Source organism: Triturus cristatus, chromosome 6 (assembly GCF_964204655.1).
Source record: "Triturus cristatus chromosome 6, aTriCri1.1, whole genome shotgun sequence".
Classification (NCBI taxonomy): domain Eukaryota; kingdom Metazoa; phylum Chordata; class Amphibia; order Caudata; family Salamandridae; genus Triturus; species Triturus cristatus.
Genome location: NC_140589.1, coordinates 8,334,614 through 8,398,347, shown reverse-complemented (window position 1 = coordinate 8,398,347; position 63,734 = coordinate 8,334,614). Strand labels below are relative to the sequence as shown.

The window sequence follows — 63,734 nt, the reverse complement described above, 5'->3', positions numbered from 1 at the left end:
CATTTAAGGATTTGCTGCGTGCTGATTTCAGTTTGTAACAGTGCTTCGCATCAGCTCCATATACTCATAGCACTTGTCTTGGAATCCCAAATTGTAAGAGTATTTTTGCCGGTGATGTATGCTTTGGAAGTGAATATTCAAATCTGTGTGTTTACCCAACCACAGTCCTAGCTCTTATATTCTGTAGAGCCCCGGCTCTAAATATAAGCTACATGTTTGGGACAAACGAGTGCTCCCAAACAAATCTTACACTTTGGAATTCTCAGGCTAAAATCACAATTTTCAGGGTCACCCGTAGCACGGATTTCTTAAGAGGCAAACCTGAAACATTGATGAGCCTGAAACTGGCATGTGTTAAGGAAGGAAACTATACCATCGCTTGGAGACAGTTCAAAAATGTTCCACAGTTCTTTTTTAAGGAAAAACTAAATGATTGAATCCTAGAGCAAATTGATTAATTTCTCAAGGTTTACTCTGAGCAGTTCACAGACAGGTAGTCTAAAGTTGAGCACCATGACGTATGAGTCCAGGAATCCACACAAAATCTTAACCCTCTTTGGTTGTTTATATAGGGTGAACCTTGCTGGGTAGCAACGCAGCACTCTGCATTAATTGGGGTTTTGGGATACAATACGGTATCGTGTATGTTTAGAGAAGATGTTCACAATTGCATTGAATTTCTCAAATTTAGTCACAGGAAGGTTGTGATTTGTCCAGAATCGCACTATTTTAATCAAGTGCTGGAGCTGGGATTATAACCTATGTCCTCAAACTCCATACTCTTCAGCTATAGCCAGAAGACTACACCTTCTGGCGTTCTTTACTCTAACTAAACCCATTAATCTTAAATCTCAAACCTAACCCTAAAGTTTGACACAGCCCTTTCCCTTTCAAAAACCACAACACGTTTCCTTAGTTCAGTCCCGAATGTTTGTTTGAATCTAGCCCTAACATAAACAACAATCCAAACAATACCACTTAACTTTGGTAACAATATTCTTGATATATCTATAATCTTTCCACGGATTCCTCTCATTAACAGTTTTCAGCTCCAGACTAGTCTGGACATCTTTCCCCGAGCATTATCTCTCCAGGGCCACCGGGTGACGCCATTTGGTGTCAGCTGCCACTCAGCCGCCAGGCCTGATGACAACGGGTGTTTTAGGTGCCACCTGATGTTCTGGCATCTGTTCCTGAATCCTCTCTTTGCACCCCATCAAGGTAGGCGGAGACAAACCAAGAGAGTGTCACTGACCGCTAAGTACACAGCACGTCAACACGTTGCCATACCTTGGGTTAGTATTAATCACAAAGGAGGAGGGTGGCCAGTGCGGATTCTGCAGGAAGTTTATGTATCCACCAGAAATATCGTTACAGAAGGTAGGTTACCTTTACTTCTGATATATACATCTTACTGCAGTTTCTTCACCTGAATAACTCCTTACACAGTACCCTGGGGAGGTGGAATTAAGCACTGTGATTGTGCAAGGAAGTCATGCGACAAAGTTTCAGCAAAGGGCCTGTTGTGTGCTGGAGCTGCCAGGCAGTAGTGCTTAGCAAAAGTATGAAAGGATGTCTGAATGACTGCTGGGCTAATGCCAAAAAAAAAACGAGAGACGTGTTGACCATGGAAGCGGCCATGGACCTAGTGGAATGGGCACAAATGCTATCCAGCGAGGTTTGACAGCAAAATAGAGCTTTTGGTTTCTGTGTTGGATCCCTTGGCTCTGGCAACGCCTACAAATAGTTGATCATTCACTCTACCGTGCCATGTGTGCTTAATGCTATATAAAACTGCACATTTGTGGTCCAGTCTCTGCAACATTTTTTCTTCCTTGTTTGTATGAGGAGGAAGTAAAAAAAAAAGTTGGAATGGTAATTTAGTGATTCATATGAAATACACATGGTACCTTGGGTAAGAAGGACCGCTAGGCACGAAACACCAGCTTCTCCGTGTAGAAAACTGTGAAAGGCAGAGGAACAGAGAGAGTCGGAAGATTTATGACCCTAAAAGTAGAAGAGAATGCTACCAGCAGCGCTGTCTCCAAGGTCAGGAGTTGAACCAGCAACTATGTGTAGGAAGGTGGAGTATGATGTGGTGCGGCAGGTTGGGCTTCACGCTGCAATACTTTAACAATACCCCAAAGATGGTCCTTGGATTCACACCAATAAATCCTCAGCTCAGTCCTGGTAGCGCGGCAAAGAGCAGTCCGGCTTTACTAGAGGAAACTGTGTTAAGCATTTCAGAGTACCAACATGGACGATAAGGAATTGACATGACTCGAACAAAATCTGACACCAATTTATCAAACTGAAGTAGATTTGTATATAAATGTAGACTCCAAAACGAAGTAAATCGGATTAGAACAACCAGAGATATGGATTTTAGAAGCAATAATATATCTCTGCAAGTCAATACTGCAAAATATTACCATTGCGATCAATGGGAAAAAGCACGAGTGACAACTGGACGATTGCAGGTAGAGTTGCGTGGACCCCAAGGGAGGGTAAAGGTGATGCAGGTCCCAGGACCAGCCACAACAGTTTGATTTTACCTGGATCAAGAAGCCCTGGTACAGAGTTGCGTGGACCCCAAGGGAGGGTAAAGGTGATGCGGGTCCCAGGACCAGCCACGACAGTTTGATTTTACCCAGCTCGAGAGGCCCTGGTGCAGAGTTATCTAGGCTGTCCTTGGTGCTGAAGCGGGTCTTGCAGGGAGCTTTGTATACCACTTGCACGGTGCTGTTGGGGAAATTGGTGCAAAAAGTCGACAAGGCCACTTTTGGTGTCAGATGAAGGTATTGTGGTGTCCTCTCGAGATGCAACATCGAGTAATGGTGGTGGTTGCTTGACTGGCCACCAACAAGACTTGGCACAGGTAAGGGCCGCAAGAACTTGTTTTGACGTCTGGGTGGGGGGGCGTTAGCTGCCTGAAACTTGCTGAAGATCAGTACTGCATTTCCCACCATGCACTGGACCACCTATGTTTGGCCAATCCTTTGGAAGGCCCGATGGCTAGCAATTCTTTGGTTACGATACGTTTTTTTTTTTACCTGCGGTGTTCAGGGGACTAGAGCCACTAGACAAGAGGAGCCTGGAGTTGCCTTTGGCACTCAAAGGGTTCCCTCCAGCGAGGGGAATCTGTCTTTGGTCCGGGACAGGTCGCAGTCATGCAGTTCCAGGAAGGTTGCCACAGGTGCAGAGTATCATTCCTTTGCTTTATGCAGGCCCTGTTGTTGCAGACACGGATCTCTTCTTTTTTGCAAGTCAGATCAGAACTGATGTTCTGGTGTCAGGAGTGTCTCTTAAATACTAGATTTAATGGCGTTAGGGGCGTAGTTGCAAGTGGCCAATGAGCTACTAGCCCCAGCGACTAATCCACCCTTGTGGTGACCACATCCGTGTGTGTGGGTGTCACCTGTTCTACCCAGAACCTTTTATTCTACCATTTCAACAAAAAAAATGGCAGTAACCTTCCTTAGCTGTACAGACCAGGTAGCCCACCCTAGATGTGTTGCTAGCCTTCTGGGGGAGTATACCTCATAACTACATACATTTCCTGCCTGCCTGGGTGCAAATATGCCATGGGGGCGGGGGCTGTTTCCTCCTTTGGGAAGCAGCCTGTTTGCATATAATGCAGGCTTTGAAACTCACCGCCCTGATGTGCCACTTCATTAACAATCCTGACAGGGAGGGTGGTATGATCTCCTTCCCATCCAGGCCATTCTTCCTGACTCTTGGGAGAGTTCGCACCTCCTAGCAAGGGTGTCAATTCAATTTTAAAAAGTCTTTATTGCGATTGTTCATCTTAAAAAACAGAACAGTTAGCAGCCTCTTAGCGGCCATCGCAGAGCTAGTTCCTAAGGACCGACATGCTGGTTTTAGCCACAAGCTACGAGGTTTGTGATAGACCGGACATACAAATAGGAGATGGTCAATATCTTCAGTATGATCCGGGCAAAATCAGCACTTATCACCAATTCCTGGTTGCCACTTACATGTAAACTTCCGGAGTGGCAATGACCCAACTCTGAATTGGTGATAAAGCTTGCGGTCTAATGGCTTAGATATAAGGTCCCAATAGCTTTCCAGGCAGGGTTCATCTTTTAGATCTAAAAAATCTCTAGACAGAGTAGGGCTAATGACAGAGGAGAACTTCCATATCATAATTCGCTCCCAGTATGCTGCTCGATAGGCTTCTTTTGAAGGAAATTCCACCGATTCAGGGCTCTCCCAAAGTTCCCTCATCCCCATGTCAATAAGGAGAGATTTTATGCCAATCAGCCATGGGATCCTATGCAGGCGATCCAATCCCCTTACTTTGGACAAAGCCCTGGCAAAGAGATGGAGCTCTGGAGTAATCCAGAGACGCCTCCAGAAGGCCAACGGCCTATAACGGGCAGTATCCTCAATAGTATGACAACCTAGGTCAAACAGCAGTGGAGTACGGGGGGACGATTGGGGCAGGCCCACAACCGATCTCGTAAATTTATTCTGGGCTGTGGACAATTGGGTCAGGTTACAAAACCCCCAGATTTCAGCACCATATAAAATAGCTGGAATGATTTTAGTCCTGTAAATTTTGACCACTGGAGCTATTCGATTAGTTAATGATAACCTGTGTTCCTTGGTCAATGCTGCCGCTAATTTAGTGTGTTTCAGTGCGAGGATCTTAACTTGGGGATCCTAGCTCAACTTATCGCCAAAAGTGACACCCAAATAGATGAAGACATTTGTCTGCTCCAGAGGTTTCCCACCCATAAAGACTCGTGCTTTAACGGGCTTGGACCCATGGAGCACCATAAACTTAGTCTTCCCTACGTTAACCACAAGCTCATGTTCGCAGCAAAATTCCTCAAAACGAGACAGGGCTAACTGCAACCCTTGTCTCGTCTTGGATAATATCAGCGTATCATCTGCGAACATGAGCAGGGGCACCTTTTGGCCGGCGAGCATCGGCGCGTCCGTTGGTTGGTCAACAAAATACTGCACTACCCCGTTGATAAATAGAGAAAACAGGGTTGGTGCCAGCACACACCCTTGCCGGACGCCCTTTCCTACCTCAAATTTCCTTGTAACCTCGCCCGGTTTCCCCCAACGAACCTGAGCATACGTTGATTCGTGGAGTCTAACCATGAGGGAGACTAACTCTTTAGGCATCCCCAGTCTCAATAGGACCTCCCATAATTTTGCAAGGGTGTCAGATTCCTGTCTTGGAGGCAGCAGCTGCGGGCTGCCAACCAGAGCACAGGAAAGGCTGGGGCAACTTGGCGGGCAACTTCTAAGGTAGCCACCTGGGTGCATGCCACATCGATCTTGACACAAGAATTGTGTCAGAAGTGATGGGGCACGTTGTTTGATGGCAAACATGACTTTTCGTCAGTATCATAATGCAGCTGGAGACCTATAGGTTGCCTGGGCGCCCTCCCATATTATCCTGTGGACCACCTATCACTTATAGTGTCCTTTAATGTTAAAGGCCACTATAGGGACATATAAGCTCGCACTTACATGCCCACACCTTTAATAAAATGCACCCTATCCCCTGGGGTGACGGCATATATCAAAAATAGTGCATTGACCTTGCCACACATAGTGAGGGTGAGGTGGAGCAGTTGCAGTCTGACATGGCTGGCCTGCTGTCATGTTTACTTGGGGCAATCAGGGTGGCACAAACAGTGCTTCAGGCCCTGGTGACCCCTTAAATACCCATGCTCTGGATGCCACAGGTGCCATATACAAACGAATTATGAGGAGTTAGAGTCCTTGCCAATTGGAGTTACCAATTCACATGTATCCATTTCAGGGAGAGAGCACTGGCACTTGGGCCTGGGTAGCAGGTTCCAGTGCACTTTCAGAGTCATGACCATCAGTACTGGAGCAAAAGGGGGGGGGGGCATACAAAAAGGGCACTTTGCAACATGACACCCCCACCCCTTCTAAGACAAAAGGGGATAAACAACTAACCTATTTCCTGGTAGATCTTGTTATCTAAGTGGAAAGGCCATCTGCATTGGCATGGTTAGTCCCTGGTCTGTGTTCCACTGTAAAGTCCATTCCCTGTAGGGAGATGGACCACCTCAACAGTTTGGGGGTTTTGCCTCATTTGCATCAGACATCTGAGAGGCCTGTGGTTGGTTTGAACCTGGAAGTGAGTCCCAAAGAGGTATGGTCTCGGCTTCTTCAGGGACCAAACCCTCGCAAAGGCTTCCCTTTCAATGGCACTCCAACGCTGCTCTCTAGGGGGAGTCACCTGCTGGTGTAGGTAACTGGTCGATCCTGGCCCTCATCATTTGTTGATGACAACACTGCCCCAATCCATTGTTCATTCGCGTTTCTTAAATCCTTTTCATAGTCTGGTGCCTTCTGGGCGGCTGCTGAGCACATAGCCTCCTTCAAGGTGTCTAAGGCCTTGTTGTATCCTATGGTCCAGATGACCTTCTTGGATGTAAGTTCAGTGAGGAGGGCCACAATGGGCCCATACCCCTTCACAAACCTCCTGTAGTACCCAGTCAAGCCAAGGAAAGCCCTGACTTGAGTATGGGTTCTGGGAGTCTCCCAATACAGAATGGCCGGAATCTTGGGTTGTAAGGGTTGCACTTGGCCTCCACCTACAAGGTGGCCCAAGTACACAACTGAACTTTGCCCTATCTAGTGCTTAGTGGCCTTGATAGTTAGGCCTGCAGCACCTGTGTTTAGGTGATCCTCCCAGATGGAACTAAAGACAGCTATATCATCTGGTTATACTGCATTAAAGTTGTCCAGACCTGAAAGAAATCCATTCGCCAACCTTTGGAAAGAGGCAGGTGCACTTTTCAGTCCAAAAGGCATCACCTTAATTTGAAAGTGGCCTTTAAGGGTTGAAAAAGCTTAACTCGCCTTTGTTCCCTGGGTGAGTCCAATCTACCAATACCCTGATGTTAAATCAAAAGTACTCTAGACTTTGGCTGCACCCAGCTTGTCAATAATCTCATCTGCTCTTGGAATGGGGTATACATGAGTTTTAGTGACTGAATGTAAACCCCTGTAATCCACACAAAACTGCATCTCTGGTTTTCCACCCTTTGAATGAGGTTTGGGATTCAGTCACCTCTAGCATCTTGCCGACCTCAGACTTGATCAGACAGTCTGTATATTGTTTGACAGAGGTTGTCACCTGTCTACATCATGGTTTCACCATGTTGTCTGACTAGAGGTTAAAAAAAAACCTGGCCTGTCAGATTGCTGTTGTACAGCGGGTCTGATAAAACGACACCCTCAACTTGACCCACCCTGTGGGTTGTTTGACAGTAGGTCAGGGATGGGTTCACTTTCCTCCTCCTGGCCTCTATCAGTGACCATGAGCATGGTCAAGTCAGCTCTGTCCTGGTGAGGCTTTAACCGATTTACATGAAGAACTCTGTGCGGACTCCTAGGGGTGCCCAAGTCTACCAAGTCGGTGACTTGCGCTTTCTTCTCCACAATGGGATAGGGCCCAGTCTACTTGTCCTGGAGGGCCCTGGGAGCCACAGGCTCCACCACCCACACCAGCTGCCCTGGTTGGTACTCAATCAGTGCTGACTTTTTGTGATACTAGTGCTTGATAAGCATGTGTATGCCGTTTTAAACTGCCATTTCGACCTGGCCTGACAAAAGAAACTTTTTGCCAGGCCTTCCTTTTAAATACATATGACACCCCTAAAGTAGGCTCTAAAGGTTCATAGGGCAGGGTACATGGTATTGAAGAACTATACCTTACTAAACCTCAAAGGAAACAGGCAATTGTGGAATCCGAACCTTTTGGACTAAATAAGATGATGACTTTTTTGAATTATAGTAGAAACATTATTCGGCCTTTTGGGAGTTGCACAGTAGACAACAGGTCAATCTTGATCAATTATGTTTGAATTAACATTTCATTATATAGCCTTGGAAAAGGCCAAGGTCGGACAAAACATGTTGGCTGAATCATCTGTATTTTGTATTATTTGAGCAACTGTATTCCATGTTTGACTGTGTCAAGGCAAAGTAAAATAAGCATTGGCAAAGCTAATAGGTCTCTTCGATGTAAGAGCTTTTGGCTTTTTCAATGTGTTTTTCCTATGTTGTACACTAGTGTGGCTGCTGTTCAGCAAAGGCAAAACATTTTTAGCACAGAATAGGGGGTGTTGTAGATTGGCTCAGAGTGCAATAGAGAAGTGTCATGAAGTGGTTTAGAGTAGAGTGGAGGGACAGAGGTGCGTAGCACAGAGTGGAATAAAGTGCCAGAGAGGAGTAGTGTCGTACAGTGGAGGGGCATAGAATGTTGTGTGGGCTGTTGTAGAGTGTCGTGTCAGAGTGGTGTAGAGTGTTGTGTCAGAGTGGAGTTTCAGAGTGAAGTGGCATACAGTGTCAGAGTGGCGTAGAGTGGAGTAAACTGTCAAGAGTAGAGTGGAGTACTGTGGATTGCTGTAAATTAGCGTAGAGTTGAGTGTCGTAGAGGGGCACACAGTGTTGTGGAGTGTTGCTGAGTGGCCTACTTTGTCGTGGAGTAGAGTGGTGCAAAGAGGCGTAGAGTGGTGCAAAGAGGCGTAGAGTGGAGTATCAGAGTGGAGTAAAGTGGCACAGAATGCTGTGGAGTTGCCTATAGTAGAGTGCCATACAGTTCAGTAGCGCTTGAGTGGTGTGGAGACGAGTGGCATTGAGTGCAGTAGGCAAAGTAGAGCAGAGCTGAGTAGAGTGAAGTGGATTAGGTCCAGATTCACAAAGGTTTAGGGTCGGGTTAGTGCTACTTTTGGGGATCAACAAACCAACGCTAATTTGTATTGTTTTGCAGGGGAAAGTAACAACTCGCGCATAACATTGCTTTTCATTACTTTGCATCTAGGGGGGCATTACATGGGTGGTACGTGTGCGTTCCCATGCCACCACCCATGCTTTTTGATGCTAAAGCCCATCTACTAACATGAATTGACAGGGTTTAGTGCCAAAAATTAACACCGCTGGAAATCAGACTTTAGAAGGAGAAATCTTTTCATTTCTCCTTTTTTTCTGACTTTGCGTGCGTGCTGCACTGTGCAGCACACATACAAAGTAGGAAAAACTGTAAGGCGTGCCAGCCATAGTATTTTGTATAGGAAGGCTTCCGGAGACATCGTCCGTGCCTGAAGTGATATGCGCAGTGCTTATATAGGGACCATGACCCAAGTTTATTTTCAAGACTTTCCACTGCAGGAGTGCTGAGCCCACAAGAACACGGACCATCAGCAGGCGTGGAAAGAAAGTGACAGCACTGCAAAATAAGCTCATGCTGTTCCAGTGAATACTGCCTACCAGGACTGTCTGACGTGGAAATGGACTTTACAATAGTTTTTCGAGTTTCAGTGGTGCAACCTGGTGTTTCTTACAGGCCGGTTTTTATAACAAAATTCAACTGTGCTGCAAGTATTGTGCTATAAATCTCACGGTGACACAAAATGTATTGGATGATACAAGGTAACAGCAAACATACAAACAGCAAGGGGGCGGAGAAGCAGATCGATATGGATGTGACTTTATAAAACGAGGGGGCAAGCAGCAGTGAGTGAGGGAGGGGGTGGGTGGGGGGGTTACTTTTCAAACAGCAAGGTGGGATGTGGTTAGGGGACGGGCAAGCAACACCGGGACGATAACAAAAAATTCCGCTCACTTTTAAGTTTGAAACAGAAAAGTAAACAGGCCCCCACTGAAAACAGTGTCTGACATTTGATCTCGGTCTTTGAAAGCACATTTGTGACAAGTCATCAAAAACAAAAGAAAAAAGGTAGTTCTTTACACTTCCTAAAATTGGAGCAGTGGATGAATAGTAGTATTTGGTTTATGCTCTTGGGAAGGGCTAGACACAGGAAAAGGCATGATGCATGCATGTCATGGACAAATGGGGAGAAAGAATGAGCCCACAGATGGTGCCAGCAAATGGGAAGCCTGTGGGCGGGCTGAAGCCCACATATTTATACATGTCTCTTCAAGACAGTGCATACACAGTTTAGCCCAGACCTACCCCACCACATGAATTTTGGACTTTGATTTCAAGGGGAAGAAATTAGGACCATAAAAATAGTTGTTTTTTTAATACATCACGGTGCCATATTACAAGTTAATTTATTTACAGGTGTAACAAGTGCTGCATTATTTATTGTTTGGAATGACCTGAGTGACTCCCAGGGTCAGTTGGCTCACCTACTGTCTTGAGCTATAGAGACAACATGCTCCAGAGGCCTCCGTACAACTGCTCAGCTGCACTGGACCTGCAACTGGGCATGGCGGAGCCCTGCTGGTCTCTGCTAGAGTGACTTCCTGATCCCCAAGCGGTTCCTCTCCAGGTTGGGACCTTGACTGGCATCAGTCTGAACTCCTCCTAGGAAGAAATGGTGAAGTCTTGCAGTTTGGGCTCACTGACCGAGCCCTTTTGTGCCCGGACTCTGCCACCCACCAAAGCGAAGCTCCAGGGAGCCTGTTTGTGTTACAGCGATCAACAGCGATGACTGGCAATGCAAGATATGACTGTCCATGATGACTGCCAGTGTGAAGCTCGATCAACGACTGTCCACGACACCCAACCAGCTGGCTCTTTGTGTTACATCGACAATAGCTCACACCGCCCGACTTCACTTTTTTTGCTATTTTTTTTTTTTGGTGTAAAATTTTTCCGGTGTTTTGTTTTCAATTTATTACGGTTTGTATGCTGCATAACTAGGTTTATACATTTCCTCTAAGTTAAGCCTGAATGCCTTTGTGCTAAGCTACCAGGTTAACCACAGGTTAATTTAGTGACATTTGTGGTACACCCTGACCAAGACTGTGGTTGTTGTCCGAGAGGGGCTTCCATCCCGCTCAATAGATAACCCAAGTTCGTACAAGCAGGCACCCAGGAAATGAGATCACCATATATAGCTGTTCTAATACTTTTATTTAGGCAACACTGCCATAAAAGTACAAATAATTTATAAAGATCAATGTATTACAAAGGTAAAATTTAAATCATTCACACATTACAATGTAAAACTGTGCTCCGTTCTTGACCATCAGCAGGATAGAATAAAAATCAGTGTAAAAAGGTTTGTTGTGATTTGTCGCACATACAAGTCAGTCAACATTGTCCCCTGCTTAATATGGCCTTTCTTCTCATATTCCAAATTCGCCCCAGGAATTTAGCAACAGTACATGCATACAGTGGGCGGGCATCAGATCTTAAGAACACAATAATTGCATATGCCCAGTTGTTTACACAATGGCCTGACGAGGTCTAGCATATGCTGAGCAACCAGAGAACATGCGCAATGGTTTCATCAGCATTGTTACAGGGTGGGCACAGAGTAGAGTCATTTGGTGCCCATTTGCAGGTAAAGGTTCTCAAGGAGAGCGTACCCACTTTGAATTGGAAATATAATTTACTGTTCACCGGAACAGAAATAACTTCTATGAAGGATTCACAAACACCAGTGCAATTAAAGTCAAGGAACCCCCCTGCCAACCTCGATCTTGTGGGTGTGTGGGCATCGACCTACAGCACCTAGGCCCAGCATTGCTTTTTCAACTGCTCTCATGGTGGCACTGTATGGAAGACGGATACTCCGAAAGCTCCCTTAAACACAGCGTAGACAAGAGCTTCCTAATATGTGTCCGCCAGCTAATTATATTAAACCGGTCTACCTGCATAACTTCCTGCTTGGCAATGACATAATTATTAAGTTCTAGAGTGGAACATATCCTCCTTCAGAATAAAATACGGGGCAATCTTGCCTTATTGCTTATATCCCTTATCCCTATATCAAGCCACATAGGATACAAAGGAGTGCTGGGCGAAAGGCAGGCAAGATTTCTTATGAACTTATTCTCGGAGCACTTGATAAACACCGTTTGGAGCCAGACAGGGCAGATTCCACAGCTTTTGCCTCACATCTTAAAAGCCGGGACTGTTGGTTTATTGAAAGATGCACAATGCTCTTTGCACAGTATGCCAGGGATCTGCCTAGGTTTCAAAGTCCTGTTGTCCACACGTTTTATTCCAGGTCATAGTTGCGGATGTATTAATTCCTAGTAGTTAAGAGTCCACCCTCTCTAATGTTAAGCACCCAAAAGCTAAGTTCCCTTTAAAGGATTTATGCTCATTGAATAACAAACTTGGTCTTATCTGCTTTAATTTCCAGCCCTCTAGAACAGTAAAACTCCTCAAACCTGAGTAGCAGACGTAGAAGCCCACTAGGGAATTTGGAAATTAATAAGGTATTATATATACACACAGCACAACAGATGGGAAAAAATGCCATCTCCATACAGTGGTGCAGCCTCTGGCTCCCCAAGAGCTGTCACTCAAGCGTCCTCCTACCCTGTCAACAAGCCCAGAGCAGCCTGCTCCAGGACCGTAGCCACATCAGGCCCCGTCGCCACCTGCACGGCAAACCACTCCAGGCACCAGCACACTAGCGCCCCCCCCACCCGAGTGCAACTCTCCACACGGCCAGGACTGATTTTAACGGCCCTACAAACCTTCAGTTCCTGTCAGGAGGGGAAAGGTGGTTAATTTCTAATTTAGATCAGGCTCCAGAAGCAAAGCCGCTCTCTCAAGAAGACATCTTGGATAATGGCCCTCTGCCCCCCCCCCCGCACCCTCCTTATGCTCCCGCCCCTAGAGCTTTTCTGCTTTACTGTGTTTGACTGGTTGATCCGTATCAGTCTACGGCTGAAATGAAGAGACTATTTTTAAAAATTAGCTTAGATTACTGCATGGGAGTGTATCAATTGCCTCACTCTCTCTTTGAAAAACAAACACTTCGCAAATCCAATAGTTTTAATGGCCGAGACCTATTGGCATTGCTGGTGTGTTTTCATTTTTGCATTTCTTAACTTGCAATGTTCAGGTGGCTTATCTTGTAATGCAATGAGGGATTTAGTTTTTCAGCCAGGGGGAGAGAAGCATTGTTTTGTTTATGATGCAGAACGTCTTGAAAAGGATTTGGAGCAACCGCTGTTCATTTAGATCATAACTAATGTGATCATATTTTTTTCTTTTATCAGCAGCCTCAAGCATACTTTTCAGTGGAGTTAATATAGGACCAGGGTTGTTAGTGAGCAGGGCGTTGGGCACCATTGATGTGGGAGGAAGCCAGAACTTCAGACCCAGCTGTAGAAAACCCAGCAAAGGAGCTGCTTGTGCTAAATGTTCTGCAGTGTCTTGGTAATGAAGCCTACGAGGACGACAACAGTAAAACATCGTTTTTTCCCCCATTTGCATTGAGAGGTGGTGAAGCAGTGTCGAAAATCAGCAAAACTATACTGGTGATAAAAGGGAATTTTGTTTGGGTTCAATTTTAGGAAGCTCTTAGAAAACGGAGCTTGGATGACAAACTGAGGCAGGATGTCTCTGACGTTGGCTCTTTCAAGTACACATGAGTTCCTTTGGTGAATCAGGCTTCTATGGTTCAGGAGTAGAATGTTCTTGCGTTCTTCTCGCCTTCTTATTCATGGTGTTGTATAATTGCTGTTGAACGGTCTGTCACATTTATCACAAGTACATTTTCTCAACTGTTTGCTTTAGTTCATGCTGTAGCAGATATTCCTCTGTAGTGAAATTTCTGCTAAGTGATTTGCCTTGTTTATCACCAGTGACTTGTCTATTTTGTATTTATAGCTTTGTCTTCCTTGGAACACATACAGTTTAGCATCAGTGATTTCTCCCTCACCAATATCAGCTGCTATTACATGTAATGCCAGCGTATCGGCACTTACAGTCTGGCGTTTCCCATGTGGAAATAAAAACTGTTTTCACTTGAAGGCCTTGTCCCATTCAGAACATCAAAGTGGTTTCTCGCCTTTAAGTGTTAGCTGATGGATTGATAAATGCTTCTTTTTATTAATTGCCTTCCATTAAGAACACTCTTATGGTTTCTCAATAGCATACTATTGTTTCAACTGTGGTCCCGAGGTGAAAACCTGATGGGTTTTCCGATGGTTTGACAGAGCAGACCTTTGTCTGTAAGCTTTTCCACATTCAGAACATTTATATGGCTTCTCGCCAGTATGTATTCGCTGATGCTCTGCTAAAAACAGTTTTATCTTGAAAGCTTTGCCACATTCAGGACATAGATACGGTTTCTCACCAGTGTGGGTTCTCTGATGATATGAAAAATCAGTCTTTTGTCTGAAAGCTTTGTCACACTCTGTACACTTATATGGTTTCTCGCCAGTGTGTGTTCGCTCATGTACTGATAACTGGTGTTTTGTAACGAACGCTCGGTCACATTCAGAACATTTATACGGCTTCTCACCAGTGTGTATTCGCTCATGCTTTGATAAATGTTCCTTTTTTTTGAATGCCCTTTCACATTCAGAACATTTATACGGCCTCTCACCAGTGTGAATGTTCTGGTGTCTTAATAAATGAGGCCTTTGCCTGAAAGCTTTGTCACATTCAGAACATTTAAATGGCTTCTCACCAGTATGTGTTCGAAGATGAATTGTTAAAAGCCGTTTTAGACCAAAAGCTTTGTCACATTCAGTACATTTAAATGGTTTCTCACCAGTATGTGTTCGGAGATGAATTGATAAAAGCGGTTTTAGACCGAAAGCTTTGTCACATTCGTGGCATTTATATGGTTTCTCACCGGTATGTGTTCGCTGATGGATTAATAAACGTTCATTTGTCTTGTATGCCCTGTAACACTCAGAACATTCATATGGCTTCTCATTTGTGTGAATTCTCTGATGGACTAGTAAATGATGCCTTACTGCAAAACCCTTAAAACATTCAGAACAGTTATTTGATTTTTCACCAGCGTAATCTTTACGGTGGAGTCTTACTTCCTCCATTTTGTGGCGCAGATCATAAAATGTTCATCTTTCATTAAAATAATCCTTGTTTAATTCAATGCATTTGTATTATAACTTCTGCCATTATCTCTTTATTTTTCAGTATTTTGATGTTCTGTGAAGGTTTAGTCATTCAATACATTTATGTGGCCTGTTTACTTAGAACTTCACCGTAGACTCCAACTCCACTTCCTGTTCGAGTTTTGCTATAAACATACCTATATCAGCTCTTTGGTATGCAGTGCCAGTGGCCGCCAGGAAGAGGTTCTTTGCATTAGAAGCGGTGTGCACCTTCATGAGAAACACATGATCTTTGGTAAATTAAAATATTCAGTTTCTCTTTATTTTCAGGCTTGGTATCTCAAGGATGAGGCTCTAGTTTCAGATGTCTGAGAAGTGTCTCCTCCGATCCTAGATTTCACTGAAGATTTCCTTGTTCAGTGTTTTTACATCTTTTGGCACAGAGGACTTCGTTACTAGCATGGATGTCTTTTTTTACTTTCTTTCTGTGTTTCGATCACCTGTCAGAATGAAAAAAGAAATCTGGCATTAGTGCTGCATGAGCAAAACAAATAGGGGAATCATTGGAAACCCCGTAACAGACTTATCAGCAAAAAATTAATGTATACATAAACTATGACTGTGGGCCCGAGTAAGAGTTTGGTGGGCGGATAGACACTCTGGTCACAAACCTGAAAGGTATCTGGTCCACCTTACATAAGTGCATTATGATATAATGAAGTAATAATAAGAGAGACAGGATATAAGCAGGTATTCCATTGCAAACATGACTATCTCCTGTCTCTCTTATTATTACTTCATTATATCATAATGCACTTATATAAGGTGGACCAGATACCTTTCAGGTTTGTAACCAGAGTGTCCATCCACCCACCAAACTCTAACTCGGGCCCACAGTCATAGTTTATGTATGCATTAAATGTTTGCTGATAAGTCTGTTACAGGGTCCTAGTGATTTATGCTCTGGTTAGCGATAAGAGAAATGCCCTAAAATTTAAGGAAACCAAAATCAATTTAAATCGGTCCAGCAGAATTTACACACACTGACAAATGTCACCCTGATGCACAATTCCTCGTATGGATGAATTTCATGTTTTGTTGGGATTTTCCACTGACTGCTATACCTTAATTTTCTTTGGTAGATCGGACATCTAATTAACAAAACCATTTTCACAGTGACTGAAAACACTGAAAATATTCCTCACCTAAGAAACTGCCAATTAGGCTAAATGTTTGAATGTCTAAGTTTGAAAGGTGCACTAATATAACCCTTAACGATAGTGCTGATTCCATGTCTCTTCTGGGTATTTATAAAATGCAAATCTATACCTCACAATAGCGGAAGAATGTACCAAAGTGTTGAATAAGGAGGACAATCGGTACTACTAGGAATAGAACTCCCTAACCACTGGACTCTCATGGGAAGACAACTGGCTGAGGCTTGGACTTATGCCGCAGAAGGGAACAGGGTGGGACCCCCATGTAAAAAGAATTGTATGCCATGCCCACACTTCCTTTTCTTGCAACTCTGCAGTATACAATTACAACATCTGCATGCCACCAATTCTTGCTCCAACTCCTCTTGTGCATATTAGTAGCAGTGGAACACCGAATGTTCAATAGACAAGCACGGAACAAGAAAGCAGTGTAGAAGTTTCACTAATATTACACATCCTTCCTTACGAATACCCCCCCCCCCCCAAAAAAAAAATCCTTCGGCAAGCTGTCCTCAATACCTGATCCCTAATAGATATTCTCAATTATAGGGAAAAGCTTTCTACACATGACCCCCACTTAAAGCACTCAAACTATTCCTAATGTACTAAATTATTTACAAATGAATTCCTCAAACTTCTTTGAGGCAAATATGACTCTTCTGAACCTGCTCACCTTACCTCTCTTGTTGAGATTCATTTGAGTTTCCACTCGCATGCAGTTCGGTTTCAGAAATTCTCTGATATCAAGAACCCAACAGTACCATATTCTCCTGAAGAGCCAAGCATTCAACGTGCTACTACATCTTCTCCTTGCGTTCACACCATCCATACACGTATGGAGGTTCTTTACCAGCCCAATCAATGATACCAACTGCCAGACATTTATATTGCATGCATGGACTTGTCAAAGGATGTTAACAAGGCCTATGCATTGCTTGGGGGCTGGTCAACCTTCTCACATTAGATGATCTGTGTCTAAATCGGGACCTACCCACCAGTACAATTTCTTAGCTCTGGTCTTCACAATGTCATCCTCATGGCTCATCTACAAATCATACTGCCCAAGACCACCCAGAGTAAGTCTTTCCATTTCATAAACAACCATCCATTCCCCCGTTCAAAAATTACTCATTTGCCAGACTACCCAATTTTCTTATTTTTTTTATGATGTCAATTCCTCATTCAAAGGAATAGTTACCTCGGACAAGACTTTTTCCTCCACATAGTCTTACATCCTTTTCATAGTAATAGCACTTTGCCCTTTGTTGCACAACCAGGCAACTTGACATTCATCTAGCCGGTCACTGACACTCCTTCTTTGGTAATGGTATCCTAAATCTGCAACTACGTTCTCATCCCTGGACACATACTCAACTCTGTATAGTATCGAAGGCTCATAGACAGTCTGCCATGGGTGCAGAAGCATTCTGCATGCTACCTGTTTTAAGGAGATAATACTATGTTATGTTGATTTGTAGAGAGCAGCTGCACACCCTCGAGAGTATCAAGGCCCTGTGTAGGGCAGGCCTGAGGGTGGAGGAGCGAATGCTGGTTTTGTCTGGAAGAGCCATTTCTTAAGGGTTCTTTTTAAAGTCCATGAGGGAGGGTGAGGTTCTGAGGTGTTTTGGAAGGTTGTTCCAGCTCTTGGCTGTGAGGCATGAGAAGGAGTGGCCACCTCTTCTGTGCTCTTGCCTGGGACGCAGAACAAAAGGTGCCTGGTGGCTTGGCAGAAGTTGAGGCAAGCTGGACTTGAGTTGTGAAGAGCTTTGTAGGTGTGAATGAGTAGCTTGAACTTACATCTTCTTTGACTGGCAGCCAGTGGAGAATGTTGAAGTGTGGATAGATGTGGTTATTTCATGGGATGTTCAGTGGAGTTTGGCAGTATTTTGGGTGATTTGGAGTAGGTAGAGAACATGGGCTCAGATTCTGATGTAGAGGGCATTCCTGCAGTCAAGTCTACTTAACAGAAACTCTTTCCTCCAAATAAGCTGGTAGAATTGTTCCAAACCCTTTATATGCAGACCAATGTCTCTTGCTCAATTAATAAACAACTTCCTTCTGATGGAGAAAGTGTCATGTGAATGCTACCGCCACTCCTGTTCAGCTTTATTCTTTTTACGTAAGCTCTGTTACTACACCCTTTATGCTAGCATCCATTGTAACTATACTTTGGACCGCAAATGTCCTTTATATGAAATTAAGCTACCTGCCACTCTTGACTAAACACATTTGGACTTCCGCTTCATTAACAGCCTCATTCAGTGGGTCTTCTCTATACCATGATGTACATATTTTGAATAATTTTATCCATGTCAAGGAAGGATCTTAAGTTGTCCTCGTCTTCAGGAGCTGAAGCATCCTTTATTGCCTCCAGACTTCTCAGATTTGAATATTCCCTCATCACTCACTTCTTGCTAAAAGTTGCTCAGTGCTTTTGTTCCTTCTTGGACCTTCAAAACATATCTAAATGTTTGCCACGTTTAATTTTCCCATAGTTAGAATATCATCCTGAAACAAATAGATCATGGTTAGCTTTTGAAAATCAGCTGTAGTCAAGACTAAGCCCAAAGTAATGTGCTTCAATTAAAGACTAACGCGCTCATTGACGATCTAATGGGGTGGGCCTGCAATAATCAGTAAATAGATGGCACAAATTCGGACTGTTACCTTAAACATTTTTGAGGCTGCTGAGTTACTCTGTTTGAATCCGGAGGTTTCTTCTTCTTCTTGTTCATATACAGGTATCTTAGTTAATCCTCCCGCAGTTCATACCCACGACTGAGCTCTTTGGGTTTAAAATGTCTCCCACCATTAACATAGTTGACTTCTAATTTTATAGTCCTGAGGGACTTTAACATATGGGCTGATTGAACTGCTAGACAGAATCACACCAAATTTAGCAGAAAGCTAGCTCTTGGTCCAGAAAGTATGTTTTTGTTTCGTGGAAATCCGTTCAGCAGTTTTTCAGATATTAAAAGAAAATCAAATTAATGGTCTAACGGAACACCAGAGCCACCCAATTTGCCCAGTATTAACCAATGGCGGAAGTGGACACAGTATAACTGTTCAATCCTACACCGTGTACCATGGTCAAACTTCACAGCATTGAAAAGGCGAACGCCGAAACGCGTCTGCTGTTTACAAATTAAGCCTGTAATGATCCTGCGAGTGCTCCAACTGTGTCTGAGTTGCTGTGCAGCAAGAGTGAGGTCCCATCCTCTCCATATGGAGACAGCACCCGCCCAGAGTGAGTTATCACGTGCATGATGGTCGGTGAAGTCCGATATTTTCCCCCAAATTGATGCGCTACATATTTCGTGCAATTCAAGGCTGTGAATCCAGGGTTGTGGTCTGGTGCTGAATAGTACTGGTAAGTGCAACTGTTTTACCAATAAAAAAAAGTGTTGGGGAAAGCTTCTCTGTGCTAGAGTGCGATTCGTCTGTTGGAAATTCCCCACGAGCTTGATATTATATATTACCTACACGCGGTTGCCAGTAGGTAGTTACAGTTAGGACCTAGTTTCCAAAGGAAACTCATTTTTTGTTTTCCCAATAACTTTGGCGCCGGTTGACGAATCTTCTTGAAATTTTCAAAACTTATGGCCCACTCAGGTCAGCTCCTATCTTGAAATTTTCGGGGTGATTCGCCAAGCGAGGGGCCGAGAAAATAGGGGGGGTCCCAAAACGTGTTTTCTCCATGTTATTTTCCATAGGAAACTTTAGACACGGCTACAGCCCGAACTGCTGAACGGAATTACACCAAATTTGGCAAAAGGTATTCCTTGGTTCAGAAAGAGCCCTTTTTGTTAAATGGTGTAAATCCATAAAGTAGTTCCTGAGAAAAGAAAAAAAAAAGTGGTCAAAAATTGCATTTCCCATAGGAAACTTTAGACACTGTTACAGCTGGAACTGCTGAACGGAATGACACCAAATTTGGCAAAAGGTATCCCTTGGTTCAGAAAGAGCCCTTTTTAGGTTTCGCCTGGCGTGGGCTGCGCACATGTGCAGTCTCGCTGGCAAGATTTAATGATTTTCGGTATTTTCTGTAAAGGGCATTAAGCCCCGCCCCTCTGTTCTATTGGCCGGCGTCACCGTTTATGCTAAACGGTGGCCAGCCATTGGAAAAGAGGTGTTTGTGACGTTTTTGTTTGGCTTTTTGAGCCGTCCCATTTGGACGGGTTCGTCTGCCTTCCGTGCGTCGTGAAAGCTTTCTTATCTTTATGGGGCCATGTGTTTCAAACACATGCCCCATAAAGACAACGAAAGCTTTCACAACAGACGAAAGTGAAAGCAGACTGTGCTTGTATATACCATCTGACCGGTCCCTGTTAGTTGGCAGGTATGCCCTGACCCTAATAGTTTTAGGGTGTTTAGTTTGACACTGTTTTTCACCCATCATTTATTAATAGTGTTGGAAGTTAAAGTAGGAGCGCGCGCTGAATTTGTGTAACAAATGTAATCGTTCCGAATAACCTTCCCGTTAGCTAAGTAAAAACTGGAAAGTTCCTTGAGGATCTAGGACCTGTCAGAAGCCACTAATTTGAGTGCCAGTTGTAGACACTCGCATACGCTTCTCTAGCCCCTCAAAAAGCACAATTTAAACAGCAATACTTTCAAATGTAGGTGGTCTCATTCTGCCCACTTGGTTTGAAAAGTGTGGCATCAGTCTGGTGCCTGTTCCTAATGTTTAGAGAAACAGCTGCTTCAGCCATAGTGAACAGGTGGTGTAAAAACACAATGACAACCCTGCACCCCCAACCAGGCAGGGGTTATCGAACACGGGCTCATCTCAAGTCTTCGCTCAGAAGATATCAAAATCCTGCTTGTCTCCGCTTCACTGTCTGCCGAATCATGAAAGAGTGTTTTACTGTCTACGAGTAAAACGCTTCATTCCGAGCTGCTCCGGAAGAGATGGCTACTCCGCCCCGGAAGAGCTCTCTGGCGTCCCAGAAGTAAATTATCCAGCCGCAATTGTGCCGGCATTTTCTAACGTATGGTATGCCTGTGATGGTGTGTTGCTTCCTCTCTTCGGTTGTGTTGGAAAAATAGTCTGCCCTCGTCCTTGAAACCGATAATCTCAGTGTGGCTTTCTTCGTATCAAGATCTTGTTTCGTTTTCAGTGAAGCCGTTCAGTGTTCATATTAAAGCATACCCTGGGAACTGCTATGCGAGGTATTCTTTGAAGCCTCCTGCGCAAAGACGTTCAGTCTATTTAATATGGTATGCAAATTGTTTAAGAAAGAGCAAGCACTCCTACTAAAATCATACATGCCAATATTCAGTGGCAGCTGGCGACGTTTAAAGAGTGCATGTTGTGGATGAGTTTTAAGTAGCAGTCAACAAAAGGAGGGAGCGCAACCAACATAAGGATAGGTTCAGGGGTTTCCCCCCTGAAAAATATTTGAAGAAAAGAGGGGGGAAAATTGCATTCTTAAAAGCAAATTTTTTTTAATACGGAAATTTGTGAAAAGCCAGGTTTATATAATGGAAGTATGAATGTGGTGTCTTGAAATATTTAAAGCATTAAGGATTGCCCCTTATTATACTGCAATAAATATGTTAAACAGCTCCTGCCTGCCTTAACTAGTCCCTCTGGGCGAGTTCAGTTTGTTAGGGGTGTTTATGACAGGGCAGTTTTGAGCAGTCTGGAGCTGAGCGCCTATCAGTGGTTGATAAAGGTGTTCACAAAACAGATATATTCAATCCTTGGCTTCTCAGCAGAGCACCTTAAAAATGGTAATGTGCCAATTGTGGGATCGCACATAATGGAGGTCGTACAGCTGTTAAAATATGCTCAGCAAGAAAGAACCGGAGAATGCAGTGCTCACAGGCAGGGCACAAGTCCTAAAACAGGCATTGGCATAGCCAATAGGTCTCGCCTTTGGGACCTTATAAGTGTTTAGCCATGCAACACTTGATGTTGTTGCACCAAGGATATTGTACTGGACAACTAAACACTTAAAAAGGTCCCAAAGGCGAGACCTATTGGCTATGCCCATGCTTGTTGTTAAATGGTGTAAATCCGTTCAGTAGTTCCTGAGAATTTTTTTTAAAAGGTGGTCGAAAAATGCATTTCCCATAGGAAACTTTAGACACGGCTACAGCTGGAACTGCTGAACGGAATTACACCAAATTTGGCAAAAAGGTAGTGCTTGCTTCAGAAAGCATCCTTTTTTAGGTCTCGCTGAGTCAGCGCGCATGCGCTGCTCGGAGAGACTTTAGTAGGTGAGTTTTCAAAGTGCTGCTGGCTGGCGACAAGCTTGCGTTCACGCCAGCCTTCAGCGCCATCTGTCTTTCCTCTTGCTTGCTCCCTGCCTCCGCCCCTGCCCCGCCTTCGCGCTCACAAGCGTTCGGGATTCTCCCAAGTACAAATAACCTAGCCTCGCTCTGGTGGGACATTTCTATAACTGGTCCACTGTACAGTGATGTTAGTGCTTCCAGTCAGAAGCCTTGTGTGTGTGCATGCGTGCACCTGTGTGTTGTGTGTGCGTGAGTTCGTGAGAGTGTTTTCAAACCTCACTCCGCCCCAGAGCTCCAAGCACAGTTCAATTTCTGCCCATTGATGGTACACTGGTAAGTTAGGACACAGGCAAAATGCTGGGCCAGCAGGGGTGAGGGAACCAAAGGCACCAGGCTTCTGTTTCACGAGGCAATGTACGCTCCAGCATTTTTACAAACATCATCCACGCCGTCACATACATATTTACCGTAGAGAGCCCAGCAGGGATTAGGGCTGGTCAATCCGCCAGGCTTTTGAAGTGAAACGTTGGGAAAGGGATAATTGCAGTAATGCATGAAGCACCAGTCCCCTCGTAATTTGTTAAAACACCATAATCTCTTTTAGGCGGCATCTGCTTGCACATGTTCAGACACATCTAAACACAGGAAAACACCATTAGGATTTCAAAGCGTTTTTTCTTTATTATTGCTGCATTTTCGCTTTTTTTTTTTTTTTTTTTTACAGATATATTGTTATAAAACACTTGTAACTTCCCAGTAGGATGTACGAGCTTTTGAATTTGGGCACATCAAGGTGGGAGCAAATGTCCTGAATACTGCTTAACATTTTTTGAAGAAAAAAAACTTTGTGCGATTGCGTGCCTTAAGAATGCACCAGCGAAAATACGCAATATGATCTCCAAGCTATCGGAGCTTCCTGGATGGTCTTTTGGATATACTCCACATTTCTACCCACCACGTGCCTCCAACATGGTTTTAAAGTGTGCACAACTCTGCAAACTAAGACAGAAGTGGGGTGGGCTGGCCTGTGGATGGGATAGTGCGGGTGGAGACATCTCTGAGAATATCTGTTATTCTGAAAGTGTGGTGGGCTCTTGGCAGAGTTGGATAGTTAGATGTGGCCTGGCTCCACATTTCATCCTTGTGAGGTTGATAACAAATAAGATTGGGTAACACATATAAAAATGTATGGAGGATTGCTGTGCGGGATAATGCATGTGAGGTTAGAATGTTAGCAGATTCCTGGCTCAAAATTCCGTTAATATATCTTATATCTTAAAATTCCGTTTTACTGAGTTTAATGACTACCAATCAGCATAAATGTGGGAAATACTGAACTGTGGGGATTTAAAACGAGGCCTAAGAAAAGCCTGTGTGCCTGGGACAAAGTCGACAGCTGAGGCACGAGCACAAATCAAAAGCTCATCTTTCTTTTTCAACATAAGAAAATGACCATTGAAATGATCACATTTAAAGTATGCATTTTAGTGACGAGTGAGTGCCTCTCAAAGGTGTTGTGTGGCGGAGGAGACAGTCAGTGACCGGCCAGGCAACCTCGTCCCATACCTGTCGGTTATTCAAAGCTACTCCCCCCCATAGACCAGTGGATCGGACATAGCAGTACTAGTGCACGCACTGGGTCCCTGAGAGCTCTGCGGGTGTCGCCCTCTACACCAGGGACTCGCACACAGCCGTCAGGGAGTCCGAGGCTGTGCATGGAGCTCAGTCCCGTGTCCGAGTCCTCGTCGTGCCCCTCTGGGCTACTTTTGCACAGGTCCTGTCCCTCCTCAGCCCATACCTCCAGAATGTCCATGGGTGTCCGTGTCCTCCAGGTCGCTGCCTCCCTCCGGGACCTCTGTCCTGGGGCACTCCTCGCTGCCCCTCACCTCCAGGGCAGCCACGCCGGCCAGCAACCGGCGCAGCTCCTGCACCTTGTCCTCCCACACCTGCTGGCTGCGTCTCAGGTAGCCCCGGATGGTGCAGCAGGTGTAGTGACACTGGGGTCGAAAGCTCTAGGAGCCTCTCTAACCGCCAACTATTGCAATATTTTACTACTAAACAGGCAGTCACAAGTGCTCTACAACATAGCTTAAAGACATTAACAAAGCCAATAGCTCTGGCAAAACACTTATAGGGTCCCAAAGGCGAGACCTATTGACTATGCCAATGCTTGTTTTAAATGGTGTAAATCCGTTCAGTAGTTTTTGAAATATTAAAGGGGGGGAAAAAACAATATATGTAGGCGGAGCCTATCCCCCGAGCAGGAGCTTGGCTCTAATTGGCTGCCAACAGTTCCAACCAGGAACTGTTGGCAGCCATCTTGTGCCTCGCCTCGAGAGAAAATACATCCAGTCTCCCCACAAAGAGCCGTGTTTTTGGCTTATTTAATAGGCGGTGCTACACCACATTTGGCAAAAAGGTAGCCCTTGGTTCAGAAAGAGCCCTTTTTGTTAAATGGTGTAAATCCGTTCAGTAGTTCCTGAGAAATTACAAAAAAAGTGGTCGAAAAATGCATTTCCCATAGGAAGCTTTAGACACGGCTACAGCTGGAACTGCTGAACGGAATTACACCAAGTTTGGCAAGAAGGTAGTGCTTGCTTCAGAAAGCATCTTTTTTTTTTTTTAAATGGTGTAAATCCGTTCAGTAGTTTGAGATGTTAAAGGGAAATAAAACTATATATGTGGGCGGAGCCTAACCCCCCCCGAGCACGAGCTTGGCTAATTGGCTGCCAACAGTTCCAACCAGGAACTGTTGACAGCCATCTTGTGCCCCGCATCGAGAGAAAATACATCCAGTCTCCCCACAAAGAGCCGTGTTTTTGGCTTATTTAATAGGCGGTGCTACACCACATTTGGCAAAAAGGTAGCCCTTGGTTCAGAAAGAGCCCTTTTTGTTAAATGGTGTAAATCCGTTCAGTAGTTCCTGAGAAATTACAAAAAAAGTGGTCGAAAAATGCATTTCCCATAGGAAGCTTTAGACACGGCTACAGCTGGAACTGCTGAACGGAATTACACCAAGTTTGGCAAGAAGGTAGTGCTTGCTTCAGAAAGCATCTTTTTTTTTTTTTAAATGGTGTAAATCCGTTCAGTAGTTTGAGATGTTAAAGGGAAATAAAACTATATATGTGGGCGGAGCCTAACCCCCCCCCGAGCACGAGCTTGGCTAATTGGCTGCCAACAGTTCCAACCAGGAACTGTTGACAGCCATCTTGTGCCCCGCATCGAGAGAAAATACATTAAGTCTCCCCACAAAGAGCCGCGTTTTTGGCTTATTTAATAGGCGGTGCCCAACCCGCCTATATATATTTGAAAAACCGAAGCGGGAGCCCACCTCGCCGGTTTGTGCCCCCCTGATGGCGGGGAGTTGCAGCCTGCAGCTGGAGTAATCTGCCTGAAGTGGGAGCGCAGCCAAGGCCGGGATGTCTTCGCCAGCGGTCACACAAAGCAACCGGCTGCCCGCATGGCGCAGAGTGAGACCATAGAAGACTACACTGGCCAGAAAGATAGAAGCATAGCAGAGCTGCCTGCATAAGATCGCCAAACGTGTGAGAGGCCTGGCAAGGAAGAGGAGGGTGGAGGTATCGCTCAGCACCACTGCTTGAGGCCGAGTTGCAGCAGAGAAATGGCAGCAGCAGGCCCGCTGAAGACACCTAAAAAAGGTAGCGTTGAGCGATTGCAGGCAGCTTTAGCGTGGCACACAGCCCCATGCCGGCCCTACAAACATTCCCTACACCAGCGACCCCAGACCTGCATGGAAAGGACCACTGTGCCAGTTTCAGTATTGCGGGAATTCCCCACTCGACACAGTATAGCAGCGCACACCCGCCAATACTGGCATCAATCGCAGACCCAAGGTGCTTGATACTGTATGCACATAGCTGTAGTCATCGCCCAGTCCAGGGCTACCACCTGCTCCTTTAGCCTCTGGCTATGCTTTACCTGGGTTGCTGGGGCTTTAGTAGGTAGCAGTTTTACATTAAGGCTGATACGGCCGTTCCTTCCCCTTTGTTACCACCTCCCTCCCGTTGTTTCACAGCATCGGCATGGTGAAACCTATGCCTCCAGAAACGCTCTACAGTATCGGGTAGGTTGGGTGGGTGCATGCCCTGCTGGCTTTACTATGGGGGGGGGTGGAGGGGTCAGTGGACAATCGCCCATGTTTTGTCTGGAGAAACCTTGGGTTTCACTACACGGTGTTTCATGCCAGGCAGAGACAGTCTCACTTGCCTGCTCAGTCTTGTTTCCCCCCCATATGGCTCTGCGTTAGTCAGCTCTGCACCCCTGTGGTTTATGTTGTGCTTTCTGTGCCTGAGGTGATTGCTCAATCACCTGTGAGTTTATTCTGTAGCTCGCCTTACATACAGAGTAGTGTCCAGACAAATGGGTGGATTTAAGGCTTGCGTTTGGGTGTTAGTGAAATGCGCCACATTAAAATCACTGAGGAAGTTTCTTATGTTACCCTCTTGTGCTCATCAAGTTCTCACGGTGGGCCCTCGGATTAAGCTTTTGCTGCCGCCCACCAGCATTACTGAATCTTCTCACACTTCTCAGCAGTGCAGGTCAAGCTCCTTGCACTGCCCACTAGTGCGCATCCAGCTTCAGACTGCTCAGGACTGTGTACCTGATTTCTCACATTGCCAACTTCGCTTGCTACCCTTTAGTGCACGCGTAGCTTGCCACCCTGCCCACAAGAGAGACACCCAGCTTTTCACCCTTCCTACTTGTGAACATATAGCATCTTGTGCTGCCAACCAGCAGTCATCCAGGCATTACCTCTGCTCACAGGTGAACATTGAAATTCTCTCTCTGCCAACAGCTCACACTAAACTATTCCCACGGGTTTTAGGCTTTTCCACGTTCAGTGCTCTGAACAGAAGTAATAAACTGTTTATATGGAGACACAAAACTGTAACAGGTAAGAACGGCACCATGGTAAATTTTGAGGCACAAAAACGAGAATTCACCAAAATGTAGCACACACACACACATATTCACTGAAAAAACTATAGGTTTCAGGCACGTTATAGTTGGAAATTAGCATTTAAAAAAACATTGAAATACACTGAAAAAAACCATAGGTTTCAGGGATGTTATAGTTAGTTAGACATTTCACTCATACAAAACCATAGAAATCCCCCCGGTATAGTTAGTTCAGCTAACTATAACTCGCGCCCCCGCAATGCACTGCTGATGACGTCACATATTACATCATTCATGACATGGTCGATGACATCACTGATGGTCATCCATGTAAAAATCTGAAGCACCTCCTCACACCCTAATATAACTTTTGATACACCGTCTCCAAAATACAGAATACTATTTTTGAAACCATAGACACACCAATACCACTTACTACATATTTACTCACTGGTTTGTAGGTCTACACACACACACACACACACACTCATTCACCCATACAATCACTCATTCAGGCAGTCACTCATCAATACAACACTATCATGTACACTCATACACCTACACAGACACTCACATACCAGCACTCATCCAGAGTTACTCACACACCTAGTCAGTCATGCAAAGAATCAATCACACTTATTTACTGACCTACAGAGTTACACACACACACACACACCAGATAACTTATTCAAAACAGAAACAAAGACAATTACTCTCTTATACAATCACGGATACAAGTACACACTCATCTATACAGCCACTCTCACAATCACTGACTCTCACATATAGTCATTTATATACTCCAACTCTCACATACACTGCCTTTTACATATGTAGTTACTTGGACATGCACCAATAAGACATCCATACTCTCAGTAACACACCCATAAACACACTGACCCACCCATACAGCTGTTTCCACGTGCACTATTGAACCCATACACACAGTGAATCAATCACTCAAACATGCATGCACAGTCACATACCTCCCACACACACTCAGGCACCCATACAAATACTCTGGCAACCAATCAATAACCCATATGGACACTTATGTAGCTACTAACCAACCCATGGAGGAGCTTATACAACAGCAGACAGACTGATACAGACATTCTCACGGTTTAGTCACAAACCCATGTATTCAATAAGACATATGTAATAACTCACTTAAACAGTCAGTGACACACCAACTAAATCCTCCATCCAGACACTTAAACACCCACTCATTCTTCAATACACCTTGGTGTGTGTATATCTATATATAAATAAAATACATATTTAAGCTTTATAGAAACACACATTGACTGGATGATGTCATCAGTGATGTCATTTGAGATATCAGTGATGTCACTGACCATGTCGTGAATGATGTAATATGTGACGTCATCAGCAGTGCATTGTAGGGGTGTGAGTTATAGTTAGCTGAACTAACTATAACGGGGGAATTTCTATGGTTTTGTACGAGTGAAATGTCCAACTAACTATAACGTCCCTGAAGCCTATGTTTTTTTCAGTGAATTTCTAAGGTTTTTTAAATGCTAATTTCTAACTATAACGTGCCTGAAACCTTTGGTTTTTTCAGATTATATATATATATATATATATATATATATATATGTATTGAAAAGCTGGGGCACACCTCAACGCCACGGAAGGAGAATGGCGGTTGTGAAGTGATTTCACCTCACACTGGGCGGGATGCATGGCCATACCTGCCCCCGCCGACTGGATTCCGGTGCACGGAGGTTGATGTGGTTCGGGGACCCAGGGGAGCGCTTGATAGACATCGCAGCAGGACATTGGTTTCGGAATCGCCTCTGTTTGTTCAGCACGCAGCATGACCATTTTGGCATTACAATACCGCCCTGCATCACCTACCTGAAAGCCAACAGCATTCTGGGAACAGTAGTTCACTTCTATCTCGTGAGCTACCATCCGTGAGCAGATACACCTGGTTGGGGGTGGAGCAGACGCTGTCCAATAACAACAGAGCGGGGCATATTTCTATTGTGACTGCGAAACCACCTGAACACTGCTTGGGCACTGAGGAAGGCCGTCAGGCCGAAATGCATTTGCCGTAAATAGAGTGTTACCCTGGATCTTCCCTGTTTGGCCTCTGCTCTTTTCGTGAGGAGGGAGTTCATGGTGATATATACAAGATAATACATATTCTCATTCACTGAAAAAAATAAATATAGGTTTCAGGGACGTTATAGTTCGAAATTAGCATTGGAAACATCTTAGAAATTCACTGAAAATACCAAGGGTTAGAGGGACATTTCACTTGTACAAAAACCAGAGAAATTCGGCCATTATAGTTAGTTGAGCTAACTATAACTCGCACCCCCGCAGTGCACTGCTGATGAGATCACATATTACATCATTTACGACATGGTCAGTGACATCACTCATGACATCATCCAGTGACTGGGTTTCTGTAAAGTTTCTTAATATGATATATATATATATTCAAAGTTTGACCTGAAGCTTGAAGACGCCACTCCACAAAGGACAGTTCGGCAGAACTCTTTATTTCCAAACCGGCTTTCACATCCCGAATGCTTCAGCAATCCCTTGCGCGTTTCGGAGCTGCTGCTCCTTCGTCTGAGGGACGCCTGACAGTCACGGGTCTCCGCAGCATGCACTGGCACCGATTTGCATAATCTTTTTATTGCCCTCCGGTGGGCCAGGCGGCAGCCTGGCCGTGGAAGATTGCACCGCCAAAGAATTTCAGGTCTGCAGGTTTCAAACTACTTGAATTCCTACAAGCAGCACGAAGGATTTGCTAAGCACAGACCGGGCTCATGTTCTGAGGCCCACTGGAGGCCTTGTCAAACATTCATAATAGCCAGCTGGCAGTCGATGGGAACCCACTGGAGGGAAAGAATTGCGCAGCGCGCACTACAAATCCCAGGATGCAATAATGAAGACACTCACCTATGAGGCCCACCGGAGGGCAATAAAAAGATTATGCAAATCGGTGCAAGTGCATGCTGCGGAGACCCGTGACTGTCAGGCTTCCCTCAGATGACGGAGCAGCAGCTCCGAAACGCGTAAGGGATTACTGAAGTATTTGGGATGTGAAAGCCGGTTTGGAAATAAAGAGTTCTGCCGAACTGTCCTTTGTGGAGTGGCGTCTTCAAGCTTCAGGGCAAACTTTGAATCTATATATATATATATATATTCACTGAAAAAACCATAGGTTTCACACATGTTATAGTTAGCTGTAGATTTTACTGATAAAAAACCAATGAAATTCCCCCGTTATAGTTACTGTAGGCAACTATAACTCACGCGACCGTAATCCTCTGCTGATGCTAATACTGTATTTAGACACTTATTTGCCCATGTCTTCTTCCATTAAATTTTAGCTATACATATATTACAAATATCTTTTTTCATAAAGACACATATGTCATCAGCAGAGGATTACGGTCGCGTGAGTTATAGTTGCCTACAGTAACTATAACGGGGGAATTTCATTGGTTTTTTATCAGTAAAATCTACAGCTAACTATAACATGTGTGAAACCTATGGTTTTTTCAGTGAATTTGCAAGGTTTTTTAAATGCTAATTCCTAACTATAACGTGTGTGAAACCTATGGTTTTTTCAGTGAATTTAAACGGTTTTTAAAATGCTAACTTACTTTACGCCATTCGTGGCGTGCGCGCCCAGTTAACGCAGTTCGTTCCGTGCGCGCACGGTGCGCGAAGTGAGCACGCGGTGCGCTTCGGGCACCATTTGCACATGGGGTGGGGAGAGTATGGATACTTTTTAAAAAAAAAAAAAATTTTACCGTACGCGTACGGTAAGCGTAATCGGCGATTTTTCGAAAAAAAAAAAAAATTTTTTTGGCCTTGTGGGTTGTTTGGGGGCCCGTATATCATTGCTGGGTGATTATTATCTCAATATACTGCCCCTTTACACATTTTCAATTATGCTGCCACACTCTGAGTGCGAGAGAGAAAATGGCGGCCACCGCTTCCTGGTTTCGGCCGATTCGAATGTTTACTAAGATCTAAGAGCCAATCAGAATCGCGCTCGCGCACGTCACCGTACGCGTACGGTAAGCGCACCGTAAGCGCACCGTAAGCTGGCTCAGATATATATATTGATTTAAAGGCTATTTTCTCAGAATCTACTGAACAGATTTACACCAAACCTACGAAAGGCACTTCCTTGACCTGAGGACTACCTCTCTGCCAAATTTCAAGTAATTCTGTTCAGCCGTTCGGGCTGTAGCTGTGTCTAAAGGTCCTATGGAAAAATGCATGGGAAAAACGCGTTTTGGGACCCCCCTTTTATCTCAGCCCCCACTTGACGAATCCCCCCGAGACTTTCAGGGTAGGAGCGGAGCGTAGCGCCCCACCTATTTTGAAAAATTCACGAGGATTCGTTGACCGGCGCAAAAGTTATTCAAAATAGAATGTTGCGGATTTCCTATGGAAACGTGGTCCTAACTATAACTACCTACTGGCGACCGCCAGTAGGTAATATATATATATATATATATATATATATATATATATATATATATATGGTCCGCCGAAACGCGTCTTGGGTTGAAGCGTTCTTGATGGAATAAAGAATCTTTGAAATATCCCACGGTGTCAGTGCCTGTTCGTAACGAAGACAAGCAGGATTGGACTAATATATATATATATATATATATATATATATATATACACACACACACACACACACACACACACACACACACACACACACACCAAGGTGTATTGAAGAATGAGTGGGTGTATATTGTCAGAATGGATGATTTAGTAGGTGCGTGACTGACTGTACAAGTGAGTGAATAAACGTGTCTTACTGAATGCATGGGTTAGTGACTAAACTGTGTGAATGTATCAGTCTGTCAGTTGGTGTGTAAGCGGTTGCATGGGTTGGTGAGTAGCTACATGAGTGTCTATATGGGTTATTGTTTGGTTGTCTGAGTATCTGTATGGGTGCCTGAGTGTTTGTGTGGGTGGGTAAGGGGTGTGTGCCTGTGCATAGATGTGAGCGGGTGATTCACTGGGTGTATGGGTTCAAGAGTGCATTTGTGAATGACTGTATGGGTGGGTGTGTGTATGGGTGTGTTGGTGAGTGAATGGCTGTCTCAGTGTTACATGTTTGAGTAACTACAAATGTGACAGGCAGTATACGTGAGTGTTGGAGTATATAAAGGAGCTTGTGAGAGTGAGTGATTGTGAGAGTGGCTGTAAGGATGAGTGTGTGCTTGTATCAGTGATTGCATAAGAGTAAGTATGTGTTAGTATCTTTATGAATAAGTGAGGTGGTGTGTGTATAACTGTATAGGTGAGTAAATGAGTGTGATTGGTTATTTGCATGACTGGGTGTGCGAGTCTGTATAGGTGTATGAGTGCATATGATAGTGTTGTATTGATGAGTGGCTTAATGTAGGAGTGACTGTATAGGTGGATGTGTGTGTAGACCTGCGAATCAGTGTGTATGTAGTAACTGGTATTGGTGTGTCTATGGTTTCGAAAATTGTAGTCTGTATTTGAGAGTGGGTGTATCAAAGGTTATATTAGGGTGTGAGGAGGTGCATCAGATTATCACGTGGATGATGTCATTTGAGAGATCATCAGTGATGTCACTGACCATGTCATGAATGATGTAATATGTGACATCATCAGCAGTGCATTGCGGGGGTGCGAGTTATAGTTAGCTCAACTAACAATAATGGCCGAACTTCTCTGGTTTTGTACGTGTGACATGTCCAACTAACTCTAATGTCCCTGTAACCTTTGGTTTTTTCAGTGAATTTGAGGTTTTTTAAATGATAATTTCTAACTATAACGTGCCTGAAACCTATGGTTTTATCAGTGAATTTTAAAGTTTTTTTAAATGCTAATTTCTCACTACAACGTCCCTGAAACCTATTTTTTTCAGTGAATTTCTAAGGTTATTGAAATGAAAATGTCCAACTACAACATCTCTGAAACCTGTGTTTTTTTCCAGTAAATTTCCAAGGTTTTTTAAATGCTAATTTCTAACTATGCCAGAGGTAGGACATGTGCAGAAAGAAGCAAGAGAAATGCAGAAAGAGGCAACAGAAGTCCAGAAAGAGGAAGAAAGATGCAGAAAGAACCAACAGAGGTGCAGAAAGAGGCCTTGTAGCAAAGTCATCCTGTGTCCTGCCAGCCCCCACCTTTTTGCTGACTGGTACTGGTGGTAACTGGCTCTTACTGACCCTGGGCTCTGCCTAACCAGGCCTGAAGCAAGTACTATGCTGAAAGACACTTATAATACAGTGAAAACACCTATGTACACTACGGTACACTATGGGTTGGGGTACCCCTGTGATTGGCACAACCTCCCCTGTAAGGCCCTAGTACATAATCGGGCAGGGGGATTAACACTACCTCTAAGTCCCTGCATATAATAGGGCATGGCAGTTTAGAGGCCAGCAGCCCTTTTCTGCACATGATTGAATGTGTGCACTGCTGAGCCTGAGGTCAGTTTAAAAGAAGCAAGAGCAGTAAAAAAAAACAAAAAAAAACAAAAGAAAAAAACACACACACACACCAGAGGTGCACAAGGAGGCTAGAGGGGGACATAAATAAGCAAAAGAGCAGAAACAAGTAAGAGAGAGGAGGAAAGAAGCAAGAGCGGTGTAGAAATAACCAACAGGGGTGCAGAAAGAAGTAAGAAAGGTGCTGAAAGAAGCATGGGAAGTGCAGAAAGAGGCAAGTGAGATGCATTAAGAGGCAAAAGTGGGGCAAAAACAGGGAAGACAAGTGCAGAAAGACAACCGGGGAGCAGAAAGAAGCATGGGAAATGCAGAATGAAGCAACAGAGGTGCTGAAAGAGGCACGAGAGGCGCGCAAGGAGGCAAGAGTGATTTGCACACCATTAGTACCAATTTAACACCCACATTTAGCAATGACAGGAGACCATTCTAGGTTTGCAAAGGGTCTTCCACCACGCTTTAACACTCGTCGCTACATTTTTGTGTCCTGAAGACCTCAGGACTAAAGTGGACTTCATCCCCCGAGCAGCAGTGCACCAGAGTGGTGTAAAAAGGGGGTGTGGCCTCAGACCACTCTTGGCAATCCAGCTGTGTGGGGCTTACTGGGAGGTACCTGGTGGGCTAGTTGGCCCCAGGGACCCTCAGGATTCAAGGGGACGTAATCCCCCAACTTAGAAAGCACCAGGAGTTAAAATAGGATTTGGGCAGCTGGCCCACCCGTGGGCATAATTTTATAGAAGCTTGAGAGACAGTACACCTTTTTTTGGTCGGGAATCTTTGTGATCTTGCAGCAAAAGTTTTTAAAACAAAACTGCTTTTTGGCCCCATTGTAGTGTATAACAAAATTACACTGCAACTCAAATATACTTGCTAAACTCCCATTAGGTGAACAGAAAGTGCATTCAAAGCATTTTCAGGTAACTTTTTACATTAAAGTTAATTCGCACTACGTTTTGAACTCCTATCGAACGCGCTTTCTGTTCATCCAAAGGAACTTTAGCAAAGATTCCTGAAGTGCTAATGAACTTCAATGTAAAAAAACTGCGTAAAATTGCATTGGACGCAGATTGAGGAAGCTAGCCATTCATCTCCAAACCTATCCATTCATCCCCCCCTTTCACTTATCCATCCAGCCAGCCACACTTTCTCTTTATCCTTTCCCTCATCCATCCGTTTATCCTTTAACCCATCCTTTCTCTTATCCATCAATTAATCACAGGCTTGTAAAGCACGACTACTTACCCGTAAGGGTTTCAAGGTGCTGTGGGCGGTGGGTTAGGGCAAGAGCTGCAAGTCTGTCGAGGGACTGTGGTTCAGCTGAAGAGCCAGGTCTTGAGATCCTCCCTGAATTGAGGCAGTGACAGTGATTGACTAAGTTGGAGAGGCAGTGTGTTCCTGGGCTTCGCTGAGAGGTAGGAGAGGGATCTTCCTCCGGCTGTGGTCTTGCAGATACGTGGGACGGTAGCCAGGGCCACTTGGGCAGAGCGGCGATCTCTGGTTGGTGCGTGGAATGTGAGACGGTGGTTGAGGTATGCAGGTCCTGTGTTGCATATGTGAGGAGCTTGAAGGTGATCCTTTTGTAGACTGGAAGCCTGTGGAGATCTCCGGAGGTGGCTGGTGATGTGGCTGCGGTGGGGGATGTTGAGGAGGAGTCTGGCTGAGGCGTTCTGCAGTTTCTTGAGGAGTTTCTGGGTTATGCTGGCATAGAGTGTGTTGCAGTAATCAATTCTGTTGCTTACAAGTGCCTAGATGACCATATTTCTGCACGTGGTGGGGGATCTACTTTAAGATCTTTAGGAGCAGGGGTAGTGTGTGGAAGCAGGATGAGGAGAAGGCGTTGATCTGCCGGCTCATGGTGAGCCAGGCGTCCAGGATGATGCAGAGGTTCCACGCGTTGTCCGTTGTTGTGGGGCAGGTTCTAGGTGCTGAGGGCCAACAGGAATGGTTCCAGGCAGAGGGGTGAAGACCATGATGAGGACTTCAGTCTTCTCCGAATTGAGCTTGAGGCAGCTGTTCTTCATCCAGTCGTGAAGGTTGTTCTTGGCGACTGTTGCTTTGTTGCCGGGGAGAAAATCAGATGGGTGTTGTTGGTGTGGGTGATGGGGTTACTGATAATGGCTGCAAGCGGGACCATCCATTTCGATTTCATCCATTCATCACTCTTTCACTTATCTATCCATTCTTTCCTTCATTCACACGAACACCCATCCTTTCACTCATTTGTCCATCCACCCTTTCACTCTATCAATGCACCCTTTCATTCTTCTGTCCATTCATCCTTTCACTCATCCAGCCTTCAATCCACTGTTTCACTCGATCCTCCCTTTCACTCTTACGTCCAACCTTTCACTGTTCCGCTCATCCACCAGTTCGCTCAGCCATGCATCCTTTCATTCAGCCATTCATTCACTGTTTCATCCATCCACTCATCCAGCCTTAGATCCACCATTTTAGTCCATCCTCCCGTAGTCAGCCATCCACTCTTCCACGTATCTATCCAGTCATCCATTCATTTACCCTTTCATTCATCCATCTACCCTTTAACTCATCCGTCCATCTATCCATGCATCCACGGAGCCATCCACCCATCCATCCATCCTTTCACTCATCCATCCACCCATCAGTTATCCCATCCAGCCATGCATTCAGCAGGGGGTTCACAGTCATGCCTTATACGCTTGGCAGTTCGGGCTGGACTGTTCCCATGAGGCACAGGGTCAGACTGATTTGCACATGACCAGGTCTAAACTGGGGTGGTGGAGTGGGCTAAAAGAATGATGATGGATTAAACCCAGATCAGTTGACTGGGGATGTGTGTTTGATTAGCTCAAGCGTTCCGTCCATCGTCCCCTTTGGTATCGCTATGACTGTGACATGGCGCTGTTGTTCCTCTTTTTGCACTTTTTTATGTGCCACGAGTTCGGCCCCAGACTTCTGGGCGCTTTATAGGCACACCAGTCCCATTACAAAAGGTCTGGGGTCTTTTAGGCACTGGGAGGTTCCATGATCTGCCCAGAATCACAGGTTTGAGAGCCCACGCCGGGACTGGGCCCTGGCCCCCACTCCCATTAAGGGCTGCGTGTGCTGGAGGCTTCAGGGCAGGTCTGTGTGGGAGGGGCTGCCCCCGCTCTGCTGTGACCGTGGAGGGGCCTTGGAGGATGGATACTGAGGCCTCACACACAGGCTAGGGTGACCAACCGTCCGTAAATTTCACGGACCGTCCGTAATTGGGACCTCAAGTCCGTTAGGATCCCTTTTACGGACGCCTTTTGTCCGTAATTTTGGGCCTTTCAGGGAACAGAGTGTTCCCCTGCGAGAGGCCTCCGCTCCCTGATGGGGCCGCCTCGCACTCCTCTGAGCACAAGAGCAGCCCCCCGCCCATTGTCATTCCGTGTGGGTCTGATTGCCACATACAGAATGACAATGGGTCAGTCTGGGCTGGCACAGCATGTGGTGGCCTCCTCCAGCCTCGGTCCAGGGCAGTGCATTCTGTCACCTGGAAGTGCAAAAACGCCCGAGCTGCTGCTACCTGAGAATCCAGTTAACTAAAGGAAGGCGGTGAAAGAAGTTCAAAGGAAAGGATTATAGTTCTCTCCGAGTCTCATCGGTTTAAACTGAAGCATTTTCAATATTATATTCAAGGAAGCCAAGGTTGCTGCTTTTTTATTTTATGCAACTAACAACCATTGACAAAGCCAATAGTTCTGGCTTGTTGTAGGTGTAACGTTACTTGTTCTAGGTGTAACCTTACTTGTTTTCTTATATAACTTGGTACAATGACAGAAGCAAAACAAATACCAGTCGGGCTGCACGTTATACTAAGCACAGAGTTTTAGCTTAGATTTTTTAAGTCACACCCTTAATTACAACAAACATCCCCTTTGGAGAGACCCCCCAGCTTTTTTCATCCCACTTAAAGCCCTAGAAACAACACCATGTAAATGGTTGGATGGGTGGAAGAGTGGATGGTTGAGTGTATGGATGGATAGATTGGGTGAAAGGATGGATGAAATGATGGATGGAAGGAAGGAAGGATACGTGATGGATAGGTTTGTAAATGGTTGAATATGGACATGGATGGGCACACAGATGGAAGGACAGAATGAGACTGAATGATGGATGAAAGTATGATTACACATTGTAATCCCCATTATTTTAAGCAGCATTTCCTATACATTGACTTTCACATTTATATGAGTCGGTCTCTAAATAATGTGTGTGATGTAACTCACTCTGACACCCTGCCGTACATACGTCAATGAGTAGCACTATAAAATAAATTAAATACACATGACGGAGGGTCTATTTGAAGATGAGGGGCACCATTGGAGTGTGGTAGCATGGCCCGACTGGCCGGACCGGGCATTGGGCGATTCCCTGCGAGCTGGAAAGGTGGGGTGGGGGCGGTTTTGTTTCCACAAAGAGACCTGTACATTTGCTTCAAGCTTCGCGCAAACTGAAAAACCATGAAGTTCACAATCGTCTCAGCCCAATACAAAACTTGTATTTAAGTGTTTGTCTATTTACTTACTTCTATACTATTGCGCAATCTTCTTTGTCCTGAATTTTTGTCCTGAATTTTGACCCTTTGTCCTGAATTTTTACACTCACTGTCCTGAATTTGTACCCATGCCAGTTGGTCACCCTAACACAGGCGGGGGCCCGGGCTGTGCTGGGAGAGAGCGAGCGCTGCACCCCCCCACAGAGAGGGGCCCCCGCGCACCGGAGCGGCAGGGGGCTTCAGGGGAGTCTGCCCCCCTCCAAAGGCAAGTTTAGTCTTTGCATCTGCCCCCCCCCCTCCTCCCTGGGCGGGGAGGTCAAAGACCCCGCTCTTAAAACTTCAGTTGTAGGAGGATGGAAACAGCGCCTACTACAGCTGTCGAGGCGCTGAGGCCTCTGATGTGACCGGGGAGGGGCCCTGGGGGGGGGGGGGGGGGCGGGATGCCGGCCCGCGCTGCACCGAAGGAGAAATACAAGGACACTAATATTATTATATTGTTTATCTCACGGGGGTCCGGCCGCAGCACATGCATCGAGCCACTCATCCACCTACCGGCCGCGGGGTCGGCCTCGCGTCCGAGGCTCCCTCTGCTCCCTCCGGGGCTCCTCCGCGTCCCGCTGCTGTTCGAGGCTCTCACCGCTCTCTTCCGGGTCGAAGCCTCAGGGCCGAGTTACTCCTCTCTGCGCGCTCGGATTGGCTAACAGCCTGCCACTGATAACCAGCGTGGGCTCAGATTGGCTAACAGCCTGCCACTGACAAGCAGCGCGGGCTCGGATTGGCTAACAGCTTGCAATGCTAAGCAGCGTGGGCTCGGATTGCCTGTCAGAATGCTCACTGACAAGCAGTGTGGGTTCCGATTAGCAGGCAGTGTGCTGGCTCCCATTGGTTGCTGCTGATAAGCAGCGTGAGTTTGGATTGGCTTTCACCGTGCTGCTTCGGATTGGTCGTTGCTCATAGGAAGCTCGAGTCTCTCTATCCCTTAACACACAACTCTAAGTTCAGTAGAACCAGGGCTCGAGTCGGGGTACCACGCAGGTGGACGGCGTCCCCCCACTTATTTTACCAGGTTTTTCCGGGTGGACGCCGTCCCCCCTGCCCAAAAGCTGGACAGCATTGTGTGAGCAGAGAGCCCGGGTGGGAGGGAAGTTTCCCGTAAATTACCAAAGATATGCTAATATTTGTAATTGGAGACTTTAAGAGGCACCGGTGGTGTGTGCAGGCTGGAGTGATTGGGAGGCGGAGCGAGCAGGCGTTGGCGGTTAACGCTTGGAATGTGTGTCCTTCTGTATCTTGTGCACTTTTGAGCACTTCGTTGTGCAACTGGGGCACCCCCTCGGGGGAGTGGGGGGGAGGGGGGGTTGCAAAGGACATCGAGGAACAGACCAGGGGTAGCAGTGCTGTGAAATGCCCGTCATCTAAAGGCATATGAATACTCATGAGATTCCTGTTGTGACGTCACTTCCGGTGACAGCGTCCCCCCCACTTCTTTTCATGAAATTCCTGTTGTGACGTCACTTCCGGTGACAGCGTCCCCCCACTTCTTTTTTTAGGACTTGTGCCCTGAGTAGAACTTACTGTAACTAAACTTGATATTATATGTACCTCGGGTACCTTTAGTGGTTTTCAGTTGATCAATTCAAATGAGATTATCTGGTAAAACAATAGCAAGCTGGAATCCCACACGCTGCACACCAATGTGAGAAGGTAGCCTAATATATGCTGTCCACTAGTTCAAGTGGGCACCTTGTATCAGTCCAAACAACCCCTTATGGTAAATGGTTAAAGACAACCTTATGTGAAAGCTATCCTAGTGGTAGCTATGGAGAGCAGCCTTCAGGCTAAGTCTTGAAGGAATGTAAAGCAGCTTGTTTTACCAGATTATAACCTCTTGAATAACTAAATGAAAGGACAACCACACCAGGTATATATTTAAAATATATGTATTTAAGATAAAACACACCCCTCTAGTCTCTTTATGAGACTGGAGTTCGAAGTACTTAAGTTGCAAGTCAGTATTCAACAGTAATAGCACAAACACACGTTTGGGCCCTAGGGGCGTACCAAACCATATACCAATAAAGTGGTATAAGAACCACGACAGAGCTAGACACAAGGCCTAGAGCCTGTAGAAGGGCTTGGACCACAAGGAACCACCCAAGGTAGTGACACAGGGGACCCACGGGGGACGCGTGCAGTGTGAGAACACAGCCGCGAATCGCCGTTTACTTCTATGGGGAAAGTCGCGGTTGGAAATCTAGAGTTTAAGGACACTTAGAGGATATCTACGAGCGAACCCTTTTGGACTTAGAGGTGTCTAGGGCCAACACCCACGGGAGCACCGGAGTACTCGAGTTACCTCACCCAGGGAAGCCGGGTGCATCGGTGTCAAATGGTGTCGGGTCGCGTCGCTGTTTTCAATGGAAGCTGCTCAGGAAGTGCTGCTACAGTGAAGAGGAGAAGTGTCTGGAGAGATCCAAGCCTGGATCTAGGATGGAAGGAACCTGAAAGCAGAGGGGACAGAGTCTGGGTCACTTACCAGTGACCAAGGGCACGATCAACCAATGCCCACAGATGTCGGGTGTTCAGGTGAGTTGATGGGTGTCTTGACTCTTTAGCCACGAGGTCCAGGAGGCGCCGATGATGACCAGGAGCTGGATTCGAACTGTCCCATAAAGTCTGTCGAGTGCTGCGGTGTCGGTGACCCGATAGGACCCAACAAGCATTGGCAACGGCAAGTCACTTGGAATCAGAGAAAGGACGTCGGTGCAGACCAGCAAGGTCTGGGGGACTCACCGAGTGAGTGTAAGTCAGGGCACGTCTGGAGCAACCAGGAAAGCCCAATCAGAAGAGGAGTTGCCTTCGTGGGGACCCACTAGCCAACGGGCTAGCGATCGTGAAGGAGCTTTGAGCAGTCGCACTGGAAACTGGCCCACGGGTCACTCGTGTAGTGGAGGCCAGAAATCTTCGGTGCAGGAGGTGCTCAAGGCTGGGGCTACTCGGAGCCCAAAGCACAACTTCAAGGAAGACCGGGAAGATGATGGATCAGCAAAAGATCATGGTGTCCAGGGGTCACGGTTCCACGTCACCCACGATAGCCACGGGCCTCAGCTTTGCTGTGGACTCAGGGTAGCCTAGGTGAAGTCTGGAAATCTACCTCTGGGGATGCAGAAACTTTGGCGTTCCTCAGGAGCTTCAGAATTGCAGACTGGACAGTTGCTTCTTTGGTGCCTGCCAAGCAGGGGAGTCACTCCTTGACCCCAAGGGAGATTTCTTCAGTCTTCTAGTTAAAGTAGAACGTCGAAGGTCCAGGATATATGTTGCAGAGTTTCGGCCAGGTTAATCTAAAGTTGCAAGGACTGGGTTCCCATACTTATACTAAGTTTGGGGGTTGGACATACTCTAGGGACCCACCTATGGGAGGGTTTGGAAAGAGGGGTGGTTACACCCATTTCCTTTGTCCAGTTTCGCACCAGAGCAGGGGCAGGTAGCCCCTGCAACCGGTTTGAACTGGACTATGCACAGGGACACCAAGTGTGCCCCCAGTGCAGGACTTCAAAGCACCAGAGAGTGCTCCCGCCCAGCCCCAAAACACATCTGTCTGTCTTCCCTGGGACAGGAAACCTATTGTCCAGGCCTCCCCTGCCAGAGTTTCGGTCAGCAGCAGGAGGCCAGACCCGTGTCTGTGGCATCCATTTTGTGATGCCAGGGCTGTGTCTTTACCGGGTTAGACCAGTGTGAACATGTCTCTCCCTCTAGAAGGGTGGAATTTTACCCCCGCCGCCAGAACTGGCGGGGGGGGGTTAGTATTCCAAAGCGTTTGACACGAAACACGACATGTTTCCGTGCAGCCAGTCCAAAGTTAGTATTTACTGCGAGGTTATAATGCACTTAAGAGTATATGGTCAGGCTGCAACACAAACCGCATCAGAGGAGGTACTCCGAACACTGCAGAGAGGCTCTGCTCATGCAGGGGCACCCTCTCACATAAAAACCAAGCACTCTGCCATCTGGATGGTTAAGGCCTGCCATAGGAGTGACTTATAGGTTTTATATGTGTGTGCAATGGTAGTGATATAGGTAGCCTATACCACAGTAAGGGGTGCAAGCACCACCTTACCCAGGCTGCAGCAGCAGACCTGTGGTGTCATTTTGGAGTGCTTCCCAGGGGTGGCATAATACATGCTTCAGCCCCTGGTAGGCCTCTGAGGTACCTATGCCCTAGGTACATAGTGTACCATATACTAGGGGCTTATAAGGCACTCCAGAACCCAATTAGATATGTACCTAAGGTACATGGAAACCATTTTAGAGAGGAAGCAGCTAGGCTGGGGTCCTGATTAGCAGGGCTATAGCCGGACTAAGGTCGAAAAACAGTGAAACACCAGCAAAAAGTGGGGGTACCCATGTGAAGCAGATCCTACTCTCCTACACAAAGCAAGCCTCAAACTTGCCCAGATGGTAGGTGGAGTATTAAAAACGTACAGGAACTCCTCTTGCAAACCGGCTGCCACGGTAGCCAAGATTTATAAAGTGCAAATCAGGAGCGCTGCAATTTATGGGGCTGAGCTTTGGGGGCGCTGCCCCACTGGCGGTTTGTCTAAAATCGAGAATAACCTCCTGAGGCAGCTGTTGGGTCTTCCTCCAAGTACTCCCCTTATGCCTCTACGTATGGACCTTGGTATTAGACCCATAGCAGAGGAGATTGGCCTCCGACCACTAACATTCTGGCGCAGATTGTGGGCCACCCCGGAACTCACAGACTATCCGTCAGAAATTAAAGAGATTCTGGGTTTACCGGGTGTGTGCAAGTTGCCATGGCTCGCCTATAAAAGGGACACATGCTACAAGCTAGGCTTTCCAAATCTGTGGAATAACCAGGAAGTAGCATGCCAGGCCACCCCGCGCCTTGTAGTGGTCAGAGCATACAGATCGCTGAAATTGGCCGACATTCAGGGGAATACTCAACGGAGTCGTTTAACAGCTGACTTTTTAAACATCAAAGCCAAGTATCATTTTGAGCACTACATGGACACTGTCCAGCCTCTTTTGGCAAGGAAACTGTATTTCCAGTTCAGAACAGGGACTTTGCCGCTCTGCGCCTTTACGAATAAATGGTCAAACGCCTCTCCCCTGGCATGCCCTGGATGTATTGTACCAACGAGAAAGATATCCATGTTTTCTTTTTCTGTCCTTGGTATAAAATTGCTAGACGGCGATGGCTTGTCCGACTTTGCAGGAACTTGGGGTTTAGGCAGTTTGCGGAGGCTTTTAGATTACTGCGAACGGATACCCATCCACCCATAGTTTTTGCTGCTTCTCGTTTTTTGAATTCTATGTGGCACCATCGGAGGGCATTGCTAAATTTAGCTCTGTAACCAATAATTCTCTCACAGTCATTATTTTGACATCTGTTACTCATTTCACTTATTTTAACACACTTTTAACCAGTTTTCAACCTGTTATATTTTCAATATTTTAAATATTGATTGTACTGAACAAATTGAATCTAGAAGCTGCTAACTTGGAAAGGAGCAACCGGTGCTTCCTGACCAGCAGCATCCATAATCTACTAGTTTCTTTTTTTATGATGAATCTTTCGGAGTTTTTAAACTGAGCTTTGTTCTAATTCTATGTTCATATATTGATTGTTTAATGTATTATTGCTTGTATTGTGTACTTTTCAAGGTCTTACAGACCGAAATAAAGTCTGTTGGAATGGAATGGAATGGAAAAGATAAGCATGAGGGAGGACAGCCTTCTGAGCAAGGAGAAGCTGTAACATATCATGAAACTGCCTCAAACCTCCTGAAAGGGAAGATCCTAAATAGACATGTCATCAAGCCTTGGTTAGGGAGTGGGCGGCTTTTCAGCACTCCCAAGGCCCTGCCTTGGTAGGGTGAGGGTGAAATCACAGTTCCATTGTGCATGGCTTTGCAGCATCCATCATTACAAGACCACCAAACCACAGACAGTGCTGGTTACATGTCACCTTATACATATAATGCACACTTTTTTATGATTTCTACCAGATGATCATTTCCAATGACCATATGTCCCCTCGTGCAAGTATACTACTGAATATTTGAGTTACAATTCTCAAGAAAACAACTAATTTACGTATTTCCACCTGTGCCATGAATTTACTAAACACAATGAACCACGAGGCGCGAGTCCTGCATCGATTGAGCTCATTCCTTTCATGACATTTTCTGACAGGGTCAAAAGTATGACAACTTTATAATTCTGATCATAGACCCTTGGTAGTTTATTTTAGTCTTTATTTAAACTTGTAAATCACTGTAGAATGTAAGATGCGAAATGCATACAAACACGTCGGCACAGAATTTCCTGTGGACGCTAAACACAGTTGGCGTTAAGATGGCCGTCCCTCCAGAGTTGAGCTGTGTGAAGTACAGCACCCTGCAGGAAACCCGAGAGCCCACATGGCTGTTTCACTGTAGGCTGGTGGTACTGGTTTACCTGAACCGCATGTCTGCTCTGAGGTCCTTTAACAAATACATCGGCAGAGGACAGCTATGGTACAGGGAAGCCGTTAGCTTATGGGCTCAGCTGATTGCGTGACAATGTCCTATACTAGGGACAATGTAGAGCATCGGCCCACAAAGCGTTATTCTAACGTCTGATGCGTGGCACTTGGAAGGGCTGTATTTTATTTAGCATTTTTATATAGCATAGCTGCCAATCTTCCCAGGTCCATCTGTGATGTGATGTGCTGCCCCAGTCCATTTTTTAGCAGCCAAAGTTTCAGATCACTATGTGTGACATTTCCATAATTTCAGTGTAATTATGAGTGACATTTCAACAACTATAAGTGACAGTTTCTCGTGAGCAAAATCAAGCAATGATGACGAGGGAAACATATAAATATCACAAATTACACCCATTTGAGAAACGAGAAACAGTGTTGCCTCAGAGTAATTGTGTTGTAATGTGATACCCACTGTACAACCGGCACCCACTGACTGCAGACAGCTGCCTGATTGCGCTCTCCCAAGGAATTTGTTCATTGACACGCACACACCTGGCCGCAGGTGGCTTAGTGCACTGCACACTGTCTCTCTACTTACTTCAAGTTTGCTGCAGCGATTCTCTGCGAGCCTCAGACCGCGAGCCTCCGCAGCAATGAGGGGTGGGTTTGCTGCCCGCCTCCTCAGCTGTCCTTACTCCTCCACAGGTCAGTGACAGAATCCTGGCCTCTGCAACGGTCTCCCTTGGCAAGTGAACTCACAAGGGGTCATATACTGCAGCTCACGGTGAGCAGCCACGCTGCTGTCTTGAAACCACCGCAGCACCAAAAAGCAAAATATTGGCGACTGATGAGCTGCCTTGATTGAAACTTTTGATGATTTTATTGATGTGCTGGAAGAAGCAAATGACAAAAAGATAATTAAATATCTAAAAAATGTAGCGGGTGAAGGAGTAAAAGAAGTGATAAAGAAAATACCACAAGGTTTTGCAGTGACATCCGTGAAATCAAAGAGACTTTAAATACAAAGTTCCATTCAATGCCGAATGTCGACTATGAAAGGTACATCTTCAATCAGGAGAGGCAGAGAGCGGGTGAAACCATGGAGCTGCAGTCAGGAGAGGTAGAGAGCGGGTGAAACCATGGAGCTGCAGTCAGGAGAGGCAGAGAGCGGGTGAAACCATGGAGCTGCAGTCAGGAGAGGCAGAGAGCGGGTGAAACCATGGAGCTGCAGTCAGGAGAGGCAGAGAGCGGGTGAAACCATGGAGTTGCAGTCAGGAGAGGCAGAGAGCGGGTGAAGCCATGGAGCTGCAGTCAGGAGAGGCAGAGAGCTGCTGAAACCATGGAGCTGCAGTCAGGAGAGGCAGAGAGCGGGTGAAACCATGGAGCTGCAGTCAGGAGAGGCAGAGAGCGGGTGAAACCATGGAGCTGCAGTCAGGAGAGGCAGAGAGCTGGTGAAACCATGGAGCTGCAGTCATGAGAGGCAGAGAGCGGGTGAAACCATGGAGCTGCAGTCAGGAGAGGCGGAGAGCGGGTGAAACCATGGAGCTGCAGTCAGGAGAGGCGGAGAGCGGGTGAAACCATGGAGCTGCAGTCAGGAGAGGCAGAGAGCGGGTGAAACCATGGAGCTGCAGTCAGGAGAGGCAGAGAGCGGGTGAAACCATGAAGCTGCAGTCAGGAGAGGCAGAGAGCGGGTGAAACCATGGAGCTGCAGTCAGGAGAGGCAGAGAGCGGGTGAAACCATGGAGCTGCAGTCAGAAGAGGCAGAGAGCGGGTGAAACCATGGAGCTGCAGTCAGGAGAGGCAGAGAGCGGGTGAAACCATGGAGCTGCAGTCAGAAGAGGCAGAGAGCAGGTGAAACCATGGAGCTGCAGTCAGGAGAGGCGGAGAGCGGGTGAAACCATGGAGCTGCAGTCAGGAGAGGCAGAGAGCGGGTGAAACCATGGAGCTGCAGTCAGGAGAGGTAGAGAGCGGGTGAAACCATGGAGCTGCAGTCAGGAGAGGCAGAGAGCTGCTGAAACCATGGAGCTGCAGTCAGGAGAGGCAGAGAGCGGGTGAAGCCATGGAGCTGCAGTCAGGAGAGGCAGAGAGCGGGTGAAACCATGGAGCTGCAGTCAGGAGAGGCAGAGAGCGGGTGAAACCATGGAGCTGCAGTCAGGAGAGGCAGAGAGCGGGTGAAACCATGGAGCTGCAGTCAGGAGAGGCAGAGAGCGGGTGAAACCATGGAGCTGCAGTCAGGAGAGGCAGAGAGCGGGTGAAACCATGGAGCTGCAGTCAGGAGAGGCAGAGAGCTGGTGAAACCATGGAGCTGCAGTCAGGAGAGGCAGAGAGCGGGTGAAACCATGGAGCTGCAGTCAGGAGAGGCAGAGAGCGGGTGAAACCATGGAGCTGCAGTCAGGAGAGGCAGAGAGCGGGTGAAACCATGGATGAGTTTGTAGAAAGACTTCAGTCGCTCACAAAGCATTGCAAGTTCAATGAATTCAACGAAGAAGAAGCCATGCATCTCAGAGTAATCGATGTTTGCCTCTCCGATTCCTTCAGTCGACGAGTGCTAAAAGAGACTAATGGCTGCCAGAGTGGCAGACAGAGCTGACAGACAAGCAGCTAACGTGGAGGATGGAGCGGCCCAAACTGAATCAACACTGAGTGTGAAGAGTCAGTCAAAATGCAAGGCAATAGGCCGTCAAGTAATGTCTCCAAAGGAAAAGAAGTTGTGCTTTTGTAGAAAGGTGACTCTGTATATACAATAACAACGTAAGGCATAGTGTGCACAGAGTCCAGGGAGTCTCCGGAGGTATAGCAGAGGCTAAATTAGGTAAGTTCTAACAGCTCTCTTTTTGGTAGTGTGAGCGAGCATTTATGCTTATCCAGAGGGTGTGTTGAGCATTCACTCAATCAAGACTGATGGCACACACTCAGAGACAGAATCCAAACCCATTAGGTACGTATAAAAAAAGGTATACTTATGTTTTATTTTATAACCAAGCAGGACTTGCCACAGGTAAGTAAAATATACTTTCAAATGCAAGACTGTTCAAGGAAATACAGTTATGTTGGAAATTGCAATTGTTACTGGTTTGTATATGCTTTGAAAACATTTTAAATTACACAGTAATTACTTTTCATTACTCTTGGATCACTATTTGAGTACTGGGGGTGGTATGCCTAGATACCACACCTTAGGTTAGGAGGTCCTAGGTCTGTCACAGATGGAAGGAGAGGGTGTTCCATGTCTTGGCAGCGTGGGAGAAGGATCTGCCACTGGAGGTTGTCCGGTGGATGTGTGGTACGGTGGCAAGGGCGAGATCCGCGGAACAGAGCTGGCGGTTGGGGGTGTAGAAGGTGAGTCGTTTGTTGAGGTACGCAGGTCTGGCATCGTGGAGGGCTTTGTGAGCGTGGGTGAGGAGCTTGAAGGTGATCCTCTTGTTGATGGGAAGCCAGTGCAGGTCCCTCAGGTGGGCGGTGATGTGGCTGTGGCGGGGGATGTCAGGGATGAGGCGTGCGGAGGCGTTTTGTATGCGTTAGAGTCTCTTCTGGAGTTTGGTCGTGGTTCCCGCGTAGAGGGCGTTGCCGTAGTCCAGCCTGCTGGTGACGAGGGCCTGGGAGACCGTCCTTCTGGTTTCGTGGGGATCCATCTGTTGATCTTGCGAAGCATACGGAGGGTGTTGAAGCAGGAGGAGAAGACAGCATTGACTTGTTGGGTCATTGACAGAGAAGAGTCCAGGATGAACCCCAGGTTGCGCGCATGGTCGGTGGGTGTCGGCGCAGTTCTGAGCACGGTCGGCCACCAGGAATCGTCCCAGGCAGAAGGGGTTGAGCCGAGGATGAGGACCTCCATTTTGTCCGAATTTCAGGCGACTGTTCTTCATCCATTCAGTGATGGTCTTCATCCCTGCGTGGAAGTTGGATTTGGCGGTGACGGGGTCTTTGGTGAGGGAGAGGATCAGCTGGGTGTCGTCGGCGTATGAGACTATGTTGAGGTCGTGTGATGGGACGATGTTGGCGAGTGGTGTTATGTAGACGTTGAAGAGGGTAGGGCTGAGGGATGATCCTTGGGGTACGCCGCAGGTGATCTTGGTGGCTTCGGATCGGAATGGGGGAGGCGGACTCTCTGGGTTCTGCCGTTGAGGAAGGAGGTGAACCAGTCCAGGGCTTTGTTCTCAGATCCCCGCATTGTAGAGGCGTGTGCGCAGGGTGCGGTGGCAGACGGTGTCAAAGGCGGCCGAGAGGTCCAGGAGGATGAGGGCCATGGTTTTGCCGTTGTCCAGCAGGGTCCTGTTGTTGTCTGTGGCAGCGATGAGGGTGGTTTCGGTGCTGTGGTTGCTGTGGAATCCGGATTGGGATGAGTTCAGGGTGTTGTTCTCATTGAGGAATTAGGTCAGTTGTCTGTTGACGATTTTCTGGATGACTTTTGCCGGGAATGGGAGCAGAGAGATGGGCCGGAAGTTCTTGAGGTCCTCTGGGTCTGCCTTGGGTTTCTTGAGTAGGGCGTTGATCTCTGCGTGTTTCCAGCTTTCCGGGAAGGTGGTGGTCTCGAATGAGGAGTTCAAGATCTTACGGAGTTGGGGTGAGATGATGGAGATTGCTTTGTTTAAGATGTGGTGGGGGCAGGGGTCTGATGGTGAGCCGGAGTGGATGGTGTTCATGGTCTTGATGGTGTCTTTGTTGTGTGGTTCCAGGAGGTCAGGTGGTCGGTGTGCCTGGAGGGCGGTGAGTCTGGGGTGTCAGCGGCTGTCGGGGGGGTTCTCAGTGTTGAAGCTGTCTTGAATGTCTGCACTCTTGCAGTGGAAGGAAGGAGCTAGAGAGTCACAGAGGTCCTGTGACGGAGGGACGTCTTTGGAGCTGGAGCTGGGGTTGGCGAGTTCCTTCACGATGTTGAAGAGTTCCTTGCTATTGTGTGCACTGTTGTTGATGCGTTCCTTGAAGGAGGACCTTTTGGCTGTTCGAATGAGTTGGTGGTGTCTGCGGCTGGCGTTCTTGAGGCTGGATGGTTGTCCGGGGTTTGCTCGTGGCGCCATTTCTTCTCTAGTTTCTGGCAGGTCTGCTTGGATGTCTGGAGGTCGGCCGTGAACCAGGCCGCTCTTCTGTCGGTACGTATGTTTGTGGGTTTATTGATTGGGGGAGAGTGTTGGCGCAGTCCTCGATCCATTGCGTGAGTTTGCGGGCGGCTGTGTCGGTGTGGTCGGTCGGTGGGTCTTGGGCGAGGGTAGTGATTAGCTGGTTCTTCGGTGACCTTGCTCCAGCTGCGCTGGGGGATTCTTTGCTGGTGGTTGTGTGCGGTGGAAGTGGATGCAGCGGTGGCCGGTCCAGTGGAGTTTGGTGGTGTGGCTGATGGAGACGCGGCTGCTGGCGGAGAAAATGGGGTCGAGCGTGGGTGGGGGTCATGACGAGCTGTTTGAGGCTGAGGTTGGCGAGGTTGTCCAGTAGTGTGGTGGAGTTGGTGTCGTTGGTGTTCTCGAGGTAGAAGTTCAGGTCTCCGAGGAGGATGTAATCTGTGTAGGCCTGGGCGTGTGCTCTGACGGCATCTGTGATGGAGTCGATGAACTGTGGCCGGGGCCCAGGAGGTCTGTACACAAAGGTTCCTCTGAGGGTGGTGTTGGGATCAGTGTGGATCTGGAAGTGCAGGTGTTCGGCGGTGCTGAGGGTGTCTCTGGTGTTGGTCAAGATGCTGATGGATTTTTGGTGGACGATGGCGATTCCTTCTCCCGGTCTGTCGGTGCGGTCCCTGCGGGTGATCTTGTAGCCCTCCGGGATAGCTATGGCAACGTCGGGTGCCAATGAGGGGTTCATCCAGGTCTCAGTCAGAAGGTGACGTCCAGGGAGGATGAGTCGAGTAGGTCCCAGAGTTCGACGGCGTGCCTGTGGATGGAACGGGTGTTGAGCAGTATTCCACTGAGGTGGTTGTGTTCCGCTTTGGTGGGGGCGGGGGGGGGACATGCCTGTGTGTGCCGGCAGGTGTAGCTGCAGTTTCGGCAGGTGAAGGATCCGTGGGTGAGCTTCAGGGTGTCCTGGAAGCAGGTGGGGGATCTGCCGGCGTTGAGTGCGAGGAGGGTGTTGGCGTCGTAGCAGCGTCTGGTGCCGTAGTGCTTGCAGTGGCTAGGGGGTCTTGTGCTGGGCGCGGTTCAGGCGTGGACAGGCACAGACAGCCTGCCTTAGGCACACTTTTGGCGTGCTAGCGGCGCGCCCGCTGCGCCCGTCCGCTACATCGGCATATGTTGGGGAGGGGGGCAGGAGCAGCGGAAAGGAGGCGGGAACGGGATCGAGCGCGGGGCGGGGCCGCCGGGGCAGCAGCGGTGGGAAGGAGAGAGAGGGTGGCGGTAAACTGGGGGCACAGAAATTGAAAAACAACAGTGGCACAAGTGAAAGGGAAATAACACTGGACACAGGAATGGAATACAAACAGTGGCACAGAGTGAAAACAAAATAAAACGGGGCACAGGAATTGAATGAAGACAGTGGCACAAGTAGCAAAAGAGATAATGCGGGAGAAAGAGAAACGTTAAGAGCAGAAGTATCAACAATGAGGGAAGTACCACGGACGTCAGAGGACCTGCGGCGAGGTAACGGCAGCCAGCTTGAACCCCAGCTGGGAGGGAGCACTGAGCCGCGGGTGGCAGATCGGGTTGAGCTGCTGGGGAGAGTGCTGGCCCTGGCCTGGAAGGTCAAGGAGTCACGTGCGCTTCCTCGCAGCGGTCGGCATATGTAGGGGAGGGGGGTGGGAGCAGCGGAAGGGAGGCGGGAGCGGGATCGATCGGGGGCGGGACCGCAGAGGCAGCAGCGGCGGGAAGGAGAGAGAGGGTGGCAGTAAACTGGGGGCACAGGAATTGAAAACAACAGTGGCACAAGTGAAAGGGAAATAACACGGGGCACAGGAATGGAATACAAACAGTGGCACAGAGTGAAAACGAATTAACACGGGGCACAGGAATTGAATGCAGACGGTGGCACAAGTAGCAAAAGAGATAATGCGGGAGAAAGAGAAACGGTTAAGAGCAGAAGTATCAACAATGAGGGAAGTGCCACTGACGCCAGAGGACCTGCGGCGAGGTCACAGCAGCCAGCTCGAACCCCAGCTGGGAGGGAGCACTGAGCCGCGGGTGGCAGATCGGGTTGAGCTGCTGGGGAGAGTGCTGGCCCTGGCCTGGAAGGTCAAGGACCAGCGCAGCACCACCTCAGCACCAGCACAGCACCACATAAACAGCCCAGCACAACTTCTGCATCAGTGCACCACAACCACCTCAGCAGCAACTCAGCACCTATGCAGCACCACCTCAGCATCACCTCAACACAGCACCACCTCAGCATCACTCAGCACCACCTCAGTAACACTCAGTATCACCTCCACACCAGCACACCACTACCTCAGCATCACTTAGCACTACCCGAGTTTCATTCAGCATCACATCTGCACCAGCACACCACCACCTCAGCACCACTTCAGCATTACTTATCACCACCTCAGTGTGCCCTTAAAATCTGGCATCTGTTGATTCTCTCCTAGTGTCAGTCCGCTGCTCATGTTGGAACTCAGATACTATTTCTCAATCTCCACCCTCCTATTGTTAATGTCCCTGCATAACAAAAAAAAGCTATAACAAACAAGCATTACAACAGGCGAGAAGAGGTTGCCAGCATTTCAAAGACAAAAAAAAAAAAAAACTAGAAGACATCTTTTGATAATTCTTTTTTTAAAAGTCATTCAATTGTACACAATGTCTTCTTTAAACTCAAATATGCGACCCTTGACCCTGCTTAGGCAGGTCGCTCCCCACGCCGCAACAGCACCACCTGTTGTGCCCCTGCTCCATCTCGCTGCTGCTGCTCTGACCGCGAGTTCAAGGCCCTCCTCCACCCACAGGCAACCACCTGCACCTCATCCCTGGTGGCCAGTGGTAGACCGTAGGTTTTTACTTGTATCTGCACTGTATTTTGTTTTATTGTTTTTTGCTTGTTCTGTTTACTTGCACTGTATTTGGTAATTTGTTCCTGTGATCGTTTATTCTTTACCCTTCTCTTGTGCCTTCTTTGCCTTCTGTTTCCCTTCGCCGTCCCCCCTCCCGTTTTCCCGCCGCTGCATCCCCGCTCCCCCGCTCGCCCATTCGTCAGCTCCCCCTCCCAGCTGATCCTCCCTCCCACCTCCCAGAGGGCGCGCATAAGACAAGCCCATCTGCGCCCGTCTGCGCCTGGACCGCGCCCAGCGCCAGAACCCCTGGCCCCCACGAACGCCACGACGCCCGACTCCGCTACGATGCCAGCTCCCTCCACGCACTCAACACCGGACGAGAACACACCTGCTTCCAGGCTGCCCCAAAGCGCACCCAAGGACCCTTTTCCTGCGGAACTGCAGCTTCACCAGCACCAGAGCCGCCAATACGCCAACCAGGACTGGACTCAACCACCTCCGCTGCATACTCATGAACACCCGCTCTGCACGCAAACACGCGTCGAACTCTGGGACCTGCTCGACACGTCCTCCCCAGACATCACCTTCCTGACAGAGACCTGGCTGAACGACTCCTCGGCACACAACATCACCATAGCCATCCCAGACGGATACAAGATCTCCCGCAGAGACCGCACCAATGGAGTTGGAGGAGGAATCGCCATTGTCCACAAGTCCACCCTCAAGGTCTCTATCAACTCCGACGACACCCTCAGCACCGCCGAACACCTGCACTTCCAGATCCACACCGACCCCAACACCACCCTCAGAGGAACCCTCGTCTACAGACCCCCTGGACCCCAACCACAGTTCAGTGACTCCATCGCCGACCTCGTCAGCACACACGTCCTTTCCTCCACGGACTACAGCCTCCTCAGGGACCTGAACTTCCACCTCGAGAACAACAACGACACCAACTCCACCACCCTGATTGACAACCTAGCCAACCTCGGACTCAGACAACTCGTCACAACACCCACCCACTCCGCCGGCCACACGCTCAACCCCATCTTCTCCGCAAGCCCCCACGTCTCCTTCAACCACACCGCCGAATTCCACTGGACCGACCATCGCTGCATCCACTTCACCTTCCGGAAACCCACCACGCACCACCGCACCCAACAGATGCCTCGCCGCTGCTGGAGCAAAGTCACTGAAGACCAGCTAACCACCACCCTCGCCCAGAGCCCACCCGCCGACCCCACCGACCCCGACACCGCTGCCCGCAACCTCAGACAGTGGATCGACGACTGCACCAACACCCTCGCCCCGCTCAAGACACCCTCCAACAGTCACACCAGCAAGAGAGCCAGCTGGTTCACTGATGACCTCCAGGCCTCCAAGCAAACGTGCCGAAAGCTGGAGAAGAACTGGCTCCGTGAATGAACACCGGACAGCTATGCAGCCCACAAGAACGCCAGCCGCAGACACCATCACCTCATCAGATCAGCCAAAAGGGCCTCCTTGAAAGATCGCCCAGACAACAACACACACAACAGCAAAGAGCTCTGCAACATCGTGAAGGAACTCTCCAACCCCAGCTCCAACACCAATGACATCCTACCTTCGCAAGACCTGTGCGACTCACTGGCCACCTTCTTCCATCGCAAGATCGCAGACATCCACGACAGCTTCATCGCCACGACCGCCCCGACAACCACTGAGACCTCCACCCCCACGACCACCAACCGCCTGCTCTCCTGGACCAACATCAATAACGACGACACCATCAAGACCATGAACACCATCCACTCCGGATCTCCATCAGACCCTTGCCCACACCACATCTTCAACAAAGCCAGCACCGCCATCGCACCCCATCTCCGGAAAGCCATCAACATATCCTTCGAGACAGCAACCGTCCCGGAGAGCTGGAAGCACGCCGAGATCAACGCCTTACTCAAGAAATCCAAGGCGGACCCTAAGGACCTCAAGAACTTCCGTCCCATCTCCCTGCTCCCGTTCCCGGCGAAGGTCATCGAGAAGAGCATCAACAAACAACTCACCCGCTACCTCGAGGAGAACAGCATCCTGGACCCGTCCCAGTCCAGGTTCCGCAGGAACCACAGCCTGAAATTGCCCTCTTCGCCGCCACCGATGAGATCAGGACCCTGCTAGACAATGGAAAAACCGCGGACCTCAACCTCCTGGACCTGTCAGCCGCCTTCGACACGGTCTTCCACTGCACACTACGCACACGCCTCCATGACACCGGGATCCAAGAGAAGGCCCTGGACTGAACCACATCCTTCTTCTCTGGCAGAACACAGAGCATCCGCCTCCCCCCTTCCACTCCTAAGTCACCGAGATTATCTGCGGCATCCCCCAGGGCTCATCCCTCAGCCCAACGCTGTTCAACATCTACATGGCACCGCTCACCCACGTCACCCGACTGCACGACCTCAACATCATCTCCTACGCCGATGACACCCAGCTGATCCTCTCCCTCACCAAGGACGCCAACACCGCTAAAACCAACCTCCCCGAAGGAATGAAGGCCGTCGCCGAATGAATGAGGAACAGCCGACTGAAGCTGAACTCGGACAAGACGGAGGTCCTCGTCCTCGGATCCACCCCTTGGGCCTGGAACGACTCCTGGTGGCCGACCGCACTGTGAACAGCTCCAACACCCACCGACCATGCACGCAACCTAGGGGTCATCCTTGACTCCACCCGCTCCATGACTAAGCAGGTCAATGCCATCTCTTCCTCCTGCTTCAACACCCTCCACATGCTCCGCAAGATCTACAAGTGGATCCCCACTGAAACGAGAAGAATGATCACCCAGGCCCTCGTCAGCAGCAGGTTGGACCACGGAAACGCCCTCTACGCAGGAGCCTCGGCCAAACTCCTGAAACGGCTTCAACGCATCCAGAACCCTGATCCTCGACATCCCTCGTCGCAGCCACATCACACCCCACCTGAGAGACCTGCACTGGCTGCCCATCAGGATGTTCCATTGAGTTCTTTAACTCATTCAGAGCCTTAATAGAGGTACCATAGGACTATAGGGTGCCTTTTTTCATGCTCCTATTTTCATTGATTTTATTGCACCAATTCACATCACACGGTCCTGACGAAGCACACCAGGATCCACTAGGGACCTCCCTTTAGCACGAAACATGTAGACCAGGCTTCACATTTACGAATACACACCGGTTTCTGAAACGGGTTTTAAACAGGTAGGAGGATGGTGGAAGGTGATAGATGACTCTCTGGACATGGGACTATCCTGATACGTATTCATGAGTAAACGCAGGGTGTTACTGATTTTATTTTGTTTACCGGATAAAGTGAGAGAAGTGTAGCGGCAAAGCCATGTCTATTTTAAACTCCATAACAGGATGTTTTGGCCTCTTTAATATTAGGGAATTCATTTCCGTGACCGAATTGGCTTAACTGGAACGGTCATGCCTTGGTCTTGAGAAAAAGTGACTTGCATTAGGAAAGTGAATTTATGTGCTATGTTGGCCTAGTACAGCCATGGGCAAATGTACAAAACTGCGTTTAATTTCCACCGTGCTGAGGCTAAGATGCACGTGTACAAGAGAAAAAGGTATCAAGGAAACAATACGGAAAGCATTAGTGAAGAGAGCACATTTAATTACCTCATCAAGGGTATCTAATATTCATTGTGAATACATCAAAAATCAATTTCAAATACACACAGAGAATGGCGCTTATTTAAAGAGAAACACAACGACATATATCACAAAAAATCATGTACATATCAATGAACAAAGGACATAGTACAACGGACAATAACCCAAAGACAGTTATTCACACCAGTGTCCCCCTCATAATTGTAGGCGAACCACTGAGAGGTAGTCAAAAAGGGAACACTAAAAATGGCTAAGTGGCCCAGTTCTGAGTATCCCCACATCAATCTAAGAATCACTATAATTCTAGTGACTCCTCCATCCAATGTCTGTTGACGTGACCACGTTTCAGCCCTTATTCCTTATGGCCTCTTCAGGACAGGGGTTATACAGAAATACTCCCGCAGTAGTTAGGCGCTAGTTCTCTCACGCTGCAGGGTAGACAGCAGACCTAATACACTGCCTCTTCAACACTATAAACGCCCGCCAACTGAAACTCTCAACTTCAAAATGATCCAAACACCGGGTTCCACAATTTACTCTCAATGAACGTCGGGTCGGTCCGTGAGCCAAAACCTCACTCCACACTAGCTCGTCAGTCGCTCGGGTTAGTATATACCACCCGGCTAAGATGCACCGCAGGTGGTTGAATGTTGGCTCCGTATATCCTTGGTTTGAGTGAAGCGAGTCTAGTACACATTCTTTACACTTTCTCTTGTCCCTATTCTGAGGTTCAAACCAATGGACTTGAACTCGCCGGTAACAATAAATGAGCACACTGATGACCAATGATGACCGACTTTTAAATTTAGAAAGGCATGCGAGTGATTGGTGAACCTTGCACTAACTCTACGTGTTTTTAAGTCCTCACAGTGGTTTATGTTGGGCACTGTCTGGGCTTTTGTGTTTAACTACTTTTAATATTATCGGTTATGGCATTAGACACGGTTCGCAATGCATAGGCACTGGATCTGTAGCACTAGTTTAATTACACAAATTCCTGATTATTAACCTGTGGTAACACACAGAGAAATGTATATACTGTTTATGGTCTTTAGTAAGTGTGCACGTTTATAGGTGGTTTTGTTTTACGGTGTTGAGATTAACTTTAGTAATTTGGTGCACCGTGCTCGCCTAAATTGAATATCTCCATGTCTTTAAAATACTGTAGTACAACACATGCTGAACTACTGGGACTATACGAATGATCAAGGAACGGCGCAAGTACAGTTGGATGATTGTGGGTCTTTTCTCCGGGATTTCTTGGAAAGTGCTTAAATAACAGATTGGTAAGACACCTGTACTTGGTACTTCTTCACTTTCTTTAGCGTTCGATCTGGTGTGGAAGTTGGCACGGCATGATCACAGGAAAGGGATAAAGTTGCTTGAACACACTGTTAGCTCTTCCTGTCCCGCTACTACCGCATACTTTGATTGTCTTTTCGATGTTGGACCTCATGTGTGTGCACCATTACCATATCATTTAAAGAGCCTGTTGTGTCTCTTAAAGGGTAGGGTTTAATCTTTGGATGTCACCTACTCCCTTGACACTTTCCGTTTCTCCTCACAACTTTTCATGGTTAGTTTCACTTTTTCCCTAGTTTTTTCTAGAAGTAGACAATTGTGTCACTTGAGTGACAGTATGTTTCCGATGAAACATGTACATTGGGGAATTTGCATTTTTTTACACACAATATTTGTATGTATTTACAGCCCTGAAGAAGCCCTTGCTAGGGCAAAACGCGTTGGCTGTACCCACGTTCCAATGAAATTTGCGAAATAAAGAATTTTCTATGTACACAAGAATTCAGTGCATGAACCAATATTGAACATTGTAACATCTCGTAATATGTGTATTGCCTCTCATCTTTCTGTATAAAATTCATCATTAATATTTCACAATCAATAAAAACACATATATTTACATCATTATTATGCAATTATCCAAACAGGGTATCGATCTTTTACAACGCCTAAAAATAATTATTGTTAAAAATGTATAATATAATAGTTTTTCTGCACCTGATCAGACTCTTTAAAAAGCATGCTTTAGACCTAGTAAAATCTTAATTATTTAGCAATTGCAAAGATAAAAATGCAAGACGGCATTGTCTAAAACCAAGTTTCTTTAAGACTGTCAGGATCCACCTCTTTCTTTGCAGTGCAGAAAGTTTGCAGAAAAGTACTGTGTGTATTGTGGACTGTGCTGACACTTCGTCACTTGGACAATTACTTAGCATTTTCGACCAGTCATTCATTAAAGGGAAGCTTATTAGTCGGTGGAAGGTACCAAACCTAAAACAAGTGAGGACTAATCTATCCTGTACACATTCAGTGTTTTTAAGATAAGGCTGAATGTCATAGGTGGTCAGTATCAATTGATTGGACTGTACTGTTGGCCTCACTATTTCTGCAGAAAATCTGTTTATCTCTAGAAGAGTCAGTTACAGAGTGTGTAGAGATTGGCTCCTCATAATATTCTGGATGGCCCAAATCATTCATGATTTTAAAAAATATATTTCAGCCATGGGATGTCAAGAGCCCGATCAAGCTTATAATATACCTTTTAAAACTGGTTTTTGTGGTTGTCCAGATCCTGTGCCACAAAAGAACTGGCTGTATTTTTATTAAGTCCGTTATGTAGGGTAGCACCAACTTAGCATTACATGTATAAGTGGAACTACTGCCAGGGACGTCCAAAAGAAATCTTAAAAAGGTGTTCTCCACCAACTGTAGGGGCTGAGTATCAGAATTGTCCTGTACACCAGCGCCATATGTAACAGCACATGTTTCCCTGTATATACTTAACAACTTTTCAGGAGGTCTTTTTCTCAATTTTCTTGCAAAATTCACTCGGGCAGCTGTGGATTTCAGAAATAAAAGCTTCCTAGCTTCAACTGTCTGGGACCATGTGCCCTTGTGGTCAAAAAGGATGCCTAGATAGGGCAATGCCTTTGTATGTTCTATCTTTTTATTTTCTGTTTATATGTCCCTACACTTTGTGCTCCCTCTCTCGCACTTCATAATAAAAGTCTTTGAGATATTAACTCAGAGACCCAAACTCTGCATGTACATGGTAAAGCTAGTTAACACCTGTTGGAGCCCCAATTGTGTGCGTGACATCAAGACGACGTCGTCGGAGTAGAGAAGGGCTGGTATAGAGCGGTTATCAATTTGTGGCAAGTCCTGGCACTGATCTACCAAAGCTTGTCCCAATCCATTGGTATAAAGAGTAAACAAAAAAGGTGCAAGGACGCAGCCCTGTCTTACCCCTTTCTCATCGGTGAATAGTGCAGGACATTCACCCTTTTCCCAGTAACGTACCCTTGCTTTTGTCCTGACATAAAGCTGCGATAAAAAATGTAAATGTGGAGCTTCCACACCCGTATTGGCCAGTATGGACCATCATTTGTCGTGTTATAAGCAGTCAAAGGCTGCGGTTAAAGCTACGAAGGCCAGGTATAATCTACCCTGTTTGACTGCGGTGAACTTCCGGATTAGAATATTTAAGTTAAATCCCTGCTCAACTATACCAAGGCCCACCCGAAATCCAAACTGCAGCTCAGATAATACATTATTGTCTTCGGCCCAATCCTTTAACCAAGGAATCCAGGAGTGATTTTGGCCAATAGCCGGCAGGGTTCTGTCAGTCCCCTTTCTTAAAAATCGGTACCAATAATGATTCTGACCATGTTGTAATAAAACCTGAGGAACAACAAACTGCTATCACTTGTGTCAACAGTGGGCCTCATCGTGACAAGTTGGCTTTGGAAAGGTCTTCGGGCACGCCATCCAGTCGCTGCCTCTGGCGTCATAAATGAACGGTCTAATGGTTACTGCAGGTGGGTCTCGACCTTGCGTGGGCACAGTGTGGCCAATGGACAACGTGTCCAGATGTCTGGCATGGGGAGTGGGTGATCACTACGTGTACTAGGCTAGGTCCTGATTGGCTGTGTTCCTAACTCATGTGGCATCTGACGTTTATGGTGGTTTTGGGAGCATGCACGTACCTCCTCTGGCCATGTGTGCTTTATTGGGGCAATCTCCCCTGACCATTGTAATGTTGCAGCGTCGATCCGTGGGATTGATCTAGAGTTTCCTGCCCAAGTGCCAGCTATGCCCCCCTCCCACCTGTGACCTATCAATCATTAATCCCGGGCCTAGGTCTCAGGACCTCCTTAACTACATATTTGCGAGCTTGATGTGGAGTTCAGAATGGGTGATTCATTTAATAAGGACGAGATTTAATTTTTAGCGATGAACGCATCGATTTCCATATTAAAACTCCTCCTCTAGTTGATTCTTCAGCTAAATGATCTAACTCATGTATTTGTACAGTTACTTTATTTGGGGCCTGTTGTTCCTTATGCTCGCTTTTGACTACAACTACCTTCCTAATTGCTTGCATTCTTCCCAGTTTTAGGACTGCGTTTTTACAGCAGGTCAACCCCAATTGTATAACCCCACATACCAATAGCAACATAATGATAACTGGTAACAGTGATTTACATAAACCAGATATCCATTGTGCGAGCCGAGAGAACCAATTAGAAAACCACTCCTGCTCAGGGGCACCTCCCTTTTCACGCAGGTTTCTCTGAAGATTGTGCAGTGCTTGAATGGCAAGCGTCCGTGTTACATTGTCCATGTCATTCCCTGTAAGGAGCGTACAGCAGGCCGCTCCGATCTTGGCCCACACCCCTCCCTCTATGACGGTTATTAAGTCCAGTATATAATGGTGCTACATTACCATAAGGAGGATTGCTCGCATTTCCTTCTTGTTTGAATTAAGGCCGAGCTCAGTGCTGTTCATCATTTTGAGCATTTCCCACCAGGCGATTTGTATCCAGCGGGCATTTACTTTTGTCTTCAGGGTGAAGAAGGACATCAACCCCCACTGCCCCAGCTGTGCTTCCGTGAACAGTATAAATTCTTCTGGAGTGTCTTTGAGCTGTGCCCCTCTGGTACCCTTCCTAAGCTTCCTGTCCAGCTTGGTTTGGATCTCAATGGGCTCAGTGAGGCTGTATGGTGCTGTTGGGTTGGTGTCATATCGGGTTATGTTCACCACTACCCTGTGTGGTTCTATCTTGTTGGGATGGCCATTCTCCTACATAGGTAGAGGTGAATAAGGCATTTTGCTTTCTCAGGGCTACATCTTGGGGCAAGTAAAGCCTATCTTCTCCTGCAACGTGTGGGATCAATGCGCAGACATAACATGACCTGGCTGATGCTTGGGAGCCGACTGTGCTCATGTGCTAGTACAAAGTGTTATGTAAAAGGGCGCTGTGCAGTGCATGTGAGATGTTGGTGTTCTGTTTAGTGTAAATATAGGTAACGTATGAGAGGTCCCTATGTATAAGAGGTGCTGTAGTTCCCCTTTTGTTAATCTCTTTTGTCTCAGCAATTCCTCAGTAGTACTCAAGTGTGGGACTACCTATAGTAGGCAGATTGTACATAACCATATAAATATACATAAATATGTCGCAATACTGCAGCTCTAGATAGGGGTCTCCTGGTAGTCATCTGTGCTCCTCCAATGACTGTGTTCTTTCTGACCAGTTCAAAAAAGTTAGCAGTTTATAGATCAAGGGCGTCATTGCCATGAAAGGGATTGACTGCCCATTGGAACGGTGCACCCATGTGGATGTTATGCAGACCACTCGCTGAGGCCCTGTGTTTTTTTCCTCCTTCCTCTGCAAGGTCCGTTATGTCCCTTTTTCCTTTGAGTCGTGGGGGTTGATGACCAGTCAGCGTTGGTGCTCTTCATTGTCCTTGTGGTTACTTGTTTTGAAAGAACTTTGTTCATTGTTAATTCAGGTAATTGCACGCTCCTTTCTCATTGGTTTTGGGGGAACTGTATCCGCCACAAGGGTGTGATCTCGTCAACCTACTAGTCACGATCTAGTGAGGTATGGAAACGTCTTTTAGTGATTTGGGGGAGGAAAGGTGATTATTTTTAACTACCCAGATCTTATTTTTATAAGCCGTTGAACCACCTCCTCATCTTAGTCGGGTGTTTTCGGACAACCTCTGACATTTTGGCTCTGGGTGGTCAGATCAGTGTTAGGTATGATTGTAAAAGTGGTCTTATAAGTTCAGGGAGGGATAGAATTGTGGCTTTAGCAGGAGTTCTATGGGCGTCACTAGTTTTACCAGAGGCGCCTCGCCTGGTGTGTGCATAAGAGTGCAGTATCTGTGCGGCCCCTTCCTGAAACTATTTTCCTACTGGAGCTACCTGTTTTTGATATTACCCCCATTTGCTGATGCTACGAGTGGTATATTTTAATCCTTATATGATCACTATATGTGCGTGGAAATGTGGGAAGAGGGGCGTGTTGCTGTTTGGTTCTGCTGGTTCCTGCCACGTGCCCCGTGAACACGTGGAACTGGTCACCCTTGGCTGAGTCCTCTTAGCTTGGTGACTCTGGCGTGTGGGAGCTGTGGGGTTTTAGGGTCTTACCATTCCAGGTGAAAGAACAACATTGTTCCCTACACGAGGATGACTTCGCTGATAACTGGAAGGGACGCCTCCCTTGATTCAGAGGCTTTTTAGGGCAATCGGGGTGCTATTAGGACTACACTCCATGAAGGAAACGCTAATTGTGGGCATGAGGCTCGAAAATGGGGTCCTTTTGATTTGGTGATTAGAATGCACCCCATTAGACTTTACCTGCGGGACCTTGGTGTTTCCTTTCTAGACAGTTTTCTTTCCCACTCTCTCTTAGAGGGGCCTTGTTTCCATAGGTGCTTTGGGCAACTGGTGCTGGTTGCTGGTGCCACGTGTTTGCCCAATTACTTGATCCCTGCTGCGGTTGTGTGGTGAACGGTGGACCTCCCTCCGAGTGAGTGCATGTTACATTGTGATTACCCTGTGCTTGGTATTGAGGAGGTAAGATAACCATATCCTGTTATGTTGGGTTTTGTGGCGGCTGGCCGGTGTTCTCTCATCTCTGCTGCTTTTGCCGCTCATGGTCTGCCTTTGTCCGGCATGCCTCTACCAGGTGACCCCACCTGTGCAATAGAACCCTCCAATGTCTGGCTGTGGTCAGCCTCGCTGGCCTCTACTACCATAACCTGCTTGTGTTCCCAGATTATCTGTTTGGAACCCTCTAAAGTTTTGAGGTGGAGCTCCGATTGTGACTGGCACCATCTGCACAGCGGTGGCCGATGCTGCCACCTCGCAGGCAGTCGTTTTCAACTTCTGCTGCACTAACTTTTCTGTGTCTCTTTGGGTCTGCTCCTGCTTCTCTCCATCCTTTTCTCACTTATTCTTATGGTAGTTGAGTATATGAGTGTGTATTTCCTGCCAGGGTTTGGCATCTAACACATCTATGTTGTCCAGCCCACTCTGTGTCTTGGTGGTTAACCCTTTTGTAGTAAGGACTCCCTTAATACGTACATACATTGTTAAGTTAGCATAACCACGTTAGATGTTAGGAAGCCATCTTGCTGCTTTTGCGCACGACACTGCATCTACATGTTATTGTTCAAACAAACTGCTGACT

At 47.0% G+C, this 63,734-nt stretch overlaps 1 pseudogene across 1 annotated transcript; it reads right to left on the bottom strand.

Annotated features, from left to right (window-relative positions):
- Positions 1-10,889: 10,889 nt before the first annotated feature.
- LOC146813627 (uncharacterized) lies at positions 10,890-38,871 on the bottom strand (annotated as a pseudogene). The gene is made up of 3 exons (XR_014962880.1): positions 38,754-38,871; positions 22,751-22,918; positions 10,890-15,326 (listed from the first exon to the last, which is right to left on the bottom strand). The product of XR_014962880.1 is annotated as an uncharacterized LOC146813627 (transcript).
- Between the last annotated feature and the right edge of the window lie 24,863 nt (positions 38,872-63,734).